The sequence below is a fragment of the Sarcophilus harrisii genome, chromosome 1 (genome assembly GCF_902635505.1).
Source record: "Sarcophilus harrisii chromosome 1, mSarHar1.11, whole genome shotgun sequence".
In the NCBI taxonomy this organism is placed as follows: Eukaryota; Metazoa; Chordata; class Mammalia; order Dasyuromorphia; family Dasyuridae; genus Sarcophilus; species Sarcophilus harrisii.
Window position 1 is genome coordinate 291,699,996 of NC_045426.1, and position 72,089 is coordinate 291,772,084.

A 72,089-nucleotide genomic window follows, 5' to 3' on the forward strand; every position below is an offset into this window, starting at 1 on the left:
CATTTCACTTAGCATCAGTTCATGTAAGTCTCTCCAAGCCTCTCTGTATTCATCCTGCTGGTCATTTCTTATACAACAATAATATTCCATAACATTCATATACCACAATTTACCCAACCATTCGCCAATTGATGGGCAGTCATTCATTTTCCAGTTTCTAACCACTACAAAAAGGGCTGCCACAAATATTTAGATATAAACCTAGTAGTAACACTGCTGGATCAAAGGATATTCACAATTTGATAACTTTTTAGGCATAATTTCAGATTGCTCTCCAGAATGGTTGAATTCATTCACAACTCCACCAACAATGCATCAATGTCCCAATTTTTCCACATCCCCTCCAACATTCATCATTATTTTTTCCTGTCATCTTAGCCAATCTGACAGGTGTGTAGTGGTATCTCAGAGTTGTCTTAATTTACATTTCTCTGATCAATAGTGATTTGGAACACTCTTTCATGAGTGGAAATAGTTTCAATTTCATCATCTGAAAATTGTCTCTTCATATCCTTCGACCATTTGTCAATTGGAGAATGGCTTGATTTCTTATAAATTAGAGTCAATTCTCTATATATTTTGGAAATGAGGCTTTTATCAGAACTTTGAACTGTAAAAATTTTTCCCAGTTTGTTGCTTCCCTTCTAATTTTTTTGTGTTAGTTTTATTTGTACAAAGGCTTTTTAATTTGATGTAATCAAAAATTTCCACTTTGTGATCAATAATGATCTCTAGTTCTTCTTTGATCACAAATTCCTTCCTCCTCCACAACTCTGAGAGATAAACTATCCTATGTTCTTCTAATTTATTTATGATCTCGTTCTTTATGCCTAAATCATGGACCCGTTTTGATCTTATCTTGGTATATAGTAGTAAGTGTGGATCCATGCCTAATTTCTGCAATACTAACTTCCAGTTTTCCCAGCAGTTGGTCCATTATGTAGATTGTTTTTCTGACTGTACTTCCTTCTACTTTGCATTAGTTCATGTCTTTCCATGCCTTTTTTTTTTTTTAATTTAATAGCCTTTTATTTACAGGATATATATATGGGTAACTTTACAGCATTAACAATTGCCAAACCTCTTGTTCCAATTTTTCACCTCTTACCCCCCCCACCCCCTCCCCTAGATGGCAGGATGACCAGTAGATGTTAAATATATTAAAATATAAATTAGATACACAATAAGTATACATGACCAAAACGTTATTTTGCTGTACAAAAAAGAATCAGACTCTGAAATATTGTACAATTAGCTTGTGAAGGAAATCAAAAATGCAGGTGGGCATAAATATAGGGATTGGGAATTCAATGTAATGGTTTTTAGTCATCTCCCAGAGTTCTTTTTCTGGGCATAGCTAGTTCAGTTCATTACTGCTCCATTAGAAATGATTTGGTTGATCTCGTTGCTGAGGATGGCCTGGTCCATCAGAACTGGTCATCATATAGTATTGTTGTTGAAGTATATAATGATCTCCTGGTCCTGCTCATTTCACTCAGCATCAGTTCCTGTAAGTCTCTCCAGGCCTTTCTGAAATTATCCTGTTGGTCATTTCTTACAGAACAGTAATATTCCATAATATTCATATACCACAATTTATTCAGCCATTCTCCAACTGATGGACATCCATTCAGTTTCCAGTTTTTAGCCACTACAAAAAGGGCTGCCACAAATTTCCATGCCTTTCTATGTATTTATTGGTCTTCTTTGAAAATAAAGGACCATGGGGCAGCTAGGTGGTGCAATGGATGAAGCATCAGCCCTGAAATCGGTAGGATCTGAGTTTAAATCTGGTCTCAGACACTTAACACTTCCTAGCTGTGTGAAACCCCAAATGCCTCAACAACAACAAAATAAAAAAAAATTTAAAAAAAAAAAGAAGAAAATAAAGGACCAATCACCACCACCACTTCTACCACCACAACCACAACTATGAATATATAGTTCCACTTTTCAAACTATTTCCCTATTGATGTTATCTATTTTTTTCCTCAGGTTTTTTTGTTTTGTTTTGTTTTGGTTTGGTTTTTGCTAGCACAAGAATGCTAGCTATTATTATTATTGTTACTAATAATTACAATAACAACAATAATAACCCTAATAGGAGAATGGAATAATCAAGCAAAGACTATAACTTTGAACATATAAAGCTCTGTGAAGGCTCATCTCTTTTATTTGAATTTGTCATTGATTTTAAGATTGTTAGTCCCACTGAAGAACCATAACTCAGATATTCTGGAAAGTTAAGGATTGTAGTGCTGAGGGTGGAATTCAGAGCTTGCTTTTGAACTATGCACAACCCAACCAAGCAGAACTAGTAAAAATTCCATTATGTTTTCTAAAATATGAACACAGAAGTAAACAAACCTGCATAGCTGGAACTACAGGTTTCAGGACTTATTTTTCTGGAGGAAGAAAACAGCATCTATGAATAAAGAGGGTCTTTCTGGGCCAGTTATAACACAACTCTTTATGATGGTAAGGAAGAGGAACTTTCTAGCAGTTAGATTCTGGATAATTTTATTAGTTCCACGATTTCCTTACTTCTCACCTGAAACTAATCTTTAAAACAGATTGCCACAAAATACATTCATGAGTATCAGTCTCCTTGATGTAATTTATCAATTGCCAATAGTTAGAATTGCTCATTTAAATGGTTAGCCACAGAATGTACAGTCTTAAGTGATTTTACCTTGGATATTTCTTGGCTTAAAAAAGCAATAGGGTGTGTTTGAAAAAGCACTAGATTTGGAGTCAGGAGACACCTAGTTTTAAATCTTGTCTCAAATACTTACTGTGTGATCATTGGCAAATCACTTTAAATTTTCTTTTCTTCATCTGTAAAATGAGGTCAAAATGATCTGGTCCAGCTGTAGCTACAAAACTCCTGTTACCCAAATCAGATGAAAACATAGTTGGAAAATGTTTAACAAAATAAATTAAAATTCAATTCAAAATTGACAATGATAATTTGTAGTTTTCTAAGTCAATATGTGATCATAGGGATCTCTTTCTATTTGAGTTTGATAGTACTGCCTTAAAAAATTAAAGAAATGTCAAATATCATGATTAATTTTTGCTTATATATTGATTTTAACAATATTTTTATTACATTATAACTATATAAATATACATACACACACACACACACATGTATTTCCAGATTGAATGTGAGCTCTGCGAGAAGAATCAATTGACAAGTATTTATTAAATACCTCTTATATGCTAGGTATTATGCTAAATGCTGAGGATACAAAGAAAGACCAAAAAGCAATCCCTTTTCTCAAAAACATAACAATCTAACAAATTATTGCCTTCTTGTATTTGTGCCCTAGAAGCTAGAAAAGTGTCTAACGCATGATATCCTCTTAATATAGAGAAACAGGATGGCATATTGGCTAGAGAGCTATCATTGAAGTCAGGAATGTATGGTTCAAATTGGAACTATACTAGTTGTTTAACCCTAGGCACAACTTCTTAGGGTTTTTGGTCAGTAGTGTCAAATACAAAAAATGGGAATCACTAAACCTTATATAAGGATCTCTATGGAGGCATATTGGCTTGGAAAATTAAATGTTTAACACTATTTTGTTTTATCCTGTTTTTATTTATTTTATTAAATACTTCCCAATTATATTATAATCTGGTTTGGAGGCACTGGAGAGAGTTGTGGGAAGTGGGCCATATTTTGAAGCCATATGTTTGACACTTCTGTTTTAAGTAACTTTTTTAAGTTGAAGAAGAGGTTCTGATTTGCATTGGTAGTTTATCTTCATCATTTGGGCAGTAAGTAAATCACAGACCAAGTCCCTAAACTTAGTGTAATTAAACTTAGTCAAAGACCAAAATTTGTGTATTGTTTTCTAGAGACTATAAAAATACAACTACCTTATTTTATGGATGATGAAACCTGGGCACAAAAAAACTAAGTAACTTACCCTGGCTTTACACAGGTTATAAGTAGGTGAAGTAATTCTGAACCTTTTCTTGATTTCAAGTCCAACAGTCTAAGATATATACATGAGTGTCTTAGTCTAAAGTCGTTGTTTACATAGAGGATGCCATTAGTATAATATATATTAAAAGAAAATTGTGTTGTTTTTAAAAAGGACTTTAAATAAATATTCTTAAAGAGGGCAGCTTACTGCTACGTCAGTAAAATAGATCTAGGAAATCTTATAAGATCATATAGTATGCTAATTTTCCTAGAACAGGAGTATATAACTTGCATGTGTGTGCATAAACATTGCCTAAATTCACAATAGAAGGAAATGCTAGCTTCCATTTGGCAATTAATGAAAATAAAGATACTATTTTTTTTCCATATCAAGTTCATAGAACTTCTTAAATCTCTATGTGGATTATAGGAGGAAAAAAATGCCACAAGTCTGCCCTACAACCTAATTTGTCACTTCTTAACACCTTTCTCTACCATTTTTCTTATTCTTGTTTCTGCTTAATTGTATAACATTCACAAAAGTTCATGTTTTCACTAATGTTTTCAATTTAAATTATATATACTGATCCCAATTGAGCCAAATTGGACTTGATCTAGTAAAAGCCACAGTGTCCTTGTTCTTTGGCCTCTTTAGTGGATAGTTATGGTGGAAAGAGAGGAGCTAGAATATACTGGGCATTTGATGATGATTAACAGGTGTTGCCTTCAGTCTGAAATGTGAGAGTCAACAAACTGGGGGATTACTGTTAGAACACAGTGCCTTTTTCCAGGAATCAGTTAGGCAGTAAGTAAGGTATTCTAAAGATCAAAGTCAGATATCCACCTACAAATAAGAATATAAAATACTGGTGTTGGTCCTGTACTGTACCAGTACTAGGCCTACTACATGATCTTATAAGATTTCCTAAATCTACTTTATTGAGATAACATTAAGCTTCCCTCTGTAAGAATATTTATTTAACAACACAACACATACAATAACAACACAATTTTATTTTAATAATTATTGTAATAATGGTATCCTCCATGTAAACAAGGACTTTAGACCAAGGCTGTCATCTATACATCTTAGGTTGTTGAAGTTGGAGTCAAAGAAGAGGTAGGTTGAGAGCTACTTCACGCACTTACAAACTTACAAATTTACTTAGCTTTTCTTTGTCCAAGTTTCATTATTCATAAAATAAGGTAGCTGTACTTTTATGACTAGGAAAATGTCTCAATTCAGGATGAATATGTCCAAAGTCAAGGGTGGACTCAATCCATACAGATTGTGATTAGAATAATTACACCAGGGATTAGAGTTATTATGAAATATAAAACAATCCAGGAATTATTTACTTGTTCCCCATTGCCTCTTTTAGATTCAGTCTTTATCACTATGACATTGAGATTCCCCTAATCAGAATTTTGTTAGCTGTTATCTGCCTATTTCCAAGATTTTCTTTCTTCAGTAAGTTCATGCCAAATTCACAATCTTTTTCTCCTTTCTGACTCCTGCCCTTGTACCAGAGGATTTCAACATATATATTAGTATTCCATAAAACATTTTAATCTCATTTCATATGACCTACTTCTTTAATCTATCTCAGTTATATACAAAGCTAGTCATACCTTTGATCTTCGTTACAAATACTCCACTCTGATATTTACAAATGGAAGCTATCTCTAATACCATGGGGTAGGGGTAGGGGTGGGGGTGGAGAGAAGGGGAAAAAAAAGGAAAAAAGTTACATGATAGCATTGTCATTCAATCTTTCTTTCTGCCTTGCAACCCCAAGCCCTGTTCTTTGTCTACCTTGTGACCTCCAATCCCTTGGTGCCTCACTTCTCTTTCAGGTCATTTCCCTTGCACAAGCTACATTTTCCTGCTTTCCTCATCTTGACCCTTGTAAACAATTTCAGTTCTATACTCTTGAATCTTACCTCCATTATTGTCTTTTTTCTGTCTTGGATCTTTATCTTTAGATCACTCTCACTATCCACTACCTTTGTTCCCACATACACAGCTGAACAAAAGTGGAGAAGAATTATAAAACCATGATGACTTGGATCCAAAACAAAATAATTCCAGCTGCTTCTTTACTGTTGCAGCAGCTAGCAGCTCTTCCGAGTCTTTTCGATGCTCCACAAACTTCTCATGACTCTCACCTTCTCAGCTGAAAACCTTGTCTCATATTTTACTGAAAAGACTGAAGCTTTTTCAATACCTTTCCCCTCTCTCTTCTGCCTTATTTCACTTTACCTAGATGCCTTCTGAGATTATTTTTTCCTTTACCCCATCTCAAATGAAGAGATGGACCTTCTTCTTGCTAAGACAAGCCCTTCTACATATTATGAGGAATTCCATTCCACCCTGTCTTTTCCAGTTGACTACCCCTCCCCCCTTCTATCATCTCTGCTTTCACTTGTTTTTAATTTTCTTTCTACTGGATGTTTCCTTGTTGCCTAGAGATATATCAATGTTTCCCTTATTCTCAAAAAATCTGTTTGATGCAACCATTCCTGTTAATTATCATGTGGCTAACTCACTCTTTTTTTTAATTCTTTATAATCTAACTTCTAAACTCATTATTCAGCCCAAACTGTTCTCCCTAAAGTTGAAAATGTTCTTTTAATTGCCAAAATTTGTGTTTTTTCCATCTTCCTCCTTGACTTTTTTTGCAGCTTTTAACACTGTCCAGTAGTCTCTTCTTCTTGATATTCTTTTCTTTCTAGATTTTTGTGACAGTCTCTTCCTTCTCCGTCTCAATCTTCTTTGATTTTCATTCTCTATTCAATATAATTTTCATTGCGTTGTATGCACAGTGAATTGTGTAAATTGATGTATTGAAACTATTCTGTACTAGAAATACTATCACCTATTCCTTTCTCTCTTACCCACAGCTCTGATGTAGATAACAGCAGTGGGCTTGGACATTCACTAATGGAAAATTACAAAGAAATTCGGAAGAAAAGCATTGTAGGTAATATTAACACTTTACAAAATATCGATTATTTTCTCTATCTGTCTTTAAGCAGAATTGCACCAAATCAGAGATTTTTAACCTAGGGTCCATGAACTTTAAAATGTATGTATGCATACATATTAATAATGACTTCAATTAATTGTTTCCTTTGTAATATTGTATATTATGTTTTGTGCATTCAAAAATATGTTTCTCAGAAGAGATCCAGGAGTTTCATCAGATTGTGAGCAGAATCCATGACTCAAAAAGATGGGAAGAATCCTTGATCTATACCATTCAATAGCACCAATGTTTTTATATCTTTTCAAAGCTAAATCACTTAGAAAGTGATTTAATGACTTGTTTTGGATGTCTGTCCTGACTTTTAGAAACCTTTGATTTATTTCCTATATCTAATCTAAATCTTTTTGCAATAAATTTAGCTCATATCCTCTTTTCTGACTCTTGATGGAAAAGAATAATAACTTTAATATTGTTCTTATTATAAATAAGCCCCTAATTAACACTTGATTTCAGGGAAACTGTTATAAGGAACAGCTAGTTCTTTAAGAACAGGATTATAAATGGCTGACAAATGACATTAAGGGAATGGGATTATGATAGATGGAATTTAGTTATAAAATCCTATATTTAAGAGATGGAAGGAATCTAAAATGTCATTAAGGCTAGGCTCCTCATTTTAAAATGAAGAAACTGAGGTAATATATATTGTCTATAATCACCCAAATAGTATTTGACAGAGCCTTGATATTAATCCTGTTCAACTGACTCTATCACCTTATGCTACTTCTATTATTGTTATTACATTGTTATTATTATTATTATTCCATTACCGACACACATTTTGTATAATGGATAGTGAATTTAGATATCATAAAAGACCTAGTTTAAAAGTCTTGTTTCTAATATATTCTAGCTATGTAACACACTGGACAAGTCAATCATTCCATGTCCCAGACAACTTTTTTTGACGATGATCTCTCCATTTTATCTCGATTGGAAGTCCAATGGCCACATCTAATTCCTGAGCTTTTAACCTGTTCCATTTTTAACCTGGGCTAGTTCTCTTCTTGGGCTACTTGGTTGCCCTACTTCCTGGGAGCTCGCTATATTGGTTCTGGATTTAATGCAAGTAACTTTCAGCTTAGCCTACTGCACCTCAGAATTCCAGAGCTCAAGCAATCTACCAGTCTTACCCTTCCTTGTAGCAGGCACTATAGCTGTGCACCATCATGCTTGTGAAGGAAGAATATTTTAAATATTTTAAGTATTTGGGACAGGCAAGTGAAAATGCCTAGAACCAAGTAAACTGTATATGTTATGACTATAAAATCTAAACTTTTGTTTAACACAAATTAACAGAATTCTATATAAATCTGTGTAATAATAATAATCCCTCTTTGCAGAGATAAGGGACTGTGGGTGTGGATTGTTATTTAGTATTCTATTTAACATGGCTGATGTTTGCAAAAATTCTCTCTCTCTCTCTCTCTCTCTCTCTCTCTCTCTCTCTTTCTCTCTCTCTCTGTCTCTCTCTTTCTCTCTCTCAGTTCACTGCATAACAAAGGGAAAAATTTTATGTGAAGATCATGTAAAAAATTTTAAATTAAAAAGACTACAGCAGTTGGAGACTAGGAGGTCAGTGGTTTCCTTTGAAAATCTTGTTCTTGTTTGTTATGTTAGCATGTATTTCTATGCATAATATATTTTTTACTGTAGTCAGAATCAAAATAATAGGTTTTAATAACAGAGCCTAAGTTCCCATGAGCACATTCTTCTTTAAAATAAAATGACTCACCTGGACATGGAAATTGCCTTTTTCCAAGGAAGGAATCACACAAGCATAAATTCTCTCTATGACATTGGTAATCATTTACAAATACCATATTCTACTCCCTTCCAGGGGATACAGCCAGCCTATATTTAGATTGCATACATATGCACACACATATTAAAAAGTTTCTGCCTCTTTTTGTATTTGCAGTGCTGAATACAGTGCCTGACATAGAGTAGGTATTTAATAAATATTTATTGACTGACTGACTTTGTTAGTCTTTCTTGTCATCCTTTCCTTACACTTTCATCCTAGTTTTTTTCTCCACAATTTACTAAAAAATTAATTAATCAATGCAGTGACACCTTGTATAGTTATTGGACTTCTTTTTCTGCCATGTAGAATTTCATTCATTTCTAGTTTGCAAAATTATTATTTTTCCATGAATGTTTTATATGTTTCCTTTTTTCCCTGATTTTATCTTACCTTTTAATGTTCCAGATGTTTGTGAATCCTATATTTATTCTGAAAAAGATTGAATCTTTTTAATAATAATAATTTTAATAGCATCAGTATACATTCAGAATTGCAGTATTTATCTCAACAAATTAAACTTCATCACTTTGCTGTATATTTCTTTTCCCATCTGTTCTGGATATATCTTGTAAATACTTACATAAATAGTACAGGTTGTCTTTCCATTTAGAATGTAAGCTCTTGCAGGAGGTCTTTTCCACTCTGTATGAACACAGAATACCTAGACCTTTTTACTGAATCAATCAGTGATCAAGGAGAAAAAATTGACTTCTGCAAACTAAGGGATGAAATACCCCTTTGCCACATTTTTTTATTTTCTAAGCTTGAGAGTATTTTCCCTTGGATTCTCTATGTACTTGTGAAAGTATGTCCCCAGGCTGGGATGGAAATGTTTTGTACTAAATGTCTCTATGATACATCTAATAAATACTGTTCCTAAAAGCTAATTAAGCCTTTCTGACTAATAGATATCACTTGGATAATCAGTGATTTTAATGAAGTGATTATATTCAATAACCTGTACCCAACAGTTATCTCTAGAGTTATCCCTAGAATTCTGAAGGGGGCAGTAGCCAACTATCTTCTAAGAAAGAACCTTCCAGTGTGAGAAGGGAATGGAAAATGAGCCTGAAGTCTATGCTACATAAATGCTGTTTCGGGGTGGGGAATGGGAGGGGCAGGGATTAGAGGGGAATATACTTAATATATTGCTTAGCCTATCATAGGTACTTAGAAGCTTGTTAATTAATTTATTGACTAAGTGATGGAGATAGTTGTAAAGATAGACCTTGAATACAACACAATGGTACCTGCCTTTTCATATTAAGAAATTTTGGTTAATGTCTGCAACTAAAATAAAAATTTCTTGAAGACAGAAACTATGCCTTATATTTGATACTTTGTTACCTTTATACAGTACAGTGTGCTATACAATGTAGATATTCAAACAAATGTTTTTGGAATGAATATACATATTATTGAATAGATGAATTTTTCAGTTCTCTTTAGTCACAACTTTTAGTCACTATCAACTCCAATGTGGAAATGCCCTCCACTAAAGCAGAGCAGTTACTGATCTGTAACTTAGTCTTAAAGAGTTGGCTGGGACACTGAGAAATTAAATGGCTTGTCCAAGTTTGTACAAGTGGTGTATATCAAGAGGACTGGAATGCATGTCTGCCTGACTTCAAGCTAAATAAAGGAATTTTGTTCTTTAGCAGTTAATTTCTTAATATTTAATTTACTTGATTAGGTCCTTCATGCTTAGGAAGATACATTTTTATACTCTGATCCCTATGGAGGGGAAGTCACATCATTTCTCTCTCTCTCTCTGTCTTTCTCTCTCTGTCTTTCTCTCCCTTTTTTTTTTTTTTTGGTAGTAAGGAAGACTATTTTTATCATGATGATTTCGGGCGTCAGAATCAGCAAGAATTGGGTTTAAATCCTAATTCTGATATAGATAGATAGATGATAGATAGATAGACAGACAGACAGATAGATTGTATGATCCTAGGCAAGTCACTTAATTTCCTAATGACCTCAATCAAATCTATAAAACTATAAAATTACAGAAAATTTTCTAGTCTGTATTGAGGGAATTTCCTCACTGGGAGTTCCTGATACCGATGAAATTATAGATCCAGACCAAAAATTAGATTGAAATTCTTTCAAATATTTATTTTATATACCTTTTATGTGCAAACCAGTGTTCTATATGCTATGACTACAAAGATGAAGAGAGAAATTTAACTATCAAGTATTTTACATTTTACCAAAATATTGCAATATCTATATAAAAATAAATTGTGACATACATTAATTTTTAATAACAATTCACACTTATGGAATACTTAAGACTGGCTGATAGAGTTCTTCATAATACCCCAGTGAGGATTTTTAATGAAAATATTATTATTACCAATTTTCTGATGAGGAAATAGACTTGGAGAAGCTATATGCTTTGCCCATAATCACAATCAGTAACTGTCAGTGCCTAGATTCAAAACCAAGTTTGAATGAAATAAAAAACCAAATGTTATTTTCATTTTACCATGGCCTCTTCTTCATAGACCTAAGAAGTTGTTTTCTGTTATTACTAAAAAGTTTAAGATTATGTGTTTGTTAGCCTAAAATAACAAATAATATGATCATTAACTGATAGAGCTAGAGCTAGAAGGAAATTCAGAGACAATTTGGTCCAAATTCCTCATTTTATAGATTAAGAAACAGAGGCCAAGAAAAATCAAAAAGCTTTAGCCCAGTTTACACAAGTAGGGACAGATTTGAACCTCTATCCTTAGAGCAAGGGATTATTCCATTGTATTACACTGAATACTCCATTTTAAAAAATGAAAATTTAAATTGACTGTTTGGAACAGATTAGACAAATTATTGGGGCATCTAGTGGGGCAGTGGCTGGAGTACTTGACCTGGAATCAGGAAGACCTGAATTCAAATCTCGCCTCAGATACTTACTAGCTATATAATTCTGGGGAAGTCATTTAACCATGTTTGCCTCTGTTTGCTCATCTGAAGAAATGGCAAATCACTCCAGTATCTTTTCCAAGAAAATTCCAATGGGGTCATATAACTGAAGACTACCTGAACAAAAAAACCAATAAACTATTGGACTGATGGACTAAATTGTTGTTTTAAATCTATTATGAATGAAGTTGGTGTAATAGATAAGAGTACTGGAATTGGAATCATGTAGACTTGGATTCAGATTCTACTTAGGGCACTTAAAAATTCTACTTAGGTCACATAGCCCTGGACAAACTCTCTCAACCTGTTTTCTCATCTTTAAAATGGAAACATTCATAGCATTTGATAGGATTACTGTGATGATCAAATGAATTCATGTATGCAATTCAAATGTGATAAGGTATGCCAAGTACTTTGTAAACCTTAAAGCCCAACATAAAGGTCAACTCCTTATTATACACTAGTATATTATATTTGAATTAGTATGGTATTTTCTATGTAAGCATATTTAGAATTATTAATTTCTTTTTGGAATATTACATGCTTTTGAGGATTTAATATTTAAAACAATAATAATAAAGAATGATGTCTCTCTCAAATGGTTTAAAGAAAATTCATTAAAGATTTTTGCATATCATCGTGAAAAGAACAGCAAATTTTGCTGAACTTTTGAAGTCTGAAAAATCATTTGCAAATTTTGTGAACCAGTAATATTAGCTGCCAGCCAAATGAGACAGTCTTTATAAAAGTGGAGTTTTGTTAGACTAGTATGGATACAGCCTTTAGAAATGTTACAGAAATCTACAAAATGAGTATGTAAAAATATTCAACAGACAACTCCTTTCTTATATGAGAGCTTCAGTTTATTCATCTATAAAATGGAAGTAATAATATTTGCAACCATTTGCTTCAGAATATTGTTGTGAATGCAAATTTCCTGGTGGCAGCCTATTTTTGCTTTTTCTTTATATTCTTTAGTATTTAGCATAGTTCCTGGTATACATTAAGCACTTAATTTGTGATCTGGTTGCTTATAAGGAAACTTTTTTTTAAGCTGTAGAGTGTGACATAAATATGAGCTATTATTATTATATTATTATGATTATTGTACTTCATTCCATAGGAACAAGGGATCCATAAATTTTTAAAAATTTATCTCATTTTTCATGACAGTTTTCTTTTTATGTTTTTATCTACTCTGTATTTATAATAATAGGATATGTGTGTGAAGTAATATAAAAATGGCACAAATGGTCTAATAATTGAACCTCAAGTGTCAAATAATGGGAATATAATATATGTAATCTAAATGTTCCATCGTTAACTCAAACTCAATATGTCTAAAAGGTCATTTTCTTCGAAATATGGCCTTGCTTCTGAATTCTTTATTTGGAACTACTATTCTTTTAGTTACTCAACTCTGAAATAATTAATTTTTTGTTCCATTTTCATTGCCTTCTATTAGTCATTGTCTCATTAGTTCTTCCTTTAAAATGTCTCTTGCATCTGTTTATTTCTTTCCTTTCCTCTGCTACCATCTTACTTTTGGTTTGGGGTATTCTAATAGTCTTATTACTAAAATAACATCTTGACTATCTCCCTGTCTCCACCTTTTTCTCCCTCCTATACATTCTACATTTAGTCCTATGGGATAATCAAGTCATCAGTTCATCAATAAACAAGCATTTACTAAGTGATTACTATGTACCAGTCACTGTAGTTGAGGATGCAAAAATAGAAATGAAATGATTCCTGCTATCAAGGAACAAATTCCATATTTGGAAGATCTTCCATAATCAGGCCCCAAACTATTTTTCCAACTTTATAGCTCAGTCCTCTTCTACAATATATAAACTCTGCAGTGATCAGTATGGTCTACTCACTCTCTACCAAATAAGTTTCACTTAGCCCCATTTTTCCACTTTTATTCATGGCTTACCCCTTTCTGAGGAATGTTTATATTTATTTTATTCCTATTCTGTCCTTCAAAGCTCAGCCTAAGTCCCATTTCCTCAATAATGCTTTCCCTGACCACAAAGATCTTGCTTTATTGCCTAAAGCACTTAGCCTGCAATATAAGGAAGAGAACTTTTTATGTACATTTGTCTTAACACCCTAGTTTAATAGTAAGTTTCTTGAAGTCGGGGGCTGTATTTTATACTTTTTAATATCTTCCACAGTGCCTAGCAAGCAATTTGCATAACTGCAAATGTGCATCTCTAAGGTAACTGATGTCAAGACTTTTTTTCTGTATGCAATATTAAATTTATGATGTTTCCCAACACCCACTCTGAATTTTTTGTATGACTCAAAATCTGTCTTGTCTGCTTTTCTGAGTCTATGAATGGTCAGAAACTAGAAATACTTCCATTTTCTTTTTGTCATTTCTAAGATACTAAAGACTGTGGACATCTGAAGAGGCAGCACAGTGTGGTAGATAGATTACTGGATTTACAGTCAGGAAGTCCTGGTTTTAAATCCTGTTTCAGACACTTACTAACTGTACAACTCTACTAGGCATGTCAACTCTTTTGATCCTTTGTTGCTTCATCTATAAAATAAGGAGGTTGGATTCAACAGCCTTTAAGGTACCTTTAAGATAGCTATGATCCTATAAATCCAGAGATGCCAGGAAAGACTGGATTTGAGGATATCAAGATAACCAGTGAGAAAGTATAGAAAGTGTTATCAGTTGTATCTGAAAAGATAGCAGAATAGTGGGAAGAACAAGTTTTATATTCTTTCTGTTAGCCACAAAATGATATTCACACAGTATACTTGAGTAGTTGATGACAGAGAAATGAAAATGGATCAATGTTTTAAAACTCTAATTTAAATCTAGCTAAATTTGGCTGTTTGGCACTATTTTAGGAATAGCCTAAAATCCCTTGATGTCCACTTCTATGGTCAATGACTAATTGAACTGACTATGTTTTCTGTGCTCTTACTTTTCTGTTTCTAATTTTGTAGATTTAGCCTAAACCAATTTAATCCAATCCCCAGTTTAAACATTGAAACACACAAGATGGAAGTGATCTAGGCTAGTGATCTTAAGCAAACAGTTATGAAACAAGTCAGTAGGCATCTATTCTCATGAGTTCCTAATGTGGAAATCTGTTATGTAGCTAATCAGATTGTACATGCAATGAATCAAATTGTGATCTGCAGCTGGGCAGTCCATCATATGAGATAGTTATTTCCTGGGAGGATAGGATGTTTCATTTAATCCTTGAAGCTTAAAATTATTTTCAAGGTATTATGGGTGGGAAGTTAATTTGATATACATATATATATATGTGTGTGTGCATATATATGCTATATATAGCATACTATACACACACCCAAAATCTCCAACTGAAATGTTTTCAGGCTTTTTGTTCAAAATACTCCCAATGTCTATAAGAAAACGTATTTGCTTCTTTCAGTGAATGTCAAGATATAGTATCTTTCAAGGCAAATATCAATCTTTGTTTGTGAAGTCAATACTTCATTCCTGAGTCAAACAAATTCTGATAATGATTTCAGCTTAAGTTAGTAAGTACAGTTTTTCAGGGCTTGTGGAAAATCACAAATGGATAAAATTAGTACAAAGCAAAACTCAACATTTGAAAACTTGTCCTCTTTTAAGGTCTTCTTCTGATGAGTCAGCTTGGACTTTAATTGGCCTCAGGTTTTTGAAGGTTATGCCAAGTAGGACATAAACTCTGAAAGATATTGCCAAGCTGAAAAGACTATTGACCTGATGACTGATTGTATGTCCATTGTCTAAGGACATCTGTAGATCAGGGAAGAAAGGTTGATCACACAATGGCTACAAAGTCTTGAACTTTGCAATGACAGGGAACTGTCAAAGAATTTGAATCACTGAGACCTTGAAATCTATCTCAATCAATAGATCAATTAACAAGCATTTATTAAGTTAATGATTCAAAGATAAAGATTAAATAGTCCCTGCACTCAAGGAGCTTTCTAACAGGGAAAATAGTATTTATCTATGTAAAGTATATGAAGAAAGCTACAGTTTCTTGGAACTACACAGGCAAGTCAAGACATCACCCCATGATCCAGATCCAGAGCACTGGATCTGAAATCTAGTCTCAGACTTTCTGGCTGTGTAACTTTGGGAACGGAAGGAAGTCAATCCTTAACCAGCAAATCCAATCAATTAATTTTGCCAATTCTTCTTTGACAATATTTTTGTATACTTTTCCTTCTCTCTATTCACATAGCAACTACTGTAGTTCAGGACCGTATCAGTTTTTACTGTGACTAGTCTAACATCTTTCTAAAGGTTGTCCTTGCTTCAAGTCTCTTTCCATGCCAAGTACACAGCTGATAAAATTATTTTCCTAATCATTTTCTAATAATTTCTAATCATCTAATTAAAAATCATTTTCCTAAACATTCCTAATCAGTAGGTTTAACCATATCATCTCCTTACTTAATAAATTCTAATATTCCCTATGATTTTAAAAATCGAATATGTTTGGTGACTAAAACTCTTCATAACCTGGTCCTTTTCTGATCTTTTAACATTAACACATTACTATCTTTCATGCTGTGATCCAGCAATTTTTGGCTTTCATGCTAGTACTCATATATCACACTCTCTCCAGTCTTTTCATCTTTTCACTGACTGTCCTCCATTCTTGGAATGCATACTTTCCTTACCTTTACCTTACTGTTTGTTGATTAATTGAGAATTCTATTTTTTTTTTTTTGCGGAAAAGATGGAAAAATATATACTAGATGATAGTACAGTCAAGTGGATTTAAAACTAGGTGAATGGCTATATCCAAAGAGTAGTCATTCCTGATTTAGTGTCAATTTGGGAGAGTTAGTCAATGGAGTATCTCAAGGATTAGTTCTTTTACTTCTTAAATTCTTAGTTCTTAAATTCTGTTATTTTACATTTTTTATTAATGACTTAGATAAAGGTCAAAGAAGATTATTCAGAGTTCAAGAATATGTCATTGCTTGTATACATACACACATATGAAATGTATTTTTTATTAGTGGGGATGAAAGCAATAACTCTGATACTGTAGGACTACTGAAGCATTGCATATCATCCAGCACCTTCAAGGAGGTGATAATTAATTGTCTTCTATTTTTAGCAAAGGCTTATATGTTTGTGTTCTTATTTGGAACTAGCCCCATCATATTGCAGTTATAGGGTAAAGACATCATAGCATATCTTCTTGTTTGTTCTTATTCAGTCAGAGATCGTGGGTTTCTTTTCTTCTTTGACCATAAATATTATTTTTGATTCAAGCTGGTGTCTCTTATCTGGAGCCCAGAAGATTGATTTGTATTTTATTGTCCCCCCTGGTGTGAATCTTGTCTGCCTATGGTTATGGCAGTAAATAGACTGAAGATTAGAGAGCAAAGCAGATACCAAAGGGAAATAAACTTTTATGGGAACTTCACAAATGACTATAATACATTTTATAATAATAGTATCAAAATCTATCCTTTGAGACAGACAGGGCTGGTAGTATAGCCTCCTTTCTATCCCTTTACAAATCATAGAATTGTAACATTGAGAAGAAATTAACCTTGAGTTTGTGAACATTTTATTTATTTATTTTTATTTTAAAATCTTAATAGCCATATTTCAATATAATTGGTTGCCTTTGTTTATGCATTTAAAAATATTGTTCTGAGATGTCAGACAGTCAATAAGCATTTATTAGGACAAACAACACTGAGCATCTACTGTGTGCCAGCCACTATGCTAATCACTAAGGTCAATAGGCTTCATCATTTTTCCAAAGGTGACTATAACACAAAAGTGGTTAGGTACTCCTGGTTTAATCCAATCCCTTACTTTTAAAAATTAGGAAACTGAGGCTCAGAGACTTTTAGGTTACTTATTAGCTGACTAATAAAATTAAAAGCCATGGGTTCTGCCTCAATCTAGTATTCCTTTTCTATTATTCTCCACTGCATCTTTCACTGCACTTTGTGCCTGCTGCCAACTGACTTAAATTTAAAAAAAAAATTAATACCCTACTAGATAGACACTGAATTTGGGTACTGTATGATCAAAATTTCAATAATAAATGCAGATGACATCTGTGCTCCTGTCCTAGGCTCCACCTCAGTTGATTGTTGACTGAATGAATTCAAACTTGCCCACTTAGCTCCCTATAACTATTAGCTCATCTTTGTACCTCATCCATCTGTCTTGCTATCTATTTGCCATCACAGACCCACCAGCCATAGACCACCCGCCCCTCTCTATCTCTTGCTCCAGACACAAAACAATTTGCAGTAGCAATGCTTCTGGAAAGTGTATGTCGATTGACTCTCCTCACTACTCCTGTGACTCCCCATATTAAAATTTTCTTCTATAGGTCTCTGCTCCTCCATTTATGTTGTCTTCTCTTGTTAAAATATAAGCTTCTTGGGGGCAGGGATGGCCTCTCTCTCTGCCTCTGTCTCTTCTCTCTCTCTCTCTCTCTCTCTCTCTCTCTCTCTCTCTCTCTCTCTCTCTCTGTCTTTGTTTCTCTCTTTTTCTCTGTCTCTCTGTCTTTCTGTCTCTCTCTGTCTTTCCCTCCCTCTGCCTCTGTCTCTCTGTATATATATTAAAGTATTGGCATATAGGAAGCATTCAGTAAATGGTTTTGCATTCATTCAGTTACTCATTTGTTCCTTTACTCATTCACTCATTCATTGCCTTTCCCTGAGGAATGAGCTATGTAGGAGAAAAGAGATCTGGGCCCTGTAATTTGTCCTGTGCAAGGAACCACAGAACTGCCTTTACATCCTTGCTTTGTCATGCTTACCTACAATTCAATAATCTAATAGATTTAGAATGAAATACAGATCTAGGCTCAAGACAAGGACATGAGGGGATGAACTGGGATCTTCTACATCTTTTGGGGGTCTTGGAATTTAAACATTTCAGTAGCTGAAGCCCTTCTCCACTACTCCATTAATTTATTTCTGCTCTGGAATGACATCTCTAGGGTTTTGGGGGGGGGGGGTTTTGGTTGGTTTTTATTTGTTGGTTTGTTTTTTACTGAAACAATGGGGTTAAGTCACTTGCCCAGGGTCACACAGCTAGGAAGTGTTAAGTGTTTGAGACCAAATTTGAACTCAGGTCCTCCTGACTTCAGGGCTGGTTCTCTATCCACTGCACCTACTTAACTCTTCATCCTAACCCAATTACTTCAAATGCCATCTCTTGAATGGAATTTGGGATGAAGGATGTGGAAAGAAGTTGTCTATTTAAAATCCAATTAAAGACTTTAGTTAATGGAGCTGAGATTTATTTATAAATGAGATAACCGAGGCTTGTCTCAATCAAGAAGTTATAGGGAGAAGTAGAAAACTTACAGAAGGATCTCTAATACTGTCCATTCAACCTGATATCTTGAGAAGAAAGGAAGAAAAAGTCTTGAATAATTGGGGAAACTTCAACAGCCTCATCAGGATCTTAAAACATACCTAAATTTCCTTTCTATAATAGGATCATAGATCTAGAGCTAAAAGGGATCTCAGAGACCATCTTGTCCAAGCTTCCTCATTTTTGCAAATCACAAAACAGAGGCATATGCTAGTTAAAACATTTGTCCAATCTCATATACAGAATAAGTATCAGAAACAAAATTTGAATCTAGGTTCTCTAAATTGGGAGTCAGTGCTCCTTCACTTGTATGAGGCTGTCTCTATCTTTTGGAATATCTAACTTCTTTCAAGGTTCTGCTTAGGTGCCACCTCCTATAAGGAGTCTTTCTTTATTCTTCAGTCATTTCTCCCAACCACTCACATTATATTTGCTTTCTATCTTTATATTTATTTATTGTATCCATGAATACATTGTATACCACTCCCCAGTTTCTTTACCTCCTTCTAGTAAAATATAAGCTTATTGAGGACAGGGACTGTCTTGTTTGTCTTTATATTCTCAGTGCTGGGCCAATAGTGGGCTTCTAAATATTGTGTTAGGTCAACTGAATGTAGACACACTTAAAAGGTTAATGGGTTTTTAAAAATATTTAATGACTCAAAATCTAAACATATTATTTAGAGCTAAAATTTTAAAAAATTAACTAAAGTAAATCCAAATTGATGTAAGATTCTAAGTTTTTCTACCAGGTAGGAAAATAAGATGCATAGAACAGGATTGAGGAGAAAAGAACATTAAATACAGAAGTCACAAATAAGGCTTTCATCATATTGATCTCAATGACACAGATAGCTCATGTTAACAAGATCTTATTGTTTAGGTATAGTTGATTGGATACATCATTCTTCCCAAAATAATAGCTAAAATGACAGAGTCCCTTCCTGAAGAGCTTAACAGTTCAAATTAGACATAAGCACAGCTGAACAAAATGAGACATACAGCATAACAGTAAGCTCCATAATTGAGTCAATGTAATAGGAGAGGTCAGTCCTAGAACTCACCATTGAAAAAAGTCAAGGAGACTTGAAATAAGAGATTTCTGAGTAAGAAAGATGTTCAGTCTCTTAACCCCATGATAGCAGGTGACACACTAAATGAAGGACAAAGAAAGCAATGAGAATGAAATGAAAGTGAGGTATTTATAGGGTTTTAGGTCTGGAATCTTATAGTTGATTTATAGCTTTAGCTGTTAGAAAAACTTAACAAGTAGAGCTGTCAAAAAGTAGAATATGCCTAGACAAAATTCTTCATTGTACATTTTCTAGAAGAGATTTTATGACCATTTGTTGTGTATGTTATAGGGTATTTCTTTTCAGGTATGAGTTGGATTAGTTTACTTTTGAGGTCCCTTCTTACTCTCAAATTATATAATCTCTTTCACACCCTCATTCTATTGTCAGTTAATTTAACAAACAAATTAATTGCCTTCTGTGCTCAAAGGATTGGACCAGGTACTGCACATACAAAGAAAGACTGGATATGTACTTTGCTCCCAAGGAATTTAGTCTGTAGGAGGCAAAAAATATGCACAAATAACTCTGATATAATTGAATGAGATGAATGCAAAGGAAATATCTAGGGAGAATGCTTTGATAACTCATAATGGAGAGATGACAAATTTGACATCACCTTACATAGCATTTAGTCAATTGTTTTTCAATGGTGTACAACTCTTCATGGTCGCATATGGTTTGGTTTTGTTTTTGGCAAAGATACTGGAGTGGTTTGTCATTTCCTTCTTGGTCATTTTACAGTTGTGAAAACTGAGGCAAACAGGGTAAAGTGACTTGCCAGGCTCACACCATTATTGTGTCTGTTAAGAATCTAAGGCCATATTTGAAGTAGGGAACTTCTTAACTCCAGGCCCAGAACTCTGTACATTGTATTATCTACCTATCCTTTACATAGCATAGGTATCTGATAATTTTTATTAGAGTTGTTTTATCTTTGGCAAGATGTCTTTAACACGATGTTTCTTAACCTGTTTTGTGTGTGTGTCGTAGATCCTTTTGGTTGTCTGGTAAAACCTATGAATCCTTTCTCAGAGCAATGTTCTTAAATACATAAAATAAAATACACGGGATTACAAAAGAAACTAATTATATTGAAAGAAATTTTAAACAGTTTTTTTTTTTTAAACCTACCAACTTCCCAGACTTATGCCAGGATTTGAATGTTTATGTGACGGAAAGGAAGGGCCTCAAAAACCATCTAGTTTAGCTCCCTAATTTTATTGTTAAAAAATCTGAGACCCATGGAGTTAAAGGAATTGACCCAGGTCCTATTGATATTAAGATTTGAAGAATTTGAACTTAGTTCCTTTTCTTTTGGTGTTTATGTTTTTCCTGTTACATAGTATTTCCTAATTATCACATTTTATCATGTCATTCTTTTTTATCTTTTTTCTTTGAGTTTATGGTTTAAGTATAAGGAAACAATCACAAATGCAGCATCTACCTGGTATCCTCTGATATAGAGAAAATGGAAAAACTTCTGTTGAAAGGTAAAAGACAATTATTCTGTTTACTACTATCATTTTGCCTCACACTGACAAGCCAAGAAGTGTGTTTCCCCTTTCCCCATCCATTCTACTATTTTATGTTTTGTTCTTTGACATTCTCAGTCGACATAAAGCCAGAGTACTCATCAAAGAATGTCCCTCTTAATATGGCTAAGACTCATTTTCTATCATCCCACCTTAACAAAATCACAGAATGTCAGACTTGGAAGGGATCACATACCATCAAATCCAACCCACATCTAAGCATTGTTGGTGAACCTGTGAATTAGTACCACCATTTTGGAAAGCAATTTGTAATTACCTTCAAAAAAGTTATTTAACAACTTTGACCCAGCTACTGCTAGCTCAAAATGGATCAAAGAAATAGGAAAAAGTCTTATATGTACAAAAATATAATAGCTCTTCCCCCCACCCCCATCCCAGGAGAAAAAAGATGGCTGCTTTATTGATGTGCCAATGTACCAATCGACAAAATTCTTTAATACAATTGATCTCCTCAGAGAAGCACTGCTTAAGAAACAGATTTCAAGTGACATGATGATTTAATAAATTAAGGAAATGGATTCCTCTTTTCACGGGACTGTTTTCTCACTTCATACTCTTCACAAAATCCTCTCCTTTCTTGATGGAAGCTTTCAGCTCGGGGAGTAGCCTCAGCAACCATCTTCTCCTCAAAAGGGATAAGCTTGCCGAAGTCCAGGTTCTTCTCGGTGCCTTTTTTCCCCCGAGCAGCAAGGGCGTGGAAATGTAAGAGTACTCTGTCTTTCTGATCTGACAAAGGAGCATTCCAGTGTGTGGCTCAAATCAGCTGCTACACCCGGGGTATGAGCAATGTCATAGAGTGTTAACCGGCTCACCAAAGGGCTATTCTTCAGGAGCAGCGAAAGGGGCTGTACAACTTCTCCAGAAGCACTTAGCACAGCAACTTTTGCGTTATTCTGCGCCGCCGAGGTGCTCAGGCCTCGGGGCAGGGCACTGCCGACGGGGCGGGGGAAGGAGGACAACTTGATGGAGTGGACTGAGGGTTTGGGTTGGGTCCAAGCAGGAAAAGGGTAGGTGACTCCAACGATTTCCAGCATGCACGCCTATAATAGCTCTTTTTCAAAAAATCCCCAAACAACTGAAAACTAAAAGGATGTCCAATGATTAATCGACTGAAGAAGTTGTGCATATGATGGACCATTATTGTGCTATAAGAAATGAGAAAAAGATATTTTTAAGAAACAGAGAAAGACATATAGACTGATGCAGAATAAGATAATTCATACAATGACAACATTGTAAAGACTAGCAACTTTGGCAGCCATATAATAAGAACTAGTGTAGGGCTTCTTAAACTTTTTCTTTTCGTGACCCTTTTCACCTAAAAAATTTTTATGCGATCCTGAGTATACAAGGTATATAAAATGGGTATACAAATCAAACATTTCCTGCTAATAAATCATAAAAATTTTATTTTGAAACCATTATCTGGCATGCATATAATTTTACCACTTATTAAAGACAAAAAGAAATTTACACACTAATAAGATGGATGTACTTGTTTTTACATAAAGAATTAAATCTTGATGGAACATTTGATTTCTTTTACTTTTGTCAAATTTTTTTGTCTCCTCCCATTCCCCCCCCCCCCACCTCCATTCAGTTATGGATTCCATACAACCCACACAGTTTAAGAAGCTTTGATCTGGTAGAGAGTTGAGAATGAAGAACTCCTACCAAAACTTCCTTTTAAGGAAGGTGCTTAGGACAGCTATCTATTCATTTCCCAACTTCTGAACTTTTCCATCATGCCTCAGGAACAGTCTTACCTTTAAGATTATTTTAATAATAGAACTCATAATTCTCTTTACTCATTGTACCTGATTTCCCCTCTCTCTCTTCCTCTGATGCTTGTGATGCTTGCCTTTTGTGTTAGATAGATGCTTTTTATTAAAGTAAGTTCCTCCAGTACAATATGTCAGAGTCTGATTCTTTTTGTACAGCAAAATAACGTTTTGGTCATGTATACTTATTGTGTATCTAATTTATATTTTAATGTATTTAACATCTATTGGTCATCCTGCCATCTAGGGGAGGGGGTGGGGGGTAAGAGGTGAAAAATTGGAACAAGAGGTTTGGCAATTGTTAATGCTGAAAAGTTACCCATGCATATAACCTGTAAATAAAAGGCTATTAAATAAAATAAATAAATAAATAAAGTAAGTTCCTCCAGAAGTGAGTGCAAGAGATAATGTTGTAAAAAATTCCCCAGGCATGGGTTGTGTCAATAAAAAATTATAATTAAAAAATAAATGATAATAATATTAATGAATAAATAATGTAAAACTAAAAAAATTCAAGACACAAAGAAAATAAAAAAAATAAAATATTAAAAAAGATTTTCCTCAAGGAGCTTACATTCTAATAAGAAAGGAAACATGATATGTATGCATTATATACATATATTATATGTATGTGTATGTATATAGATAGATAGAGAGAGGACTGAGAAAGAAGGAGAAAGAAGGGGTAGAGGAGTTGCTGTTTGTTTTTTCCCAGATAGGTTATGTGTGTATAAAGAGAAGCAAGAGACTGATTCTTGCCATGATAAGAAACAGAATGTTGGGGCCAGAGATGGGAAAATCTGTTCTTCAAGAAAATGGGTACCAGACTAAGATTATATCTATCTACTCCTTTTCATATTAGTCATGGGGAGGTAGATTTTAGGTCCAAGGTAAATTAACTCCTGATCATTGTTTTTTTAAAAAAAAATTCCTTAAGATTTTTCTTTAATAAATTTTCCTCACTATCTGAAAAAAATAAAGTAAGTTCCTCTTTGCCTATATTTTCTAGATTTTCTGGTATAAATGAGCATTATACTTTTTGTCAAATGCTTTTTCTGCATCCATTGAGATAACCATGTGATTTTGGATATTTTGGTTTTTAATATGGTTAATGATGTTCATTGTTTTATCAATATTGAATGATTCCCATATTCTTTGTATAAATATCCCTTAATTAATTATATGAATGATGAATTAATATATAATATAAAATTAATAATTAATGAATAATTTCTTGGGTAAATCATTGAAGTCTGTTTGATCAGATTTAGTTTTCATTTTTGAGTCAATATTCATTAATGATATTGGCCTTAAGTTTTCTTTTTGTGTTTTATCTTTCCCTGATTTAGATATTAGTAACACACACACTCATGTTTGATAGAATTCTCTCAATTCATCAGTATCAAAAATCTTTTTCTTTGGTAGTTCCTTTATACTCAACTCTTTCTTTTTCTGAGACTGGATTATTTAAGATTTCTATCTCATCTTCTAATGGTTTGGGTGTTTTATATTTTTGAAAGTATCTCCCTCTATTACTTCTGTCTTCACAGTTTTGTTAACATATAGTTGTACATAATATTCTGATTATCTTTTTTATTTTTTCCTGGTTTTATTGTGATTTCACTTTTTAAACATTTTTCAGTTGTGTCTGACTCTTTATGACCCCATTTAGGATTTTCTTGGCAAAATATTAAAGAGGTTTCCAATTTCCTTTTTCAATTTGTTTTACAGTTGAGAAAACAAAGGCAAATGGGGTTAAATGACTTACTTAGGGTCACACAGCTACTAAATGCTTAAGACTTGATTTAAACTCATGATGAGTAGCATGTTGAATGAGTTAAGGGTCAGTAAGCACCAGGTGATGTGTGTTTGTTTTGGTTTCTGGGTATCTTAGATAATGGTAACAATTGAATTTGCTTTATTTTTGGTGCATAATTTCTGTTGTGAAGAAGTTTGAGAGGTCATGAGAATTAGAGAAAATGTCTAGTCCTTCATTTTGTTACTTATATGGCCTGTAATTCAGCTATCCAAGGAATCTGTTTCAAAGAGTTAGTTTTTCTTTTCTTTTCCCTTTCTTTTTCTTCTTCTTCTTTTCCTTCTTCTTCTTCTCTTTTCTTCTCTTCTTTTCTTCTCCTCCTTTTTCTTCTCTTCTATTCTTCTTCTCTTCTTCTTTTTCTTCTCTTCTTTTTTTCTTCCTTTTTCTTCTCCTTCCCTTCTTCTTCTTCTCCTTCTCTTGTATTGTTAGTTTTACTTAATTATTATACTTTGATATGAGAGATCTTTTTGAGTAGGGATAATCTGAAAATGTTTATACTGTAAAAACAACTGTAAAATTTTTAAAAATTTAATTAGTAAAATTTTAAAAAGTAAAGATAGCCCCTCCCCTCATAAAGTTTCTTTTCTAATACAAATAATGAAGAATTCATACCAAAATTTCATTTTAAGGAAGATGCTTAGGACAGCTATCTATTTATTTCCCAACTTCTGAACTTTTCCATCATGCCTCAGGAACAATCTTACCTTTAAGATTATTTTAGTAATAGAACTCATAACTCCTCATTACTCATTGTACCTAATTTCCCCTCTCTCTCTTACTCTGATTTTGTATCCCTTTGCATGTGATGCTTGCCTTTTGTATTAGATGCTTTTTATTAAAGTAAGTTCCTCTTTGCCTATATTTTCTAGATTTTCTGGTATAAATGAGCATTATACTTTTTGTCAAATGCTTTTTCTGCATCAATTGATATTATTATTTGTATTTCTTGACCTCATTCCTGGGTGGTACACAATATGTACCATATTTAACTGTTCCAAAGACCGACGACCCCATTATCTACACTGTGTCTTAGCCACCTCTTGCTATCAGAAAATAGGCCACTAGAGTACCTCTGAATACGACCCCAATGAACCTCAAAAAAAATTTCCTGCTAAACCCTGTTTTTTACTCCAACTCCAACTTCTGATAACTACCCCTTTCCTCTCTAGTGATATATGTTGCCCATCAACTTGATTGAAGGAATTATGCTTTCAACTTCAACATCTATCTGTATATCCCTATAGGTTGCTTGTCTGTTTGACTAACACAAGCAATATACTTTCTGAATACCAATTTAATTTTCTATTGACTTCATTTTCTAGAATACCAGTTTCCTGGGCCTGGTTCCACCCTCTATGATACAGGTTTTGGCAATATTAAAATGTTTTTGGAATCTCAATATTCATAATTGATAGTCACTATTATATGGTCTTCTACTTATGTCTTTAAAAATAATCAGAGAATAATGGTAGAGAATATTGTTTGGGAATAGTAAAAGAGATGAATTGGGGAAGTGAGAATCTGGATAGTCTTTAGCATAACAGTGACATGTGATTTCATTTTGGGTTTGGATTTGGAAATATTAAGTAGCATAAGTGACTTCCAGGTCAGCCCTCGAGGCAGAACCTGAAGACAGATAATTTCTAACCTACTCTTTACTAACTTAACACTGCCCAACATCAGGGAGTATCAGAGGCAAAGGGAGAAAAAGAGTTTATCAGCAGCTTTTAGACCTGCTAATATCTCCTCAGTTTGTGATGAGTCTTTTCTTGCATGCTGTGCTCTGAAATTAATCTGGCTTCTGCCTGCCATGTGCTGCCATAGACTGCTACTTTAAAGTTATTTAAGGCACAGCATAATTAGACTTTTCACTGCTCTCCCATTATTAGATCAAATAAAGTGGTGCCTTATTCCCATCTTCGAAAGCTGTGCATAGATTACAGTTAGCCACAATGTGTCCTTTCTTCCGCCAAAATACTACCAGGCAATAGATCATTTTTATGGCTTAACATGGTATGTCTAACAAATCCTTATGTCTCTTATGAAAATATGCATAATATAGAAAACACTCCTGTATAATTTGAATAAAGGAGAAAGTGTTTTTAATTCCATATGTTTCATTAGGATAATTTAATTTTTTAAATTATATCAAGTCACAACATAGAACTGAGATCTGAAATGGTCACTGGGCATCATCTAATCTAATGAGGAAACTGAGGTTCATAGAAATGAAATGAATGGATTAAGATCATTCAGATAGCAAGTAGCATAAGAACATAAACCCAAATTCTCTAACTCTAAATTCAATCCCTTTCCATTACACTATTAACTTTTCAGGGAGTCATGTACCCTATGGAAGCCTGGTAAAGCCTATGGGTCCTTTCTCAGAATTAAATTATTAGATGTAAAAAATAAAAACTAAATTTTTTTTATTTCCTTTTTTTTTTATTTAATAGCTTTTTATTTACAGGTTATATGTATGGGTAACTTTACAGCATTAACAATTGCCAAACCTCTTGTTCCAATTTTTTACCTCTTACCCCCTACCCCCTCCCCCAGATGGTAGGATGACCAGTAGATGAATAACCAAATTTTTTATACAGCATTTTAAGGTCAGCAAAGCACTTTGCACATTTGGCTCTCACCGTAACTTTATGATATAGATATTATTATTATTACTTTAACAAAAAGGTAAATTGAGGTTGAGAAAGTTTAAGCAACCTAGTCAGAATTGCTCAGCTAGTGTCTAAGGCAGAATTTGAACTCATCTTTCTAATTCTTAAGTCATTAATAAATAATAAAAAAAGTTTTTTCATTTTATTATTTAACTGCCTTAAGAAGGCAAAGAAAATAATTATATTGAAAGTGTCATAAATTTTTTAAAGTCCATGAACCTTGGTTAAAGAACCCTTGCACTATATCTTGTTTCCCACTTTCTCTTTAAAAAAATATTTTAATTCATAATCATTATTTTTATATAACATTATTTTAAAATAATATTCATTTTAAAGTATCTTTCCCCTTTCCCTGATCAGAGAGTTGTCACTTATAACAAATAATTTTTTTTTAAAAAGAAAGATAAAAAAGCAGTTCAACAAAATCAACAGAATCTGACATCATATGCAATATTTGATGCCTATAGTTTTTCATCTCTGCAAAGGAGGCATATTTTTCATCTTTTCTTTAGCACCAAATTTCTTCATCATTATATTTGTACATAACATTCCATTCAAATTTTTTGGTTTTTCTATTTATATTGTTCCAAGTCATCATGAATATCATTTTCCTTGTTTTGTTTACTTCACTTTGATTTTGTGAATTTTCTCCCCTATTCTTCATGTTCATTTCTTATAGTGAAGTGTAAGCATTTTTTAAATGGGCCAGCACAGTGCAACAGGAGGTTTGAGTGGCCCAGGAGGTTTTCTGTGGCTAGAGACTGCCCCATGGGTAGGGCTCTTGTCCTATCGAGATAGCTTTGTAACAGGAGATGGCTCCCTCTCTGATTGGCTGTGTGTGTGACCTCACAGACCCTTTTTAAGCCCACTGCCAGCAGAAGGTTGATCTCTCTTTATCCTGGGGTAGAATGCATGGATGAAGCCTAGTGGATGGATAGCCAAGAGAGGTAAAGAGCTTGATAGTGAATACATGGGTCTCCAGACCATGTGTTCACTAGGGAGTTAACAAGTCAGGGCAATATACGAGTGTGGTGTTCTATTCTTTTTTATAATATATGATCATTCTCTCTGGGAGAGCAGGTTTCTTAGGGAGGTTTTCTGGAGGCAGCCTTAGTTTTAGTTCTGATCAATAATCACTTCAAATGCAGCCTGCTGATAAAATTCAAATGTTTATTTTCTCCTTCCAAGTCTTGTCTCTTTCCTTGGGCCCAGTTAACTTTCTTAGAGACCTGTCTCACTCCTTGGTTCCAAGAGCTCTTGCAGCTTGTCTTTTGTTGCCTCCAGCTCCCTCTGAATCTTGGTTCTCAGTCTTCAACTGACCTCTCACTCTGTCAGTCTTCGAATTGACTGACTGACTGACTGACTGAAGCTCTTTTTATGCTCTCTCAAAGGTTGACTCCTCCTCTGAGAGTGGGATTATGGGAGGTGTGAATTCACAAAGTTACAAAGTTAACTTTGTGTCTCTCCCATACTTGTGAACTCCAATGTGTGAGTTCTAATGTGTGAACTCTAATGTGTAAACTCTTAAAGGTGCAAACCCAAGCACACAAGCATTGCTTCCATCAATTCCACTTAGTACCTTGTTTCAAGTTCTGGCCCATAACATCTCCTTGTAGGAGAGATCAATCATACTGAACCATGATAAATTAGATAATTATTGTCTCTATCAATTCTAATGACTTAACACTTTGTAAGGATTCCAACATGTGAGCATGTATAATAAAGGCTTTAAGTTTGCACATGGCTATTCTTGAGCACTCTATCGGTTATTAAACTACGATTCAAGAAATCATAGCCAGAGATCTCTGAAGGCCTCAGAGGAGGCAAGCCGGGTAGAATTAGTTGACACTGCAAAGGTGTGTGGCCAGAGATACTCTGACACCCTGGGAATTAGGAGAGACTGGCAATGTGAAATATCGGGTAATGCTAGGGCTTTCACAGATGAAATGACTGCCCAGGGTTAAGCAATAAAACAATATCTTACAGTGAAGTACTTCTTCATTATATTATGTTATTTGTTTAGCCTCTCCTTAAATGATTACTTGCTTTCTCTTGTTGATTATTATAAACAAAACAAAAACTTTTAAACATCTAAATCAGAGAATTTAATTTGTAGGCTCTTTTATTATACAGATAAGGAAAAAAAAAACAAGAAAAGGAATAAACTAGTAGATATTATCATAGATGGCACTTCCTTATTGTTGACTTCTTTAGTTTAAAGGAAAGAGATAATATTTCAAATAAAATATGAGATCCAACTTCTTTTGCCTTAGAATTTGAGAGGCATTTTCCAACCTGTTAATCAACTAGGTTTTTTTTCAAGCTGTGATTCAATTTTTTTCTGAAACAACTGGATAGTCGTGAAGGAAAGGGATAAAGCTATGAAAGCAGAAAATAACAGCTCCTCAGGCAATTGTGGGTACACTTGTCTTCAAACTATATTTTTATTCATCCTATGTTAGGGATCTTCTACATTGCCTATAGCTCTACTATTTAATGCCCCATTTTAAACTTTCAGCTAAATTGGGAGTCTATCTCTGAATCACATCCTTCAGTGGTCTGTTAATAACCCCAAGTAGTTCCTGGTTTATTCTTTTGATTGAATGGATAAATCATATTGATGGGGAGGAAGAGCTACTGATGTAATCATGTGCTAGAATGCAGGGAAATACAATTAGGAACATGTTTTAATATTATTTTTTGTAAGCACACATTTTCTTTCATAAAACTCTACTCTCTTGAGTATATACATATTTATTCTGTGTTAAATAAAATCTCTTATGTCACAATCTCTGTGTTTTTTTATTTTATTAATTACTTTCTTCTGAACACTGTCTTCTTCCATAGTTTCTATGATATAACTTATTTTGGTTCTCCTTTTTGTCTGATCACTATTTTTTTAGTCTATTTCGATGGATCATTATTGTCTCCCATCTTCTAAGAGTTGGTGTCTTTCAAGGCTTTGTCATTGACTTTCTAATTTATTATTTAGAATATTAATAGTTTCTATGAGTTCTATTATCATTTCTATGAAGATAATTTCCAAATCTACATATCCATTCTTAGTCACTCTTTCTGACCAAGACTTTTAGATTGCCAACTGCCTAGTCTATTGACTCCAGATCTCCATCTGGATATCCTATCCCCATCTTTAACTCAACATATCCAAAACAGAGTTCTGTGTCTTCTTTACTAAACCTACTTACATTTCAAAATTCTCTGTTTTTGTCAAAAGACATTACCAAGCTTCCAGTCACTTGAGGATGTAATCATCTTCAAATCTTATTTCTTCTTAATCCTTCTGAATCCCATCAGCTTTTAGAAATAGGAGGAATGGAACCAGAAAAACAATATGCATAATAACTACTACAATATAAATGCAGAGTTAACAATGAAACTGAGTGTTATCTAATTATAATCAACAATGTTAGTTCTGAAGAAGAGATGAAAAAATGCTTTTCAATCCCTTCACTTAAGAGGTTGAGGGAATATGGTTGTGGAATATTGTGTATATTGTCACATTCAGGATATATTGGCAAGTTTTGTTGAGCTTTTTTCCCCCTCTTTCTTTTTAAATTTTTTCATTCCATGAGATAAATCTCTGGATAGAGAGTGGGGGAAGGATATCTTTGGAAATTAAAATGATATCAGAAGATATCAATATTTTTAAAATTAATATAAAGAAATTCTATGAGAACGAAAGATTTTCAACATTTGTTTTCTTTTCTATAGTTTTGATTACCTGAGGACTATCTCAAAAGTGTGGGAGCATCAGGACTCAATAGTGCTCTCTAAAACTTAAATGAACTTATTATGCTAAATTCTTTGGGGTATGGAAGTGGCAGGAGAGAGTTCTAGGTGGTATATCCCTTGCATTAGAGAGTCCCTTCTGATATGAGGAATTATGAATAATTTTAAAGATCCCACTCAAAATCCTTGACATGATCTTATATAGGGAAATATTGGACACATCAATCTCAGTTGTTCCTTCAAAGAACCCCTCAGTTCACCTGCAAGCACTCAGGCTAATAATAATAAAAAAAGGAAATATAGAAAGGATTCTATTTATGCAACTGTAATATAGAAAGAACCTTTTCCCAATCCCTTAGACAGTTAAGAAACCTCTCCTGCTTCTCATGCGAATCAATAAATCAGTTAACCAATCAACATTTATTAAATAATTGCCATTTGTCAGGTATTGTTCAAGGTTCTGGAGAGGTAAAGACAAAAATGAAATAGTCTATGTCTCCAGGGAACTTAAATTCTATTGAGGGAAACAATGTATACATATGGAGAGTGTGCCAAAAGTCTTATTGTAATCTATATGGTAATTTTAATAACTGTGTGTTAAATATAATTTAAGCCATTAAAACTTTAATCTGCAGTAATACTTTTGGAACACCTTGTGTAAGTATTTACATGAAAAATAAATTCAAACTTTAGGGAGTAGGGAAGAGGACACTAACTGAGGAATTAGGAAAGGCTCCACGTAAAAAGTGTACTTGCAATGAATTTTGAAAGAAACAAGGGATTTTAAGAGATATTCTCTACCAACTGGGGTTGGAGGATGGAGGATTGTGAATGCCAATAAGGCAATCACTACTTTTGTGAATACTCTTGTTAATGCCCATTCTGCATTCACTATTGCCAGTCTCTCCTAATTCCCAGATCCTCAGAGAAATCTCCAGTCACTGTCTTTTGCAGTGCTTAAACCAATTTTACCAAGCTTATCTCTGTCTGAGGTCTTCAGAGATCTTTGGACATCATTTCATAAGAATGATGGTTTAAATACATGATAGAACACTTGAGAACAGCGATGTGCAAGCTCAAGATCTTTTATTCACATGTTCACATCCTGCCTAGCTGACCTCTTGCTTACTCCCAGTGAATTCCAGGTCAAAGAGGTCCTGCTTCCTCCTCCTACAGCTTAAATAGGGTCACACACTCAGCCAATCAGAGAAGGAGACACATCCCCATTAATGATGCGGATCTCAACGCGACCAGAACTCCTGCCCATGAGGCGGTCCTTATTAGTTCACAGAAGCCCACTTCTTGGGTTCTCAAGCTTTATTGCCTGTTTACTTCCTGTTGCATTGCGCCTGACTCCTGCTCTGATCCTTACAATTCCCTTCTCTTGTAAAGCACAGATGGCTCATCACATCAAGCTAACTTTAGCATCAACAATAGCTTGCTTGATCAATGAGATTACAGAGTGTAAATAACAGAACAAAGGCAAACAAGAGTATGATAGTAAGAACTAGGCCCAACAGGGGCCAAAATCAAGCATGGATAATATGGTATTCAACCTATTCAAGAAAGTTATGCTCAAGGAGGTAGGATGTCACAAGTCTGTCGTTTCAATTGTATATACCTTTTGGTAAATAAAGGCACAGAGGAAGGTATATACAAGAAAAGTCATGTCCTGCAGCACTGCCTCAGTAACTTTGGCAGGTGGGCATGTTGGTTTTTCACCCACTAATTTAGAGGCATAGTCTATAAGTGGAAAACAAGGCAAAACCTCTCCCCAGGCCACCATATGAACAATGAGTAGCCATGGGAGAAGCATGAAAGCCCATTGTCCAATTATCAGTCTGTAGGTATTGCACATCACCCAACACAGTCCAATTCAGCTGCCACACTGGTGATGTATCTGCTGTCTTTGGTGTCACAGTCAGGAGGGACATGGCTCCCATTAGCATCTGAAGGGCTGCTGACATCTGGCCGATCTTTCTGGGCCATTGTCCTTTTTTTCTTGGTTCCCCAGATCATGGATATTTTTGGTTGGGAACGACTCCTCTGCTGTTGGGTCTGCATCTGGAATGACAAGAGAGTACCCAGAGCCCCAAACCTTGATCCAACCAGGGCCCTGCCAGATGCCATCTAAGCCCTTCCACATCACTGTGGAGAGAGAGTTCTTGTTCTTGTCAGTCAGCCTGTTAGTTATCTGTGCTTTCTGCATGTGTCAGAAGTGTGTTTCTGGGGTAAAATCCAAAGAATTTGAAAATTGCAGGCAATTACATGTATGTATTGCCACATCTCATGTAAATCCCAAAATTCCCCTCTCTTCTATCGACGGGAACATCTTGGGGATATAATTAGTCTGTCCAATGATGGCTTGGCTAGTAGGATTATATGGAATGCCGATGGAATGGGCAAAGCCAAATTCAATGCAAAAGGACCTAAAGGCAGATGATGTATAAGCTAGTCCATTACCTGTCTTAAGTGCATGTGAGTACAATGAAAAGATGGCTGATCACATGCCTGATTGCTTCGTCTGATTGGAATGAAGCCATAAGGAATTGAGAATGTATATCCATGGTTACATGGATGCTCTGCCTGTTAACATGAGTGATATCCATTTGCCATAGAGCATTAGATCTCAAACCACAAGGGTTTTTTCCTGGAGGGAGTATAGGAGATTGAAAGGGATGGCAAACTGTAAAGTTATGCTCCTAGCTTCCTCTTTAGTTATCCTAATTTGCAAATGTAAAGCTCTAGCAGCTTGATGATAAAAGATAGGATTTGAAAGTCCACTATGAAAATGGACAAGCAGGATATAATACTTACCTGAGTGCCTTCTCACTTGCTCTCCAAGTTCTTTAAAGAGCTAATATATATTAGAAACTACAAATTTTATTTGGGCTGTGGCAATTCTTTGTACCACATCTATTAAATAAGCCAAATCAAAATTTATATTTGCATACCCATGTGCAAGGCTTGGAACTGTGGCCAATAAAATTTTCCACTCTGGGATGGTTTCACAACACACATCAATTTGTGCATTGGTATAAGAGGTGTATATTGGGTCAAGTCTTTTTTGAAATTCTAGCCACAAGTACTGGGTAAGAAATAAAATTTTGTTCTGGTTATGTTGGGTGATTCACCCACTTCATCATACTGTCCCCTTGATGAAGGATTGCTATGAGTGCCTCTTTTGTAACAAAAACTGATATTTCCAATACTTTTTGAGTTATTCTTTCAGCCATATTAGATAGAGCTAATTCAATCTCTCTTACAGCCTCTAGAGCTTCTTTTATAAGTTGGCATGGTGAATCTACAACACTGTCTCCTCTTAATGGTGGTAAAAACATAACTTTTGGAGATGCACTTTTACAGGAGTAAGATCACCAGCCACATGCATTTGATACATGCATTCCCTGTGACAAAACTGTCTATTCAAATCCTTTATAAGTCTCAACTAGATTAATGCTGGGCACTCAAAAGACAAATCTCTTCATATCCTCCTTATCTAGAAGGATAGAATTTTTAATCCAAAAAGACCATTCCCTAGGCAATTAAGGAGAGGGAAGCCCAAGCTGAAAGCTTCCATAGTTTCCATCTGTCCATTTACTTTTCTCGAATCAATCAACATTCTCCATTCCCCCAATTTTTTTTTTTTTTATAACAAATTCAGGAGAATTCCAAGGCCTTAGAGAAGCTTGTAAATGTCCTCAGTTAAGCTGCTCCTGTCCTATACCTAGTGAAGTCTGAATTTTTTCACTTTGTAAAATGTCTCTTTCCACTGCTTGATGGGGAATCTTTCAACTGTAAAATAAATAAAAACTTCCATTTGTCTTTGTCTTTTAGGGACCAAATGGATCCATATGCTTCTCAGGAAGTGGTTTATGTCTTGCATATATACATGTTGGTAGGGGTTTGTTCAACTTTTATTGGAACACATCCCATTTAAAAGTGGGATCAATATCTACCTTCATGGTTTATCTAAAGAGGCAGTGTGGCACAATAGAAATACTGTGGATTTGGAACCAGAAGGGTTAAATTCAATCTGGGATCTGTTGCTTACTAGCTGTGTAAGACCTTGGATAAATCACTTAATCTATCCAGGCTGCAGGTTCCTCATCTATAAATAGTGGTGGTGGTAGTGATGGTAAGGTGGTGGTTGGATTAGATGGTATTTTTTTAATTAAAAACTTTTTATTTTTAAAACACATGCATGGATAATTTTTGTCAAGAGTGAACCCTTTGCAAAACCTTGTGTTACAAATTTTTTCCCTCCCTTCCTCCCTCCCTTAGACAACAAGCAATCCAATATATTAAACATGTACAATTCTTCTATACATATTTCCACAATTACCATGCTGCACAAGAAAAATCAAATCAAACAGGAAAAAATGAGAAAGAAAACAAAATGAAAGCAAACAACAACTAAAAGAGTAAAAATATTATGTTGTGATCCACACTCTGTTGCCAACAGTCTTCTCTCTGGGGGCAGATGGCTCTCTTCATAAGAACACTATTGAAATTGGCCTAATAAATACAGCCTAAATCATCTCATTGTTGAAAAGAGCCAATTCCATCAAAATTGATCTTCTTAAAATCTTGCTGTTAGGTACAATGATCTCCTGGTTCTGTTCACTTCATCAGCATCAGTTCATGTAAGTATCTCCAGGTTTCTCTGAAATCATCCTGCTGATTATTTCTTATAAAACAATAATATCCATAACATTCATATGCTACAATTTATTCAGCATTCTCCAACTGATAAGCATCTACTCAGTTGCCAATTTCTTGCCACTACAAAAAGGGGTGCCACAAACATTTTTGCACATGTGGGTTCCTTTCCCTCCTTTATGATCTCTTAGGATACAAGCCCAGTAGAAATTCTGCATTTCTCTGATCAATAGTGATTTAGAGCATCTTTTCATATGACAGGAAAGGGTTTCAATTTTTTTGGATTAGACGGCTTCTAAGGTCCTGCAAGCTATAATCCAATGATACCACTGGTTAATTTGATGCACCAAAGGCTTATTCTGAGGATCAAATGATGAACTTTATGCAAAATTGTTCACAAATAGAAACTGCTATATTACATGTGAGGTCTTATTGTTATGCATTAGAGTTAAGATTTAGCCTTCTTCATAGAGTATAGGGATTAAATATTTACAGTTTCAAACAATTCAAAATTCAAACAATTTACAAGTTTCCAAACTATTGTTTAGTCTCCTAAGCTTTGACTCCCTTTCTAAGAGAATTTACTGTGTGGTAAAGAAGAAAAATAAGAGAATCTGAATTGGGTTTTATTTTAGTTTTACTTGGTGTTTTCCCTCTTCTCGCAGTGTTTTCTATTTGCCTTATAATTAAGCCTTGTACCTTGGGTCCCTAGATGTCTAAGGTAAAAAATTAATAATGGAAAAATCCCAAAAAGGTGAAAAACTCTGATTGGTACTTAAACTCCTCAATAATGTAAATAACTCTTAAAACAAATATTACCCAATGATTTTAAAATCATCTGAATTGGATAGAAACAAAACATTTGAAACAAGAAATAACCTTTTCTGTTGTTCTTTGGATATTTGTCAGGTAATGGGGCCAATTAAATTGTTTGGAATAGGGTAAGCATAGTGATAGGGCATACATTCTGTCTTTGTGGGTTAGGGCTAATCCAATAGCATCCACTATATGATTCTTATTTGTAGGGTTTTCAGGTAAGGTTCTTTGAAAGGAGTAGGAAATTGAATTTCCATAAAGCTGTCCAATGGTGCAGATGAATCCTAAAATTTTAACTTAAAAGATGATGGCATTTCCCCCTTTCCTGTTTTATTATCACCTATCTCTACAGATCTTCAATTTCCCTCCTTCAGTTAAACTATAATGGGATGGTTTATGCTTAACTTGTGGTAGAACCTTCCAAGTTCATATTAGTCTGATTAACCACAATTGGACACCCTGTACCTTGACTCCAATATAGTAATGTCATTTTAGTCCTCTTTGAGAAGCAAAGACAACAACCAACCAGTGGGATAGTTAATTATATAAGATACCACGATAAGGAAAACTTTATTTTCAAAATTATCTATTATGTTATTTGATGTAATCTTTACATTAAAAGAAGTATCCACTCTTCTTATGTTGTTATTTTCTATTAGAGGTAAAAAAAAAAAAAAAAAAAAAAAAAAAAAAAAAAAAAAAAAAAAAAAAAAAAAACATGGTAGCTAGAGGGACGGAAGTACTGCTTCTGGAACATGCTGGTTTTGTGACCATAGGTGAATCACTGTCTCAGTGCCAGCCAATTTTCTAAGACTGAAAGCTACAAGTATTACACATTGCTAAAGGGAGTTTTCATACTCAAAGTCCTCTCTGTTAATTAAATCATGGGTCTGGATAAACAAAAACCTTAGTTTACAATTTCCCACCAAAATTTTTTTGTGTTGTTTTGTGGAAAATGACTTTAACTTTGTGTCCCAATTTCCCTGTGTGTGTGTGTGTGTGTGTGTGTGTGTGTGTGTGAGAGAGAGAGAGAGAGAGAGAGAGAGAGAGAGAGAGAGAAAGAGAATGCATCTAGATTATATGATCTTCCAACTCAGTCATTCTATGAATGTATTTACTGATAGAGATAGAATCTCTTCAAAATTTCCCAAACATTCAGATTTAATCTACTTGTGATTATCGAATGGCAACATCCCTGGTTTAGTTTTCTTGTTGAAAAGAGTTTTATTAGGGAGGTTTCTGATAAGATAGATACTGTTAGAAACTGGAATTAAGTGACAATTATTAAGAATGATTGTGGCTCTCTTTAAATGATAAATGTTTTCCATAATACGTTTAGCTTGATTAGATGGCTTGTTATGACTGAAAGGTTATCTCTAAAGACCATCCTTTAGCTAGAACTCTACCAGATGTCACCACATGTGTTCACATAATAATGAACAATGACTTTTTTTTGGTTAAGGTTCTGATAGCTTTATATAATCTCTAAATCCATCCAACTCAATCATTCGAAAGGGATGTGTGTGTGTGTGTGTGTGTGTGTGTGTATGTGTGTGTGTGTATGTGTGTGTGTGTATTACTAGATTATACTCTTTTCATTTTCAAGCCTAGTGACAGCTATGCTGCTTTTTTCTTTTTATTACTACCACCTCAACTACCCCCTCCCCCTAGCTGCATGTCACTCCCTCTACCCCCTCTTCTCCTCCCTCTTTTTGTAGACAGCTTCTTGTTCTGGGCCATGAGTAATTTGTATTGAAATGGATGTTGGTGCCTTTTGAGGGGTGGTTTTGAGATTTGCCAGTAGGGAAGAGAGATTGTCATTAACAACCTTCCTTACAAGAGCAAACTCATCAGCTTTCTCTGTTCAGTTTCCAGCAATCAGAGAAATAGGAGCTCTCTTTACACCTGGTCCCTGGCCTTTTCCTTTTCACAATAATGACAGCGAGAAGAGGGAGAGGGAGAGGGGAGAGGATAGAAAGAGGGAGGAAAAAGGGAAAAAGAAGGGAGAAAAATGGGAGAGGAGAAGGAAGGATGAAGGGGGAGGGGTAGAGGGAAACCTTTGGACAACAGCTGTTTCTGTTTATGAGCCAAATGACAGAAGGCTAGCACCTAGTAACTTCACAGCAGTAAGGGTCTTGTCCCTCTATATGTTTTTTTTGGGGGGGGGGTTCAGAAGGGTATTTTGGGGGATTTGTTTCTTCAGAAGTCACAGATGCCATGTGAATATACTATCTCTGAAGAAAAGTGGGTGATAATTGTCATTAATTTCATGATTCCTGTGATATTTATGCCATATTCTCACTCCACATTTGGAAAAGGTTTTTCCTTTGAGAAACAAAAATTCCTGCATTTTTATTGTTGTTGTTGTTGTTTTTTCTTAGAAAGTCTGCTTCCAATTTTTTGGTGGTATCAAAAAATAGCAACAAAATAGATGTTATTGATTGGGCAATAGTTAAACAAACTGTGACACATGAATGTAATGGAATATTACTGTACTGTAAGAAACAACAGATATTATGAAAGAGAAGCAGGGGGAAACAAGTGAACTGTTGCAAAGTGAAGTAGGTAGAGCCTGAAAAAAAATATCTACAATAATCATAGCAATATAAATGGAAAGAATAGTCACTAAAGAAAACTGAAAGCGAATGCTGCAAATGTACAAAGAACAAATTTAAACCCAAAGAAAAAATAGAGAAGATTCTCCTTGCTTTCCTTATGCACATCAGTAATAACAGGTTTTCTCAGTGTATAGATAATTTTTTTCTTCCTTTTTATAAAACTTTCTTCTCTCCCTCCCCCAATTCAAATTCTTTTTTATATGGATTGATTCTTGAAGAGGAAAGAAAAATACAAAAGGAAATTTAAGCCATGTCAAAACAAAGATATCAATAAAAATTATATTTTAAAATAAATACTGATCTTTTTATAGGGATTTCAATTTGAGTAATTTTTGTATGAATTGATACAAAAGAAATGTGTGTATTGAAATATTTCATTGTGAACATGTCATTATATATCAATTACAATCAATAAGCATTTGTTATTTAAATATATTAACACTTTCTGCGTGCCAGGCACTATACTAAGCTCTGTGGTTAAAAAAGGAGACAAAAGACAGTTTTTGACTTAAAGCAATTTACAGTCTATTGGGAGTACAACATGCAAACAAATACATAAAAAAGCAAACTACATAAAAGGTAAATAGAAAATAATTTACATAGGGAAGGCAAAGGAATTAAAAGGGGTTGGAGAAGGCTTTCAGGAAAAGATAGGAGTTTGATTGGGACTTAAAGAAAATTGGGAAGGTCAGTAGTTGGTGCAGAGAAGAGAGGGAGAGCATTCAAAGCACTGAGGACATCCAGAGAGAATGCTGGCTCATGAGAGATAGAGTGTCTTATCTGTGGAACAGCCTGGAGGCTAGTGTCACTGGATTGAAGAGTATGTAATAGTAAGTAAATTGTAAGAAGAGTGGCAATTGGAAAATAATGTTTAGTATTCAGAGCCTTTTATAATCTGAACAGTATTTTGCATTTGTTCTTTTAGGAAGGAAGGTTCTTAAAAATCAGACCAGGTATTATCAACCATGGTCCATTATATTTTTCAAGATAATAAAGTATGTTGAGAAGCAATATGGTATTAGTAGTATAGTACATTTATGCTCTGCCTAGTTCCAACTCCAAGGAGCAAGATACCCCTTCCAAATTAGATAGATTATTTCTAATCTCATCACCATGCTACATCAATCTTGATTGATAGTACCCTCCTCAGCCTCCTCTAGTCTCTGATTGGAGGGATGGAAGGTAAAGTACCAAACTCCTTCTAATGCCTTTCTTTGTGGAGGGCAGAAATTGGATTTTTGGATTTATTCCACCCTGTATCTAACCTGTTGCCTTAGTTTCAGCTCCACTGAACAAGCTTTCCTCCTGATTTCCCCTGCCTTTTCTTGCTTCCTTTTGGATATAGTCTTCCCCTATTTGGTAAGTTACTTGAGGGTAGGAAGTATATCTTTTTTTGTATTATATTAAGTATCTTTATATTTATATTAAATATCCCTAGTGTTTAGCACAGTGCCTGGCACATTTGTTTGTTGTTCAGTGATTTCAGCCATATCTGACTCTTTATGACTTCATTGGAGATTTTCTTGGCAAAGGTACTAAAGTGGTTTATTATTTCCTTCTCCAGCACATTTTACAACTCTAGCTGCCCACTCTGTGTGGTGTTTCTACCTACTGACATATGCAAAATGCTGGCATTTTTCTTTGTGCATTTTTTTTCCCCCAAAGAGTTAAGGTCTATACTTATGGATATAGAAGATGGAAAACACTATCAAAAGTGGTCATCCCTTGCTTGGTTATACTGACAGTTGGTTATACCAAACTGTTTTTGTTTTTCAAAAAGAATGACTCATTAGGTAGTAAAGGTGATAAGGGAGAATATGTGATAATGACTGTGATATAAAAACAAAAGCATTAATAAAAGCTTTTATTTTTAAAAAGCATCACAAAAACATTAAGACCCTCTGATAAAAAGTTCTGCTATTATATGGATTCAAGTCTACAACAGAGCTAATTTAATACACAGAAACATGATAATTATTTGCAGCCAAAATCTGATGGAACAGTTAAATAATATTCTAGTTTTGTCCTCCTGTATTAGATTAAAAGAGTTCTGGTGCATTTGACTTTAAATATATATATATAATATTGTATTTATTCAAATTAGTAAATCAAAAGTTGTGATAAATAGGGGATAGGTTCAACTTTTCCTTTTTATTCTGAATGAAGGGAAGAGTTTCTAAGCAAATTAATAATATATTAAAGAAAAGTGTAGATGAGATATTTAGATCTCTATTAGAAGGCACTAGCTTACTCTTAATTATTCTAACTAATAGAAACAAAAGCTATATTTCTTTAAAATGATTCTATTGGGCTTCCCCTAATTTAGATAATTAAGTAAATTAGATAACTATATGATACTAAATAACCTTTTTCTTTGTTCTTGCTTTATCCCCCAAACACCCAACCATTTCTTAAAATTTATCATTTCCTCTTCAGAATTTTTCAGAACATTTGGAGATTAACTTAAGGATACCATGTTACATAGGAGCTGAGGTAGATTTTGAGACTAGCCACCATTTCACTCTCCCCACCTACTTAGAGACCAAGATAATTGGGGAAAATTCTGATATTTATTCTTGTTATTTCTGTGAAATATATTGTTGTTTTTTGTTTGCCTCTCATTTTTGAAGAAGACATCACAGTGTGATGTCTTAACTCATGCATGAATTGAATTTACAAAAGATAGGGTTGCACAAAGTCCTCAGACTCACTCTGTCTTGAAGAATCAACAAAATTCAGTGACAATATGAAAGTCAGAAAGCCAGAAACTCACTGGTTTTGGCAGTGGTGAATCTTCAATGTCTGACCAAGCTTTTAAGTGCTCCACAGCTCCTGCATCTACCATCTTCATGGTCATTGGAACATATTTTTCTCATCTACCTGTACAACCAGGGGAAGTCTTCACATGCTAAGATCACAAGTCCCCCTAATTTGCCAAAGGTTTGAAGCTATCAGCTACCTTAACCTGATTTAGCCTGTATGCCAAGAGGGTTTACCAGAGTGTGATTCCTATATATGCTACAGCTTCTTGGAGCCACAGGAGAACACAGAAATAGATGAGAAGCCCTGAAAAACGCATAGCAAGCCCTTACACCAAAAGTGTTAGTCCTCCTGGAATAACTCATACATCCTTGTGAAGTGTATATCCCTTTGTCAAAGACAACCTGGTCAATTCAAGCATTTCTTGCATTGTGCTAAAAAGAGTAAATAAAAAAAAAAGAAAAAGTGAAAGAAAGTCCTTGTCCTTGAGGAGCTCACAATCAAATGTGTTGTTAACTGGATAAGTGAAATTGGGATACTAATAATCAAAAATGAGGGAACTATAACTGGCGGAAATTTTAATCAATTTGGTACAGAAAAAGCCATCCATAAACTTTTCAGAGTACTCACAGGTAGATGTAGCCTGGCTGGTTCTGGGAGACAGAATCAGAGAATGCTTGGTAGAGTGGTTATCTGTTTTCCAAACACCATTTCTACCATTTCTTCTCCCCCTTTTCTCAACTGCAACCCTTTCTGACAAAACTCTTGTTTTATTTTGTACCTCCCAACTCCTGAATAACATGTTTATGTTTTATTAATAAGCTACAAGCTTCCTGAGGACAGGGATCAAACTAAATTTTTAAAAAAGTTTCCCTAATGCTATGTTTAAAGAAGGGACCTAATAAGCAACTGTTGACTTGAATTTCTTTGACTATTAATAGCAGCAATAATAGCACTACCTGTACCTTATACCTGGAACTCCTTACTTCCCATATTTCCCTTATGTTACTATGTTGATAATTTGGTTAGATGCCAGGTGCATTCATTTCATTATACTGGGCGGTTAGGTAGATAGAACAATGGAATAATGCAGCTCACTTTTTGACCTCCAAAAGATTTCAATAGGCAAGACAATACACACATATGTGTTTTAACTAGTAGTAACAGAGAAAAAACATATGAGGAAGAAGTATACTAATATAAAGGTCTTTGAAGCTGCCTTGGCCTAGGCCTAGGCCTTTTTCCTGATTTGTCTAACATCAGATGGAAGCAGATTATAATTCCTTCTTTTTCTAAGTAAGCAAATGTTTTCCATGGGAATGAGTAGAGAGGGATCCAAGAGGCCAGGACAACTCTCTGGAACTATTTCAATAGTCTTAGGAGACTGGTATTTTGAAAGAACTTCAGTGGGTCTGCCATCTAGTTTCCTACCTCCAGAGAAATTATTTTCTTCTTTGGAAAACTCTGATCTCCTCAAGTGTAGGAGCTATATAATTTTCACTTTTTTATACTTAGTTATTGTCTGTCCTTCATTCTTGAAGAGGACTGTGACATCAGGAAGGTGATGTCAAAACATTCAAGTGAATTTGATTTAAGTGAGGGAGGACTATTCAAGGTCACCTGCCTTATTGTATCCTGTAGAGTCGTCTGGGTCCAGTGGCCAGTTATAGATCAAGACAACTGGAAATGACCCTGGATGGCTGTGGGTGACCTACGCCCTTTTAAGCGAAAGTCTTTAATGTTCTCAATTTGACTGAGGCTTCACCCATTCAGTGTTTAAGGCTAGATAGCAATTGAGGCAAAGAATGGGCTCTTTAGCCTCATCCATAAAAAGAAGACAAATCTGGGAGGGAAAGACTCTCACGACTTCTGACCAAAACAGAAATGATTACCATTTACATTCACTTTGAGTCAAACAGGATCCAAACAATGACCCAACTGGAGCTTGGCCTGGGATCTATTGTTGGTTAATCATTGATAGAGTGATTTGGGTTTAAGGCATGATTCTTAGGAAAGAAATCTAGCCAATATAAGATATCTTGGAGAGGTTCAGTGATTTAAAAAAAAAAAAAAAAAAAGGTTTTTAAAAGATATCCACAGGTAAGGGCATGATACTCTATGTGGACATGATGTGAACCCTAAACCAGCTTATTCTCAGGAATTGTTAAAATGAACCCATTCTTTCCTATTAATCATATAATTAGGTCAGTTCTCCCAGACTGTGTTGTTTGCATAAAATGATGTGAAGTTCCATCCATCCTGTCTTTGACTTCTTCAAGTCTCAATTTCTATGTTTGAGACAGCCTTGATGGGAAATCTATTTTCCCAGATGGTCATTAAGATAAGCATCTCAATATACAATCTTGTCACTCTCTATATCCTGCTTTTATTTCCCCCTACTCCCTCTGAGCTATAAAAGTCATGTTCCCTCAAAAGCAAGTTGCTTAATCATCTGACTCTGCCTTGCTTAGTTGTGGTTGATTAAATCTGAGAAGCTATTTCACATAAATAAATGGCAAGCCTTTGTAAACAATGATGGAAGAAGAGAGGGAAAGGAGAAGGGAGGAAGGGAGGAAGAGAGAGAAGGAGGGAGAAAAAGAGGAAAGAAAAGGAAGAAAGAGGATAGAAGAAAGAAAGGAAGAGAAGGAAGGAAGGGAGGGAGGAAAGAAGGAAGAAGGAAGGGAAGAAGGAAGGGAAGAAGGAGTTCTCCTTTGGTTCATGTTGTATACTGGGAACTAGATTTATTAATATGAAACTTTGATCTAGTATAAGCAGAATATTCTTTTGATGGGATAGTATTAGAACATCATAGAAATGAATAATTATTGAACTGGAAATAGTGCTGAACTTGCTTATTAAACTAAACTGGGGGTTATGTCTGGGTTCTGCCACTTGCCATTTGTAACTTTTTGGGTCTCTTTTCTTATTTATAAAACAAAAGCATTAGACTAGATCATGGAACTTAATCTGAGGTTTGTTAGCTTTTTTTTTTTTTTTTTTGCATTTTGCATTTTGATAATTGTATTTCAATATAATTGCAATCCTTTGTAATCCTATGTATTTATTTCCAGGAGGGGTCCACAGGTTTTACCAGATTATTAAAGAGTCTCTGACATGCTAAAATGTTAAGAACCTCTGAATTTGATGATCTCTGAATGATTTGGTTCAAGCCCTTCATTTTATAGGTAAGAAACTAAGGTGAGAGAAGTTAAATCTTTTCTAATAAAGTTAGCCAGATGACAAAGCTGAGATTTGAACCCAAGTTCTCTGATTCCAAATCCATTTGTTCTTCTTCTAGATATACACCTAATCAGAAGTAGTATATGTGGTCTTGAGCTCATATGTTTAGGCCCATTGTGATAGCATAACTCCTTTGCATGTGTTTTCCATTAATTCCAGGAGTCTCCTTTTCCTATGCTTGGGAAAGAATTGGATTAATTATTGAGTTTACTCTTTCCCCTGAGGAAATTAAGAGAAATAAACCAAGTTGTTTAAAACAAAAATAGTAAAACAAAATAGTAATTTTAAAAAACATTCTTCAAGACAAGTGAAATTAAATTGTGAAAATTAGCAGAACTTAGTTTCCCATATAAAGTAAGTTGGAAAAGGTGACACACATCTTACTCAGAGGTGTACTTTGAGTTGGAAAAAGTCATGCTGAATTGTTGGTGGAGTTGTGAACGAATCCAACCATTCTGGAGAGCAATTTGGAACTATGCTCAAAAAGTTATCAAACTGTGCATACCCTTTGATCCAGCAGTGTTACTACTGGGCTTATATCCCAAAGAGATCATAAAGAAGGGAAAGGGACCTGTATGTGCAGGAATGTTTGTGGCAGCCCTCTTTGTAGTGGCTAGAAACTGGAAACTGAGTGGATGCCCATCAGTTGGAGAATGGCTGAATAAATTGTGGTATATGAATATTATGGAATATTATTGTTCTGTAAGAAATGACCAACAGGATGATTTCAGAAAGGCCTGGAGAGACTTACACGAACTGATGCTGAGTGAAATGAGCAGGACCAGGAGATCATTATATACTTCAACAACAATACTATATGATGAACAGTTCTGATGGACCTGGCCATCCTCAGCAATGAGATCAACCAAATCATTTCCAATGGAGCAGTAATGAACTGAACCAGCTATGCCCAGAGAAAGAACTCTGGATGATGACTAAAAACCATTACATTGAATTCCCAATCCCTATATTTATGCCCACCTGCATTTTTGATTTCCTTCACAAGCTAATTGTACAATATTTCAGAGTCTGATTCTTTTTGTACAGCAAAATAACAGTTTGGTCATGTATACTTATTGTGTATCTAATTTATATTTTAATATATTTAACATCTACTGATCATCCTGCCATCTGGGGGAGGGGGTGGGGGGTAAGAGGTGAAAAATTGGAACAAGAGGTTTGGCAATTGTCAGTGCTGTAAAGTTACCCATACATATAACTTGTAAATAAAAGGCTATTAAATAAAAAAAGAGAGAGAATAATACTATTAATAGTGTAGAATGAAAAAAGAATAAAATCACATTTAATTTAAAAAAAAAAGGCAGGAGAATAAAAAAAAAAAGTCATGCTGAAAATTTTAGTGCTTGGCTGGAGCAGGGAGGGATAGAATTGAAATCAATAGAACATGTACATGTTAATTTATATATATATATATATATATATATATATATATATATATATATTTCCTCAAGGCTAGTTTGAATCTAGAATGACCTGGGATTCAAATCTCAGTTTTGACCCTCCCTAGCACATGATGATGGGCATGCTTTTCCACCACACCTCAGTTTCTTTAACTGCAAAGAAGAGATTCAAATACTTGTACTCATTATCTCATAGGATTGTTGTGAGGAAAACCTTTAAAGTATTTTAGAAATGTTAGTTATTTAATGTCTTCTGACACTATCTTATGATAAATGGTATTGAGCTGGAACTAATCACCCCTTCATTCTTGCCTCCATACCTACTTATTGTAGGGTATTGTAATGCAGGGGTTCTTAATCATTTTGTGTGCCTTGTGGATTCATTCTTAGAATTTTTAAATGAAAGAAATGCATAGCTTACAAAGAAACCAATTGCACTGAAAAACAGCTTTCACAATATTGGGGGGGGGGGGAAAGTATTAAGCTCAGGACCCTTAGGGTAAAATCTATGGTAGAAGCAGTATCTTTAATGTCCTTTCTGTTACCACATGTAAGTTAGTCTAGTTTTTCCTTAAAATGATTTTGAGATTTTCCTTGGGACTTGGTTATTGGAAGGGGATCTTGCCTCAGATTCTTGATCATTTCCTCATTGTCTAGTGAAAACAGCCATGAGAGGGGCAGCTATGTGGTGCAGTGGATAGAGCACCAGCCCTGAAGTCAGGAGGACCTGAATTCAAATCTGACCTCAGACACTTAACACTTCCTGGCTGTGTGACCCTGGACAAGTCACTTAACCCCAATTGATTCAACCAAAAAAAAAAAGAAAAGAAAAGAAAAGAGCCATGAGATTCTTCGGAAGGAGTTTCTCAGACTCTCAGACTCTCAGACTGTGCCTGGGACACAAGCAGGGAACTTCTCTTAGATGAATCATCTCAAAGTATTCTCATTGCCTAACCTTTCATTTGCTATGGCTAAGTAAATCTCCTTTAGCTGCTTGTTTTATGAGTATTTGATTTTGTTTTAGTATATAGAACCTAAATTATCATGGAACTGGACTTAGGCCTTGCTCAGAACAAGAATTTCTGCTTTCTGGATTTCAAAACCGGGTTTCTTTTGCATTTCACCCTGGAAACTTGCTTAGTGCCTGGGGCCTCCTCATCCTGGAACATCCATCTGTGAAATATCCCTCACCTATAATAGCCCTTTTTCCTATTGGTGAGTTCCTCCTGGGAACCCTCCTGGGATCATCAATCTTTATTCTTTTCCACCATGCTTCTGATTTCCTTGACCTCAATACCACATGTAAACTTCAGTTTAATCCTGAAACTTTCCTTAGTGCTTGCATTTGTATCTCTAGGACTTAGGGCACTATCTTGCTTGAAGTACTTAATAAATGCTTGTTGCCTGCTTGCCAAAGATAATCTTTTTTATGACTGCTGGATTTTTTTTTTAATGTATTACCACTTTCTTAAACCCACCATGCAACTCTCCATCATCTTTGGGACATTATTCTACTTCAATTCTTATTCTTCAGGGATTGTAGCATTCCATGACTTGTAATCATATGCTACACCACCATAAGAATAGGGCAAAATTTGATTAAAAAAAAAAAGTATATATTTGTTTCGTAGGGAAGTTGGGGGTTATAAAAAGAACTTTGCAATGTACTAAAAACAATCCTGCCCACTCCTTTCCTGTTCAATTCTGTCCATAATTAGCAATATATTCTCTCTCTCTCTCTTTCTCTCTCTCTTTCTCTTTCTCTCTCTCTCTTCACTTTTACCTTTCTTTATCTCTATATCATCAATATCTATAATATATATGTATATATACATTATATGTGGATTATATATGTGCATTTATGTGTATGTTTGCAGACATGTTATTCATCCAATTCCATACCATAATCTGGATAGTCCTATAACAAAAGCTACATGTATAAATATACACGTAAATTTATGTTTGTCAAGTTTGTATGACAGAGAAATTATCCCTCAAATCTATCGTATTACTTTCCTTCCATGTTTTTCTTCTCATTTTCCTTCTTCAGTTTCCCATTTTCTACCTTTCTACCTCTTTCACTTCTCTTATTACAAAAAACAGTTCTGGCCTTTGGCAAAATTAGAGACTAAACCTGGGACTAGCTTCTCAAATCCATGCCCTTTCCTCTCTTCAGTGACATTTTTTTTCTTCCTTTTCCATGCCCAATGTCCTTGCACTATTCACATTCAAACTTTCTGTCAAGAAAAAAATCCAAAATTCATTTATATTGAGGTTTGTGATCAGCTCTATTTCTCAAAGAATTTGCATTTTGCTCTGAACCTAAAACTAAAAGAATGACTTCTAAGGGTAGAATTTCAGGTGTCAGCAGGTGAAAGAGATTTCCCACATACACACACCAAGTCTAGGATTCAAGCTCTCATTTAAATAGTGATGGAATAAAATATTACTGAAATTTGGTAGGTAATACCAAGAGTCAATAATAAGGATACTGAAGTACAGGGCAAGAAAATTCAGCTCCCTAAATTGGGTTACAAGAAGGAAATTGCTCATAAGAAAACAAAGCAGGAACCCAATTATTCAGCAATTGTGATATAGAGTATAGACTTAGTCACAGGGACAAGATGCTTTAGATGGGACAGGAAGGGAGTCTTTAAATATTCAAAGGTCAGTCATGTGAAATAGGAATTGGACTGATTCTGTTTGTCCTCAGCAAATTTGGAGATGAAGAAGTAGAAGAAGATTTAGGTTTAACATAAGAAAAAAGAGGGATTATATGACATAATAGATAAAGAGCTGGCCTCAAAATCAGGACTGCTTGAGTTTGTCCCACCTCTGATTATTGGACTAGCCTTACGTGAGATCATAATCATTTTGCTTAAGGGGATTGAAACAAGTCAGAGTCATAAGCAGGACAGAGTTTTGCTTCATGGTGTCAGTGTCTGGACTAGATCTTCAGCCTAACATTTTTGCTTTGTGATCCTCTGCAGGCCCTGTATCTTTTCCTTCCTCTGTGGGACAGGTACTAGACCCTCTTACCCAAAATGACTACTCAGAAACATCTTCAGATATAAAGATTAAACATTTATTCGGTTCTTGCAAGGAGAGACCCAAACACACCTGAACAGACATAGAGCCTCTCAACTTCCATCTCCCAGTATTATGCCTGACCTATCCAGCTGAAAATAGTGAATTTGGTTAAACAGTAAAAGACCCAAGTCTTTTCATTGGATGGATTAAAAAACGATTGATCAATGGTCAGCAATGTTGCCTACTTCTTGCCCTACAGCTATCTGGGAAGAAGGATCATAGTTTTTAGGCCTAGGGTCTTACCTTTCCTGCCCTACAGAACTCCAGGCCTAGAGAGCATGTGACTTCCTGTAACTTGGGACTAGGGCCTCACCTTCCTGCCCTGCAGACCTAGGGCCTGACTTCATAGACTTTTTGAGAAATCTTCACTTGGCCCCATTCATTCCTTTCTGATACTTTTCCAATCTACTTTTTTTTTTTCTCCCTCCCCCCCCCCCCAATTCTATTTTAATAGTTACATGTACTCTTATGGAGAATGTGTTGGTCTCTCTTCTAACTTAATTATACTTCACTGGGGCAGGCTGCCTTCTGTACAGGATTCAAAGAATTCCTTGGTGTAGATATAGATACTGTGGAAATACTTCTACAGAAGTAAATTCCACATTTTTGTTTTTCTGACAACCAAGACTTTAGAGGGATTTTCTTGTTTTACTGCACTGAAGCTAGGCATGAATGTGTGTGTGTGTGTGTGTGTGTGTGTGTGTGTGTGTGTGTATTTTGGTTCAAATAATTCTGGTTGTTATTTTCTTTGTTGCAATGTACAAAATAATATCAGAGAAAGATTCTTAACAATTATTTTAAGGATTCTCAAGGCAGCTAGTAGTGGAGACAATTTTTATCTTAACAAAAAATAAAGTTTCAACTCACATGAATGGGATAGCTTTTAAAAACTCTATATATCAATTTAACCTTGGAAGATAAAGGTTTTCTGAAAGAAGAGACTTGTACCTATGTTGTTGACATATTCCCAAGGACCTTAGGAAAGAAGAACCAAAGATAATATTGATACAATGTTGGACTGAATCTAATAATATATTTAATAGAGGGAAATATAATGTTATAGTTGATTGTTCAAATAATCAGCATCACAAATGCAAAATGGGAGAGGCTTGCTGAGACAGAAATTTATCTGAAAAAAAATTGTTTGTGTGTATATGTTTGTGTTTTAGTAGATAGTAAGTTCAATGAAACCCAACAGTAATGTGACAGACAAAAAATAAATATGATTTGGGACTACATTGAAAGGCATTAACTTTCAAACAGAAAGTGCTAGTCCCAAGATGTCATGCCTTGGTAACATCACATATTTATATTTTATTCATTCCTGGATATATCAGTTTACAAAATACATTGATAAGTTGAATCACATTCAAAAGAAAAGAAGATTGGTGAAGGGCCTCAAGTTCCATAACTTCAAAATCTGGATATTTTGAAGGAATTAGGGAAATTTAATATGAAGAAAGCAAGACTCAATGGGAATGATAACTGTTTCAACTGTCTGAAGGGTTGCAATATGTAAGAGGGATGAAACTTGAATTTTTCAGTAGCAGAGAGCAAAACTCATTTTGAGCTTGAGGCCCATTAAGTCTCTAAGATTTTTTGCTCACAAAATGCCATCTCATGGCTTGACTTGAAAATTCAAAATTTTGGAACTCAAGGATAAGACTATATTTACCTTACAAAATTAAATTTCTCTGAGTCTTGTTTAGTCCAGTGTTCTACCTGTCCAAAAGTTTCTGAAGAGTGACTTTGTTATGTAGATATGGGAGATATGCTGGTTGGTTTTACTGAGATTTTTTTTTTCTTTTCTCTTTTTAACCTTGGTTACATGAAAAAGCTTGGTGAAATTGGAATGGGAAGAGGGATATATTTGGAAGTGAAAATGTAAAAACAAACAGCATTAATAACATATAAAAATGATAATACAGTTGTGCTTGAGAGACTATGTAGCACTAAATAGAATCATTGTAGGCTAAAGGAAGTTGATTTTGCAGATCTGTGATATTAGTCTTATTAGAGATACAAATGAAAAGAAACTTGTTCCATTCTCATTAAAGCTGACAAAGTAAACAATATTGAAATATTAAAAGAAACAATGGAGGAAAAGTCTGCCCAGTCTTACAAAAGTGGATTGTACTATATTTCCTCTCCTCCCTTTCCTTCCCATAACTTTACAGTATTCTATTTATTAAGGATCTCTGGCAACAGTAAGGCAGGATGGAGAATGTCCTTATGAGAATTACAGCTCTCTAACTTGGTCTGGGGACTTACTTGTCATCTACCTTGCTTGAAGGGAATGGTGAAAGGCATGTGCCAACCATATCTTTTCCCCTTACCTTATTCTTTTTTTCTTTTGCTTCTTCTGGTATCTTTCTTCCTTTCTTTCCCTCCACCTCTTCTTTCCTCTCTTTTATTCTTATCTCTTCCCCCTTTCTTTCTTTCCCTTTCCATCTTTCTCTTCTTTTTCTCTTGCATGTTTTCTCCTCTCTTTTTTTCTTTTCTCTCCTACTCTCTTTCTTTGCTTCCTCTTTCTATCTTTCTCACCAACTTACACTTGGGCAACTGGGTGGCTGTGGGCCTAGAGTCATGAAGAAGAGTTCATCTCTGGGCCCAGACATGTGACCTTGGGCAAGTCATTTAGTCCCTACCTGTTGGAATCTTTACAAAGTGTTAAGACATTGGAGTTGATAGAGACAATAGTTATCTGGTTTGGCATGGTTCAGTGTGATTGATTTGATCTTAGAAAGAGATATTTTGGTCCAGAACTTGAAACAAGGTACTAAGTGGAACTGATAGAAACAATGCTTGTGTTCATACCTTTAGAGAGTTTATAAGTATCTAAGTACTCAATGGAGTTCACACATTTGGGAGAGTTCAGGGATTAGTATGAGATCCGAATTCACACCTCCCTTAGGGCCAGAGAGCACTCTGGGAGATAACCCAGAATTCCTCTCCCTCCAGAAGGCAGAGTTAACCTTTGGGAGATTATATAGAGGGAGCTCTTGGAGCTTGGAGAGGTGTGAATTTGGTTATCTTTGGTTGGCAACAACTTACTAGCCAAAGATAATCTGGAAGATCGCCAGAAAAGGTTTGTCCTGAGCTGTGGGAGTAGACTAGTGCAAACAGGAATAGAACCAGAGACTAGCTTCTGGAGTGGACTGGGGGCAGGGGTAGTCTCTGTGGCTGGAAAATTTACAGAGAGGACTTTACCATAGATTGGGCTGTTCTGCTTTGATTGCAAAGCAGTAGACCAGCAGAGAAATTAAAGCCAAAGGTAGATGGTACTCTGAAAAAATGACAGAACCTTACAGGATCTGGCTATACCCACCCAAAATTGGAAGTGAGGGAACCAGCACAGGACACAGCACAGCTGTACAGTCACATTCTGCAGCAGGGACTTGCTTGGGGCAGTCACAAATCTGCAGTGGGGCACAGCCCAGCACAGCCTCTAATCTGCACAATAGGAGGCTAAGCCTGACGTAGTAGAACTTCCACAGCGCTACTGTGCTCTCCTGGGCAGACACTTTTGGTGCTAAGTGGGGCAGGACAACTGCTAACACCCACAGTGGGCTTTTGGCAGGAGTAGTGGCACTTTAGCTGCTCAACCTCTAGCCCCAGGGCAGTCACTAATCCACACAGTGGGGCTCTTAGCTGGGCACTTGGCAGCTCATCCTTGCAGGCCTGAGTCACTTCTGGTATGGAGCTTTTCCCAGAGCATTCCCGCAGCTCAGTCGCTCTTTGCAGTCCATTGGCAGGATAGTTACTGTTCATATACCTATCCCTGCTCTGCAGAGGAAGCTGGTTATCTCCTTGCCCTGAAGGCAGACCCTAAAGGTTTAAAAATGAGTAAAAAATCAAAAGGACAATCAATAGCTTCTGTACAGAGAGCAGTTTTCAACCCCAAGGAGACTAATAGCAGATAGTCTCCAGACAAAATCCACAAAGGGAGATGTAATCTGATCCCCATCACACAAGGCTCTCCTAAAAGAAACTATTAAAAAATCTTCTAGAAAAAAAAATGAAGAAAGGAAAGAGAAGCTATGGAAGAGAGTAACAACTTCCTGAAATGTGAATTGGAAAAGATAAAGTACTACCAGGAAGTGCAGGGAAACAGAATTTGTGAATTGGAAAAGGGAAAGAACTCCCAAGAAAGTAGGATTTGTGAATTGAAAAAGATAAAGAACTCCCAAGAAAGTAGGATTTGTGAAATGGAAAAAGAAAATAACTCAGTTAAAAAAAAAATTAATGAAGTGGAAAAAATTCCATAGAGCAAAACAACTCATTTAAAAATTCAATTGGACAAATGCAAAAAGAAGTAAAAAAATCTAATGAAGAAAATAACTCATTAAAAATCAAAACTGAACAATTAGAAATGAATGATTCATTGAGACATCAATACCACGAGATAACAAGAATCAGTCAAGCAAAACCAAAAAAATGAAAAACTAGAAAAAATGTTAAATATTGACTTGGAAAAAACAACACACCTAGAAAATAGATCTAGGAGAGATAATCTGAGGATTATTGGATTTCCCAAAAATTATGATGAAAAAAAGAATCTAGATATATTTTACAGGAAATCATCAAAGAGAACTGCCTAGATGTAATAGAATCAGAAGTTAAAATAGGCATTGAAAGAATTCATTGAACACCTTCTGAAAAAGACCATAAAATAAAAACTCCAAGAAATATTGTGGCTACATTTCAGAACTATTAGACTAAGGAAGAAATATTACAAGTAGCCAGTAAAAAACAATTCAAATACCGAGGAGCCACAATAAAGATCACTCAAGATCTAGCTGCTTCCACATCAAAAGAGTGAAGAGCCTGGAATCTGATAGTCTGAAAGACCAAAAAAAAAAAAAAAAAACTTGGAATGCAGCCAAGAATAAACTACCCAGCGAAGATGAGCATTTTCTTCCAAGGAAAAAGATGAACATTTAATGAAACAGATGAATTCCATTTGTTTCTCTCTCTTTTTTAAAATAATTATATTTTTTTATTGACAGTACATATATATGGGTAATTTTTTACACCATTATCCCTTGCACTCACTTCTGTTGATTTTCCCCTTTCCTCCCTCCACCCCCTCCCCTAAATGGCAGGCAGTCTTTCACATATTAAATATATTATAGTATATCCTACATACAATATGTGTGTGCAGAAGCAAACAGTACTCTTGTTGCGCAGGAAGAATTGGATTAAGAAGGTAAAAGTAACCTGGGAAGAAAAACAAAAATGCAGTTTACACTCATTTCCCAGTGTTCCTTCTCTGGGTGTAGCTGATTCTGTCCATCATTGATCAATTGGAACTGAATTAAATCTTCTCTTTGTCAAAGATATCCACTTCCATCAGACTACATCCTCATAGAGTATTGTTGTTGAAGTGTATAATCTCCTGGTTCTGCTCATTTCACTCAGCATCAGTTCATGTAAGTCTCTCCAAACCTCTCTGTATTCTTGCTGGTCATTTCTTACAGAATAATAATACTCCATAACATTCATATACCACAATTTACCCAACCATTCTCCAATTGATAGGCATCCATTCATTTTCCAGTTTTTGCACATACAAATCCCTTTCCCTTCTTTAAAATCTCTTTGCGATAGAAGCCCAGTAGTAGCACTGGCTTGATTTCTTATAAATTAGAGTCAATTCTCTATATATTTTGGAAATGAGGCCTTTATCAGAAACTTTAACTATGAAAAGGTTTTCCCAGTTTGTTGCTTCCCTTCTAACTTGTTTGCATTAGTTTTGTTTGTACAAAAACTTTTTAACTTGATACAATCAAAATTTTCTATTTTGTGATCAATAATGATCTCTAATTCTTTTTTGGTCACAAATTCTTCCTCCTCCACAAGTCTGAGAGGTAAACTATCCTATGTTCCTGTAATTTATTTATGATCTCGTTCTTTATGCCTAAATCATGGACCCATTTTGAGCTTATCTTGGTGTACTGTGTTAAGTGTGGGTCCATGCCTAGTTTCTGCCATACAAATTTCCAGTTTTCCCAGTAGTTTTTGTCAAATAACGAATTCTTATCCCCAAAGTTAGGATCTTTGGGTCTGTCAAACACTAGATTGCTATAGTAATTGACTATTTTGTCTTGTGAACCTAATCTTTTTCACTGATCAACTAATCTATTATTTAGTAAGTACCAAATGGTTTTGGTGACTACTGCTTTATAATATAGATCAGGTATAGCTAGGCCACCTTCATTTGATTTTTTTTTTCATTAATTCCCTTTAAATTCTTGACATTTTGTTCTTCCAGATGAATTTTGTTGTTATTTTTTCTAGGTTTCATTAAAATAATTTCTTGGGAGTCTGAGTGGTATAGCACTAAGTGAATAGATTAGTTTAGGGAGTATTGTCATCTTTATTATATTCACTTGGCCTATAGAATATTTTTCCAATAATTTAAATCTGACTTTATTTGTGTGGAAAGCTTTTTGTAATTTTGCTCATATAATTCCTGACTTTCCTTTGGTAGATAGATTCTGAAATATTTTATGCTATCGACAGTTATTTTAAATGGAATTTCTCTTTGTATCTCTTGCTGTTGGATTTTGTTGGTGATGTATAAAAATGCTGAGGATTTATGTGGATTTATTTTGTATCCTGCAACTTTGCTAAAGTTGTGGATTATTTCTAATAGCTTTTTAGTAGAATCTCTGGGGTTCTCTAAGTATACCATCATATCATCTTCAAAGAGTGATAATTTGGTTTCCTGATTACCTGTTCTTATTCCTTTAATCTCTTTCTCAACTATTATTGCCAAGGCTAGCATTTCTAATACAATATTAAATAATAATGGTGATAGTGGACAACCTTGTTTCATTTCTGATCTTACTGAGAAAGATTCCAATTTATCCCCATTATATATGATGCTTACTGGTGGTTTGAAATATATATTCTGACTATTTTAAGGAAAAGTCCATTTATTCCTATCCTCTCAAGTCTTTTTATTAGGAATGGATGTTGGATGATACTGTGTGGGGATGTATTCTGATGAAAGTGGATTTCTTTGACAAAGAGATCTAACTCAGTTTCAATTGATCAATGATGGACAGAAGCAGCTACACCCAAAGAAAGAACACTGGGAAATGAATGTAAACTGTTTGCATTTTTGTTTTTCTTCCTGGGTTATTTTTACCTTCTGAATCCAGTTCTTCCTGTGCAACAAGAGAACTGTTCGGTTCTGCACACATATTGTATCTAGGATATACTGGGACATATTTAACATGTATAGGACTGCTTGCCATCTGGGGGAGGGGGTAAAGAAAGAGAGGGGAAAAGTCGGAACAGAAGTGAGTGCAAAGGAAGTTGTAAAAAATTGCCCAGGCATGGGTTCTGTCAATAAAAAGTTATAATTGTTTAAAAAAAAAAAAAGAAATGGATGTTGGATTTTGTCAAATGCTTTTTCTGCATGTATTGAGATGATTATATGGTTTTTGTTAATTTGGTTATTGATATAGTCAGTTATGCTAATAGTTTTCCTAATATTGAACCATCCCTGCATTCCTGGTATAAATCCTACTTAGTCATAGTGTATTATCCTGGGGATAATTTTCTGCAATCTTTTTGCTAGTATTTTATTTAAGATTTTTGCATTGATGTTCATTAGGGAGATTGGTCTATAATTTTTTTTTCTCTGTTTTCATCCTACCTGATTTAAGTATCAATACCATGTCTGTGTCATAAAAGGAATTTGGTAGGACTCCTTCAATCCCTATTTTTTCAAATAGTGTATATAGCATTGGAGTTAATTGTTCTTTAAATGTTTTGTAGAATTCACATGTAAATCTATCTGGTCCTGGGGATTTTTTCTTAGGGAGTTGGTTAATAGCTTGTTCTATTTCTTTTTCTAAGATGGGACTGTTTAACCAATTTACTTCTTCCTCTGTTAATCTGGGTAAGCTATAATTTTGAAGGTATTCTTCCATTTCATTTAAGTTATCGAATTTATTGGCATAAAGTTGGGCAAAGTAACTCCTAATTATTGCTCTAATTTTTTTCTTCATTAGTGGCAAGTTCTCCCTTTTCATTTTTAAGGCTAACAATTTGATTTTCCTCTTTCCTTTTTTTAATCAGATTTACTAAGGGTTTCTCTACTTTGTTGGATTTTTCATAGAAGCAACTCAGTTTTATTAATTAATTAAATAGTTTTTTTACTTTCAATTTTATTAATCTCTCCTTTTATTTTTAGAATTTCAAGTTTAGTGTTTGACTGGGGTTTTTTGATTTGTTCCTTTTCTAGCATTTTTACTTGCAAGCCCAATTCATTGACCTTCTTTTTCTCTATTTTATGCAAGTAGACCTCTTGAGATATAAATTTTCCTCTTTTTACCACTTTGTGTGGTAACACATTTTGGTATGATGTCTCATTATTGTCATTTTCTTGGGTGAAGTTATTAATTATGTCTATGATTTGCTGTTTCACCCAGTCATTCTTTACTATGAGATTATTTCGTTTTCAATTATTTTTTTGGTCTATTTTCCCCTGGCTTTTTGTTGAATGTAATTTTCATTGCATCGTGGTCTGAAAAAGATGCATTTACTATTTCTGCCTTACTGCAGTTTGAGGTTTTTATGTCCTAATATATGGTCAATTTTTGTATAGGTTCCATGAACTGCTGAGAAGAAAGTGTACTCCTTTCTGTCTCCATTTAGTTTTCTCCAAAGATCTATCATATCTAACATTTCTAGTGTTCTATTTACATCTTTGACTTATTTCTTATTTATTTTGTGGTTTGATTTTTCTAGTTCTGAGAGTGCAAGGTTGAGATCTCCCACCATTATACTTTTGCTGTTTATTTCTTCTTGCAGCTCTCTTAATTTCTCTTTTAAGAATTTAGATGCTGCACCACTTGGTACATATATGTTTAATATTGATATTGCTTCATTATCTATGCTACCCTATGCTACCCAAGATATAGTGCCCTTCCTTATTTTTTTTAATTCGATCAATTTTTGCTTTTGCTTGATCTGAGATGAGGAAGGCTACCCCTGCTTTTTTTACTTCAAATGAAGCATAGTAGATTCTGCTCAAATTTTTTACCTTTACTCTGTATGTATCGCCCTGCTTCAGGTGTGTTTCCTGTAAACAACATATTGTTTTGACTTTTAATCCAGTCTGCTAACCACTTGCTCTTTATAGAGGAGTTTATCCCATTCCCATTTATAGATAAAATTATCAATTCTGTATTACTTGGCATCTTGTTAACCCCTGCTTATGCTTTTCTCCTTTCCTTCCCCCTTCCCCCCTCTCCCCAGTATTAAACTTGTGAGCACCACTTGCTTCTCACAGCCCTTCCTTTTTAATAGCCCTCCTCCTACCTTAGAATTCCTCCTCCTATCTTACTCCTTTTCCTCACAATTTCTGTATTTCTTTCTCCTTAGCTTACTCCTTCCCTTTTCACTTTTCCCCTTCCACTTTTCAATGAGGTGGAAGGAGTTTCACCCTAAATCGAATATGTCTAATATATTTCTCTTTAAGCCAATTCTGATGAGAGTATGATACATACTTTGTTCATCCCCTTCCATTCTTTCTCTCAGATATAATAGGTCTCCTTTGCCTCTTCGTGAGATATAGCACCCCCACTTTACCCTCTTTCTGGTACAATTTCCTTTCCACCTCTAGTTTCTAGAACAAATTATACTTGTGTTCTTTATATATCTTTATAGCAGAAATATTGTTCCCAAGATTTCTTTTTACCTTTTTAGATATCTCTTGAGTTCTATATTTGGAGATCAAACTTTTTCTTCAGTTCTGGTTTTTTCATCAGAAATAGATGGAATTCAGTTATTTTGTTGAATGTCCATCTTCTTCCCTGTATAAAAATGCTCATTTTGGCTGGGTAAATTATTTTTGGCTGCATACCAAGTTCTTTAGTTTTTCAGAATATCAGATTCCAGGCCCTTTAGTCCTTTAATGTGGATGCTGCTAGATCCTGGGTAATCCTTATTGTGACTCCTCTATATTTGAATTGATTTTTTCTAGCAGCTTGTAGTATTTTTTCCTTGGTCTGATAGTTCTGGAATTTAGCCACTATATTTCTTGGAGTTTTGATTTTAGGGTCCCTTTCAGTAGGTGATCCATGAATTCTTTCAATGTCTATTTTACCCTCTGTTTCTATAACTTCTGGGCAGTTCTCTTTTTAGGAATTCATATTCTTCCTTATATTGTAAATATCTCAGCTTCCCTTTTAGACTATAAGCTGCTTGAAGGTGGGGACTCTATATCTTACTCCTTTTTATATCCTCCACAGTAACTATTTCAATAGACACAAGAGATTTGTTAGTGAATCAAATTGAATTTCGATACATGTAGGGAGGGTTTCTTTGTCTCCTATTCTTTAATCCAAGAATTTCAGCCAATCTTTGCTACAACATAGAACCAAAAAGCATAGTCAAGTTTATTTTTTGATGCTGATTTGAGGGATACAAAGGAGGAGTATCAGCAATACCAGAGTTGGGAAGATTTGTCCCGAGATCAAAAAATCAAGAATAGGTCATGTTATTGTAATCATTTTAAATATTACCCTGGCCTATGGAGCATAGATATACCTTACCAAAGAGAAGGAAAAAAATTTAAATAACACACAGTTTTGGTTCATGTCAAAAAATAAGTAAGGATATAGTTCTCAAGAATTAAACACTTCATCTTCCCATATATGAATATAAGCATTTTAACCTTTAAAAAACAGGTGTTTTTTGTTATCCTCCCCTTTTTGCCTTTTTATGTTTCTCTTGAGTTCTGTATTTGAAGGTCAAATTTTCTGTTCAGTTCTGGTCTTTTCATCAAAAGTAAATGAAAATCTCCAATTTTGCTGAATTGAAAAATCCCTGAAATTTTTCTCAGAAAGATAATGTTTAATTTTGCTAGATAGTTGATCCTTGATCCTTTTAAGTGGAAGCTGCTAGGTCCTGGGTGATCCTGATTACAGCTCCTTGATATGTGAACTGCTTCTTTCTGTCTGCTTACTGTATTTTCTCCTTCATCTGATAACTATGGAATTTAGCTACAATATTCCTTGGAGTTTTCATTTTGGGGTCTCTTTCAGGAAGTGATTGGTGGATGCTTTCAATGGCTATTTTATTCTGTGATTCTAGGACATCAGGACAGTTTTCCTTTATGATTTCTTGAAAGATGTTTTTTAGGCTCTTTTTTTCATCATGCTTTTCAGATAGTTCAATAATTTTTAGATTGTCTATTCTAGATTTATTTTCCAGGTCAGTTGTTTTTCCAATGAAGTATTTTACATTTTCTTTTATTTTTTCATTTTTGGGTTTTGTTTGACTGGTTCTTGATGTCTCATTGAATCACTCACTCCCATTTGTCCAATTCTAATTTTTAGTGAATTATTTTCTTTAGTTAGCTTTTTTTTTTTATTTCCAATTGAACTTTTAATGAATTGTTTTATTCATTGGAAATTTTTTCCCATTTCACAAATTGTTTTTTTTTTCTTTTTTCTTTATTTTTAATTTTTTACTATAGCTTTTTATTTACAAAACATATGCATGGGGTAATTTTTCAACATTCAACACTGATCTTTGCAGAACCTTCTGTTCTAACTTTTCCCCTCCTTCCCCCCACCTCCTCCCTTAAATGGCAGGTAGTCCAATACATGTTAAATATGTTAAAGTATATATTAAATACAATATATGTATACGTATTTATATTGTTATCTTGCTGCACAAGAAAAATCAGATTTAGAAAGAAGGTAAAAATAACCTGAGAAGGAAAATGGATATGTAAGCAGACAAAAACAGAAAGAGTGGAAATGCTATGTTTTGGTCCTCATTCATTTACCATAGTTCTTTCCCTAGGTGTAGCTGGTTCTCTTCATCATTGTACAAATGTAACTGATTTGGTTCATCTCATTGTTGAAGAGAGCCACGTCAATCAGAATTGATCATCATACATTATTGTTGTTGAAGTGTTTAATGATCTCCTGGTTCTATTCATTTCATTCCCCATCAGTTCATGTAAGTTTCTCCAGGCCTCTCTGAAATCATACTGCTGGTCATTTCTTACAGAACAATAATATTCCATAACATTCATATACCACAATTTATTCAGTCATTCTCCAAGATGGGCATCCATTCAATTTCCAGATTCTACCCATTACAAAAAGGCTGCCGTAAACATTTGCATATACAGGTCCCTTTCCCTTCTTTAAGATCTCTTTGGGATATAAGCCCAGTAGTAGCACTGCTGGATGAAAGGGTATGCACAATTTGATAACTTTTTGCGCATAGTTCCAAATTGCTCTCCAGAATGGTTGGATTCGTTCACAACTCCACCAACAATGCATCAATGTCCCAGTTTTCCCACATTCCCTCCAGCATTCATCATCATATTTTCCTGTCATCTTAGCCAATCTGACAGGTGTGTACTGGTATCTCAGAGTTGTCTTAATTTGCATTTCTCTGATCTAATAGGCCTTGGAAGGCCATCCATTCAGTAAGACTGTAGCAAAGGGCTTTCCTATTCAATTACTTAACTCAGTACCACAACAGGTTGTTCTGAGACAGAGGATAAAGGGACAGCTACCATAACAGAGTAGTTGTTATCTATATAAGCAGGCTCATCATGGAGATTGGTCAATATTATGGAGGATGACCCCTCGGGGAGAATGCAAGGGTGAACTATGCCGGGAACATAATCAACTTGACACAGAATCAAGGCAGAATAAGGAAGAGGGTTAATGGGGATTTCTACTGTAGCATGAAGAGGCACTAGATATTTGCCTAGGCTGTATAGGGATTCTCTGGGGGGTTTTGATCCCATAATTGCTTGTATTCTTCTTCCAGGGTCTGGGCCGGATTAACCTGAAGCTTTTGTCCTGTTTTGTGTAGATACGGGGCCCATGAAGGACCCCTCACCCCATTTCCCTGTTTCCTATTGGTTCTGCACTGTTTGGCATGTCTGTTCTTGCCACATTTGAAAAACTACCTGCAGGTCATTTTTGTTTACAATCTCTTTTTATATGCCCTGCCTGGTCATAATCATAACATCTCTTATCCTCATTTTTATTAGCATGAATTGCTCCCACAAGCAGCTCAGTTTGATAAACATCTGACCCTACTTTTTACATCTGTTTAGCATATCCTCTAGCCCCACATTTGCAGGAAGGCCAATCATAGCCTTCTTACAGTCATGATTGGCATTTTCCCTCAACATCATCTTGAGTACCCTTTCTGTACCTTCCACTGGTCTCATACATCAGGCCACAGCTTCCTGCATGCAGGCAACAAAATGTGGAAAAGGCTCTTTTGGATTTTGCTTTACCTGTGCCATACTTTTCCTATTGCCCTGTTCTCCTATTAATTTAGTCCATGCCCTTCTAGCATAATCGTCTACCAGTACATATTCTGCAGGCAAATACTGCAGGCAACAATGGTTTCATATTGCCCTGTCCCTATCAGTGCCTTGTATACTTATGTTCCCTTGTCTCGTTGCTTCCTGTTTAGCTTGCTCTGCAAATTCAGCTTGCCATACAACAGCTTGTCCAGAAGTCCAGCAGGTGTGAGTGATAGTCTTCCAATCATTAGGGCAGATAATAAACATCAGGGACAATTGCTCAATTTGAGTTAGTACAAAAGGAGCAGCTGGGCTGTATTAAGCTACAGCAGACTTTAGGTCTTTAATATGTTTCCATGGAATAGGGATATGCTCTCTCCATACCCTACCAGGGGCTTGTGGATCGGGGTTTCTATGACTGGGTAAATTCCCCAACCCTCAACATCTTCCCCACTCTCATGGGCTTGTTCTATAGATTTCTCTAATCCTGATTTTTCCTTAACATTAGCAGAGTCCACTTTTGCTGTTATTTTAGTGGGGGATGGACTAGGACAAACCTTTCTTTGTTTTATTCCGTTTGGCAAGGAGTTTGGTCTTTCTTTGGGTAAGGAGGCTTCTAATTCTCTCAAGTCTGGGTATAATTCTTTATACGAGGGTGCCCTGGGCAGTGTGTGTGATGCTGGGGGGATGGGGGGGGATTGTTCCTCATTTCCTTCTGAGGCTGTTTCAAGGGAGCTCGTTTTACTTTCAGTTTGGCTTTCCGTGGTAAAGCTGTGCTGTGGATGGCTAGCCCCTTCAAATGCAACTCTTACAAGACTGAATATTATAAAGTACTTATCCTTCAAAAACCCAGGGATGTTTTTCTCATAACTAGTCATTTGTTCCCCTGCTATTTTCCATTTTGTCTTATCCAGTCCTGTGTCAGCGAGCCACAGGGAAATGGTCTGAATTTTTAGAATGAACACCCATAGATCCCTCAATGGCAATGTAACTCCTTGTTTTTTTTAATAGCTTTATATAATTGCCTAGCCCATATCTCATTTTCCTCTGGCTTGATCACGAGTATTGAGTTTCCTATCTTCCCACCTGACAATGTCAGAGAGGAATTCTCCCTGTCTTCCTGTACTCCCTACAGGGTCCCAGTCCCTTCTTGCCCAATACAGCTCAAGTCCCTGTTTGGGCACCACTTGCCAGGTGCTACACTTGGAGGCAGCCAGGTCTTACCTTCCCACAGTCTTCAATGCGCATCTGGACACGACCAGCATGTTCCCAAAGAGTGTCACAAGCCAGAAGAGTTGAAATCAAGATGTTCTTTATTGCAGCATGTTTGGTCACAGCTATATCCCTACCTCTCTCCCCTCTTCTCCAGCTCCATCTTTTTATTCCTCAACCCCACACACCAAACCTGAGGAAGTACTTTATGCTGATGCGAGTTGATCAGTAAAGTCCCAGAGCCAGGGCTCACTTCCTGATAACAGAGCCAGTTCTCAGAACTTACATATTTCTGGTCACTGTGACTGTTTGAACCAAATATGGGTTACAGCAATCTCAGCATGTTTTGGGTCTCATGTTTGTCAGAGGAACTGCACGTTATACTTCCCTGTTCTCAAGTCAGCACAAACTTCAGAATGGGGCCCAGACCTCTGGGCCCCAACAAGGTAGCTTTCATGTTCCCTAAAAACAAATTATTAATGCCTATCTTCTTTTCTATACAATCATAAGTCATATTACTTGAATGTAGGAAAAAGAAAAAAAAAAGAGATGTGGTTGGAAATATTTAGCATTCTGATTTCCTAAAACAGGACAGTGGCCAAAGCATCTTCTAAGCCATATGGTTTGAGGTATGAGGTATTAACAGAATATTGCAAAAACAAAAATTTGTTTAATGTATCAAAAAGGTTGTGGAAAGAAAGCATATTTTATCAGTATAAGTGGATTAGCCACAAATAGGGGGGTCCAGTGCATAGGAAGAAATACCTGCCATTTGAGATGTTTGAACATTTTTATAGAAATTTTTTTTCATATTTTGGAGTTCAAGGAATAGTTTCTCCTTAAATCCTTAAATCTCCTTAAATCTCATCCTGGTGCCCAGTCTTTTTTTTTTTTTCTTATAAAGAAAAACATTTAAACAAAACTAACTGTGAACCCTCTGGACAGTGCACACACACACACACACACACACACACACACAAAATATATGTTATGTATGTATGTACATATATTTATAACTGATATTTAATATAGTAATTTGTATATATTATATGATTCAAGCTTCATTGCAACTTTGTGTGGTACATATTTGAATTGGCAATTTATAAAATTACAAAATGAGGGCAGGTATGTTCAATTCTTTGGGTACTCTCCAGGAAAGCACACAATCAGGAGTAGGAAGTGAGGCTGCAATCACACTTTAATAAGGCTCAAAAGGTACAAAGACAAGTGGTAAAAGGACTCCAGATGCAGATGAGCCTCCTCAGAGATGGGAGCAGGAATGAGATGGTAAAGGAAGTATGAGAAAGAAGATGGGGAGTGGGGAGGTACAAACAGTATGACTCATGTAACCATGGTTTAGTAATACAGTAACCCTGGATGTGATGGAGGTGGATTGTTGTGATATGGGAGCCACCTGCCAGTGGCTGCTGGAGGTCTAAGTCAGACCTGTAGAATGGATCTTCTCATGTGAGAGGATGATGATGATACACGGAGACTGAGAGGCAGTTGCATTCTCTGACCTCTCTCCTCTTCCCTCTTGCCTCCAATTTATTTCATTCCCAGTCCACAAGGAACATCTGCGTATGTAAAGGCTGCTTTGCAACTCCTTCAAGTGTTATGATTCACAGCTGTGGAGGCTCTCAGAGAATTGACCTGCCCCTTCATGTAAATGAAGGGGCATGATCTTTAACAATTCCCCGTTTTTTATTTTATGGAAACAGGATTATTCCCCCCACCCCCCCAACATGGTCAGTAAGTTTATGCATTAGTTGTTATCTGAGTCTGCACACTGAGAATGTAAACAGCACTATCACTTCTGGATGATTGTAGGGTGAGATACTATAGCAGGTGTTGAATATTGTGAGATGTCATGGAGGTAAATCAAACAGAGAAGAGGACTGTAGTCAGAACAGGCATTTTTAAAGTATCTCATCAGTCTCCTGACTTGGCTCTTTGTTGTGCTGGCCCATTTAATTACCCTGACTAAAAATATCTTAACAGGTCTCTTCTCCTTTTCCTTCCCCATAAGTTATCAAAGTAATTCTGGGAGGATCCTACTCACAAACAGCTCTCAAGCACTGCTGCTTCTTTGTCTCTTGTGTTTCTTATGTTCCATGTTGGGCGCCATAGATGTGATGAGAGAGTCACCTGCCAGTGGCTACTGGAGGTCTCAAGGAACATCTGTGTAAGTAAAGGCTGCATTGCATTCTTTCAAGTGTTTTGATTCACAGCTGTGGAGGCTCTCAGAGAATTGATCTGCCCCTTCATATAGGCATGGTCCTTAATGATTCCCTGTTTTTTATTTTATGGGAACACAATTATTTTTCCCCCACAGCATAAGTCAGTAAGTTTATGCATTAGGTGTATTTATTAAATTCACTTAGGCATGGTCCTTAACAGTAGATGAGCTCTCAGATGGCAGAAATTTAAGGTTTTATTTTTATATGTTTTTTCAGGGAACAAACTAATCTATGCTACCTTGGGGTTAGTGCATTAATATATCCAAATCATTTGAAAGCTATATATATTAATATGTCCATGTTCTCTCAAAGTTCTCACATCTTTTTGGTATTCTCTTGGTCTGGAACTGTGGATGTTTGGAATTTTTCTGGGATTTACACATTACAGGAATAAGACCATGATAACAGTACCTAGATTGTTTTTCCTGATTTAGAACACATAACTGGAATGTGAATTTTAATTAATATATGATACAATTTGTAAATTATGCTCCTTTAATCTTTGGGGTGATTTTTATGTTACTTTCAGGTTCCCCTTTGCAATCTCATTTAGTGCTATTAGCCCTTTAACTGGCTACTTATAAAGTCACTATACTGACTAGAAGTAGGATGGTGGTTAGGGGAAGTAGAACAAGATACAATTTTAACACAGTATTAAATTTTTATAATTGGGAAAACTGAGACTAATAGAGCTTAAGTGATTTATATGAACTACGACCATAGCATCATACAACTAGGAAATGCCTGAGGTAGAATTTTAAAGCCAATTCCTCCTGACTTCTGGTCCAATGTTTAATCTGCTATGTTATACTGACTTAATATTGTATTCATGAGTTACTAACATAGCCAGAATATGCAACAAATATATAATATTATTGTCTCCATATGAAAACATGTGTAGTTAGCAGGACAGGGTGTGGTGACTCTCATTCACCAAATTGGAGAAGTCCTGACCCTATTAGGGTCGGGTGAGCAAGAAGCCAGGTCAACACAGCTAGAGACCATTTAGGAAGTTGTAGTAAGAGAAGCAAAGCTTAAGTCTTGTGCTACAGTCTAGTATAGTTAACTTTATTTAACTTTTCTCCTAAGTTTTTTTACTTGGGGGCAGAGGATTGGAAAGAACCTTGGTAAATATTGTTCTACCATATCTGAGTATTTCTTAAAACTAGTCTTTTCTTTTTGCTGCTGATTAATGGTTCTGAAATGTGAGTCTATCAAAAGGAGGAGTTTTTTTTTTTCTACATTTCATTACTATCTTCCTTTTTCTGTCAAACTAGTAATCTATGACCTAGGACACTAGATAAAAGAATCAGTGAACTATGTCTTCTATTTTAATGGGGAAAATTGAAAAATGAGTCCTCAATCATGGTACTTCCTTGTTCAATGGTTCCTCATTTACTTTTAGGATAAAGCCCCAAAGCCTCTAGTGTGGTATTCAAGTCTCTCTACATTCAGTCCCTATCCTTTTCAATCTTATATTCTGTAACTCTTCAAAGGCAGTTCAGGAGTAAAAATATAAAATAGGCAGTTCATTGTCACTATTCTTACATAATAAAGCTTTTAAAAATGTAACTATAGCAGTAACACAAGGAAAAGAAACTGAGAGAATCACTGCGGCAAACAGGAAACAAAATTACAACTATTTGCAGGTGCCATGGTAGTTTACTTAGAAGATCCTAGAAATTCAACCAAAAATAAATCAAACAATTAACCAGTTTAATAAAATTGCAGCATACAAAAAAAAAAAAAAACAAACAAAAAACCCTTTGTTGTTGTTGTTTTTGTCCTTTGTTCTTGAAGAGAAACAAAAAGACCTCACTATGTTAGAGTTGTTAGTGTGTCCAGCTGTGGCTGATCAGACCAACATGAGCTCAGAATGTTCTGCCACAGATTGGCACAAGTAGTCCTTATGATCATTTGGAGTATATTCTCTAACTTTGAGCATTTGTGTATCTTCTGAGCTAATTCAATTTTGCTTTGCTCATAGAACATAGTACCTTCTCTGAGAGGGAACACCATGCTGTGTGATCCTGTGCCAGTGTCTCCCATTTCATGCAACCAATTCTAAAGTCCTTAAGAAAGATCTTGAGAGTGCTCTTTGTATTGCTTTTTTCTGACCACCACCTAAGTGCTTGGCCTGTGTGACTTCTTCATAAAATAGTCCTTTTGACAAGTGTAGATTTGGCATTCAAATAATGTAGCCAGCCCAACTTGAAAGGTAAGTTGAGCCAACATAGATTTGGCAACAGTAGAGTAGAAAAGGAGAGAGCAGGCTTCAGAGATTTAGTATAGAGCACTGTATTTGCTCATCTGGGTCAGAACACACACACACATCAAGAATGGTTTGATGAAAATAATGGGGAAATTCAGAAGCTGCTAAATGAAAAACATGCACTCCACAGGGTGTATCCACAACATAATTCATCCATCTCTAAGAAGGCAGCCTTTAATTCCATCAAAAGTAAAGTACAAGTGAAGCTTAAAGTGATGCAAATAAGAAGACACATGAAATTCAGTTTTATGTTGATAATAACAATCCAAATCATTTTATGACTCACTAAAGGTTATTTATGGGCCAAATACCTATAGTTCATCTCACCTACTTAGAACTGATGGAGCCACATTGATCAGTGATAATGATTCTAAACTTATTTTTAATAGTGTCCTCAATAAACCATCATCAATCAATGTTAAAGCCTCTGGCCATTTACCTCGGGTTGAAATCAATCACTATCTAGTTGAAGTTACAACTGAAAAAGAGGTTTTCAATGCCATTCGACTTGGAAAGTCTTATCATCAATGTGCCAAAAAAGGACATGCTTATAATTCTAGGTAGGAGTTGAAAACAGCAACAGCAATGGTCACTTACTACTGAAAACATGGGCATCTATCTCATGGGCTTCTCATCATCAACACTATATTCTGTTTACCTTAATTTCATGGATTCACCCTCACAGCAAACATTGGCATTTAATAGATTATGTGATTGTAAGGAGAAAGAGAGGAGGTGAGAGTAAAGAAGGCGATGTGTGATACAGAGTGTTTGATCATAAGATCATTCTCTCTAAACTGAATATTTGCATTCAACAAAAGTAATGGCCCCAAAGCAAAACAAAAAACAAGAAAACTACTGAAAGAATACATATTAAAGTGCTTCTCTAAGAGGGAACAGTTTGTTGCTAATAAAAAAATTACCACTTATGTATATTATTAACAAAACTCAATAAGAAAAGATTTTAAAAGAAATACCATCCCAAATAACTACAAAATATAGTAACATAAGAATTCACCTACCAAAATACACACACACACATAATTACAAAACATTTTTTATAGAAAGGAAAATTTAAATAATTGAGGACACATTAATTACTCATAATTAGGCAATTATAATATAATTAAACCACACAAATTAATTAACAGATGTAATGCCATGTCAAGGAAAAAACAAAATGAATATTTTATAGTTCTAGGTGAGATATTTACACCAAGCAAAAACACTGTTAATATTTCCAGTATTTCTCTGATACAGTTGTTGTTGTTTGTCACAACAAAGGAAGACCATGATATCAGGGAAGTGATGCCATGACATGCAAGTGAATTGGATTTGAGTGATGGAGGGCTATGCAAGGTCACCTGTCTCACTTTCTCCTCCAGAGTCATGAGGATCCAGTGGCAAGATTTAGATCAAGATGACTGGAGATAGACCTGGATGAAATGGGAGACCTTGGCCTTTTTAAGCTAAGGTCTTCTGATACACAATGAATTGAGGAATGTTTAAACAAGTTTTGGTATATTTGTGATGGAATACTATGCTATAGTATAGCACAAAAGAATGACAAACAAAATGCTAGCAATAGTAGAACCAAGAGAATATTGTATAGAGTAACAGCAACATTGTTTGAAAAATGACTTTGACTCAATTAGTTATTTTGACTATTACAAATACTCAAATTAACTAAAAAGGACATATGAAGGAAAATACTATCTACATCCAGAGAAGGAAATGATAAATGGATATTCTATATATAAACTCATATATATATGAAAATAAGTGTATTCATGTTTATATATGTGTGTGTGTGTATGTATATATACACATACACAATACATATGTGTATAGCCATCTCTAGAAAGGGGGGAAGGAAAGGAAAAAAAGAAAAAGAAAGAAATTTTCATGATAATTTTATTATATATTTAAAAGAAACAGTAAGTTATACATAATAAATTTCAGTTTTCATGTGCATTTGTCTTTTTTATTGTATCATGTTATGAAAATGCTTATTCCATAAATTAAAAATAAATTTTTTTAAAAAGATTGAACTAGGGATTGGCATTTTAAGGAAATTTATTAGGTTCTTGCATTCTTTTTCTACATTTCCCCATTTATTTTCTTTTAAAAATTAGAGAAGTACTCTATATTCTGAGATGTTGCAGTATCTTACATAAAGCCTTAAAAGACAAAATCCAGGTTTGCTGAACTATCTAGAACCACATCACTGCAGAAATAATATTAAGGCAAAAAAATTTTAATGTAATTTTTCCCATTAATAAAAATATATTTTCTTTCCTCCCCATTTCTCCATTTGAAAACAAAACAGTCCTTGTAACAAGTATACAGTCAAACAAATCAGATTCTCATATTTTATATACACACACACACATACACACACATATACATTCACACATATACATATGCATTCACATGCACCCATATACACATTTATACATATACAGAGACAAATGCATATACACATTCACACAATATTCATATATACATCTGCATACACACATATGTGTATATATATATATATACACACACACACATATGTAATTTTCCCCTCTTTACATTTAAATACATTCTCTGTCAGAAGGTGGGTGACACGTTTCATTATAAGATCTCTGAAATCATGAACAATTATTGTATTGATTACAGTTTTTTTGTGTCTGACCGTCCGTGCACACTCTTCTAGATTGCCAGAGCCATACATACCAGT

At 35.1% G+C, this 72,089-nt stretch overlaps 1 long non-coding RNA gene across 3 annotated transcripts; it reads left to right on the forward strand.

Annotated features, from left to right (window-relative positions):
• The first annotated feature begins 4,991 nt into the window (after positions 1-4,991).
• Positions 4,992-45,981, forward strand: LOC116420123. Of its 3 annotated transcripts, none has more exons than XR_004230375.1 (4): positions 4,992-5,057; positions 6,842-6,921; positions 8,475-8,562; positions 45,652-45,981. It is a non-coding gene; the product is annotated as an uncharacterized LOC116420123 (long non-coding RNA). The 3 variants fall into 3 exon arrangements; XR_004230377.1 differs by lacking the exon at positions 45,652-45,981 and adding an exon at positions 21,562-21,621; XR_004230376.1 differs by lacking the exon at positions 45,652-45,981 and adding an exon at positions 21,549-21,605.
• The last annotated feature ends 26,108 nt before the right edge of the window (positions 45,982-72,089 follow it).